This window comes from Dryas octopetala, chromosome 5 (genome assembly GCF_963921425.1).
Source record: "Dryas octopetala chromosome 5, drDryOcto1.1, whole genome shotgun sequence".
Taxonomy (NCBI): domain Eukaryota; kingdom Viridiplantae; phylum Streptophyta; class Magnoliopsida; order Rosales; family Rosaceae; genus Dryas; species Dryas octopetala.
In genome coordinates, this window is record NC_141370.1 from 6,775,233 (window position 1) to 6,843,143 (window position 67,911).

A 67,911-nucleotide genomic window follows, 5' to 3' on the forward strand; every position below is an offset into this window, starting at 1 on the left:
TGGTAAGCAGTAACATGATACTTTTCATATGTGAATTCTTCAATTGTAAGGTCACTATCATGTTTCCAAATAGATGATATTGCATGGCAACAAGGTATACCACTTACATCCCACTGCCTGCAAGAGCATGTTCTGAGATCCAAATCAACTGCATACTGATGCTCATCTGTGATTACTTGATATACAATAGTCCTTCTTTCTTTTGTCGATTATGTCTCTGATCATTGGCCCTAGTTGATATTTCCACTTCTGAGCTTGCTCTTTTCTTCTTGCAAAAAGCAACATTAGATACATTCTCAGCCTCTCAAGCAAGGTAAGTATTGGCTGGTCCCTTCTCTTTAAGATTGCTGCATTGAATGACTCGCATAAGTTGTTTAGAATCAAACCACACTTTGCTTCTGTTTTGAAGAATGCCTTGCTCCAATGATGTGGAGGCTTATCATCAAACCACTTGTATGCCTCACCATCTATTTCCTTCATCTTGTTCATCTCTGACCTCCACTTTGCCTTATAAGTTGACTTTGCTGCTCTCTGAAAAATCTCTTTCAATAAGAGGCTGGGAAACTTCTTTATGAAGTTCTCCCCCAAATGCTTGACACAATGCCTGTGTTCTGCATTGGGAAGTAAGTCCTTCACTGCATCAATTAAACCCTTTTGTTTGTCACTGACACTACTACAAAAGTACTTATTCCTGGCGGAACTAAATCGCCAGGAATAACAATTTGCTGGCGGACAAATAGCCAAATCCGCCAGGATTATATAACAGTGGCGGATAGGGTCTCCGCCAGGATTAAAACCGCAGGCAAAACACTTTTCCTGGCGGACAGATGTCCAAATCCGCCAGGAATATCATTTAACGCTGACAAGGCATTCAACTTTTCCTGGCGGATATATCCGCCGGCATTAATTAATTCGTGGCGGATATATCCGCCGGCATTGATAATAAAATATATTATAAAAATTCTATCCTGGCGGATACAACCGCCAGGATTACTGAATATAAATAAAAAAAATAAAATTATATTTGAAATAATTAATATAAAACATTTCAAATAATAATTATATACTAATAAATATAAAATCTTTCAACTAACAATACATGTCAAATAATATTGTTTCATCAATAGAGATATGATAAAGTAGGCAAACAAAAATAATCTACTCAAGTCCAGCAGCAGAACCCGAACCAGAAGCTGAATGTGACCCTGATCCTCCCTGCGGACCAAACTGTCTCATAAATTCATCATCACCTAAATTGCCGGAAAGCAATCCGGAAAATCCAACACCCATAAAATGATGTGACCCACCAGGAGATGGCTGAGAAGGTACCTCTGGCCGATACATAGGCATCTGCAAAGGTGACTGAGGCATAAATGGCATCTAGTACATAGGATGCATCGAGAACATTCTATAGGGAGAATGTGGAGGCTGACTTTGGCTAGAAGGCTGTTGTGGATGCGAGCTCTGCGGGTGTGTCTGTGGCTGCATCATCACTTGCTGTTGATGCTGCATAAACATCATCATATGTTGCTGCTGCTGCTGCTGTAGCTGAGTCTTTAACAGCTCAATTGCCTCCTCTTGGGCATCCTGCTTAGCTTGCATAGCCTCCTGCTTCGTCTGCCATTCGAGGCACTGTGCCTCCAAAAGAGCTTCTCTTCGTCTGCTTCCCTTAAATTTGGCTCTCCAATATTAGGCTCCCCATGATGCCGTCACCAAGCTTTTTTGTAATCTTTATCCATATCATGCCAAACAAGATGATCCACAATAGTTTGTCTTCCAAAAATATATCTATTGCAACATTGTTTACACGGACATTTGAATTTATCTGGCCCAACACCATTCGCAGCTGCTTGATCCAAAAACAAATTAATTCCATCTACGTATGCCTCTAACTGTCGCGGAATCGTCAACCAAGTCCTATCCATGCTTTACCTCTTAGATGAAAGCTCTAGACCCTGACGCCTACAATCTTTCAATCCCTATCATGTAGGCGTACCTATTCATACCTATTAGATTAAATTCAAAAAATATTCAATAATAATTTATGATTATTTATATATGTCAAACAAATAAATTAAATTCACAAAATATTCACAAATAAGTTGTATGTTTGTTAATCTACTTAACCTTTTTTTTTTATTTGAACTGTAACAAATAAATTATATCTACAAATAAGTTGTTCTATACTTAGTTATCTAATTAACCCAAATTTAAAAAAATTTCAGTCAATTTTATTTTTAATTTGAAATAGAACAAATGAATAAATTAAGTTCACTAATATGTTATATTTTTATTTATCTATTTAATCAAAAATTTGAATTTTTTTATTTCTCCTATTATTTTTATTTTTAACATTGATACATGAACACTAACATAATACTAACATTTTTTATATATACTATCCTAATAATTGTATGTTAACTAAATAATTAATATTATACTCCCTACCCTAATAATATATTGACACTAACATATAATGCAAAAAATGAACACAAATCTAACATATACATATATATATCAATTAAATCAAGCATATATAATTTTTAACATATCTAACATATATTAACATATTTCAACACATCAACATATAAAAAAAAAACATCCAAGCTAGTCATAGAAAAACCTTGTTGCAAAATCCAAATCAACACTTAAATCTTGCTGCACCAAAATCACCACTTATCTGGCCTGCAAAAAAAAAAACACAAAAAATCACATATATAACAATAATGAAAATGGATATACAAAACCCTAAATTAAATATAATCTAGTATATACAAAAATCAAATTCGGCATACCCCCAAAGAATTCAAGAATGAAGTGGATCTTGGCCTCTGAGACAAGAAATTTGAGAAGATTTGGATAAACCTAACAAATTATAAAACAAAATAAAAAACAAACTTAATTAACAAAATCTGAAAATAAAATCAGAAATAAGAGAGAAAGAGAGAGAGAGATTACCGGAGCTTGGTGGGGAGCGTGGACGTGGAGCTGGAGCTGAGCGCGGTGGTGGCAGATGAGGAGGAAGAAGAAAGATGGAGGAGATGAAGGAATCGGCGCAAGCTAGGAAGAAGAGAAGGGAAAGAGAAGAAGAAGAAGAAGGAGGAAGATGCGGCGCGAGGAATAAGAGAAAAGAAAAGAGAAGAAGAAAGAGGGATTAGGTTAAGCACTCAATCCTGGCGGTTTGGACCGCCAGGATTAATCAATCCTGGCGGACCAATCCGCTAGGAGTAAGTCAAAGATACACTCCCGCGCCTTACTCATTCCTGGCGGATTGGACCGCCAGGATTAATCAATCCTTGCGATCTATTCCGCCAGCATTGATTAATCCTGGCGGTCCAATCCGCCAGGAATGAGTGAGGCGCGGGAGTGTTTTTTTTTACTTGCTCCTGGCGGATTGGTCCGCTAGTATTGATCAATACTGGCGGAATAAACCGCCAGGATTGATTAATCCTGGCGGATAATATCTTCCGCCAGTAATGCTTAAGTATTTGTGGCGGACACCTCTAATCCGCCAGCATTGTCCGCCAAGATTACACCTTTTTGTACTAGTGTGAGTATCACATAATGGTGTGAATTCTCCAAGTTCAAATCCATAATCAAGTGCTGCATAAACCACCCCCAACTGTCTCTGTTTTCAATTTCCACAACTGCATATGCCAATATAACCATTCCATTGTTAGCATCCACCCCTATGGCAATCAAAAGCTGCCCCTTGTGAGGTCCCTTAAGGAAGCACCCATCCATACCTATCACAGGTCTACATCCATCATTGAAGGCCCTCTTGCATGCACCAAAGCATATATACATTTTCTGGAACTGTGGTTGATCCCCAGGAAGAAGGTTACTTTGAATCTTGACAGTTGTGTTTTCATTCCTCCTTTGTAACTCCTCAGCATAATCCTACAGCATGTCAAATTGTTCCTCAATCTGTCCCTGAATGTTCTTGAAGGTAAGCCTTCTAGCTGTGTAGCACACTGTCCTAGTAACCTCTACATTGAATTGCTTCAAGATTTGCTCTTGGAAAGCCCCAACATCCCATTTAGGATTGGTCCTAAAATCATCCTCATATCTTTTAGCCAACCATTTTGCATTGATATGACAGTTATATCTAGGACATGTGCCAGTATGCTCATCAAGGAACTGTCTCACAATCACATTGTCACTCTTGTTATCCTTGACAGCATGGATATGCCAAGGACAGTGTGGTGCACACACCACTCTACACCACTTTTTGCATGGTTCTTCTTAAAACTTAGCTCTCTATCATTCAATATGGAGTATTCCTTGATAGCTTCTTTGAATACCTCCATAGATACAAAACACTGACCCAATGTAAATTTAGGATCTTTCATATCCACATCTTTTCTAAAAACAATAAGCCTTGGTGGCTTTACCCTAGGTCTCTTCCTTGGAAGATCATCTTCTTTAGAGTCATGTGATGAACTTTGTACACTTCCCATGCTGTCAGAATCAGTCATGTCCTCAGAGTCAAACTCACCAAAACCCCCACCATCATCATCACTATGAACCTTATGGTCCACATCATCATCCCAATTTGTTTCATCTTCACTCTGTTGATAGTTTGTATCCACATAATCAAAATCATCCTCATCTGTTTCATCCTCACTTGCAGAGTTTCTTCCTTCACCACCTTCCTCCTCAGATACCTCAGCATTCTCATCTTCATAACCTCCAACATGTACCTCCCCAAAATCAGTATCATGTACCTCTCCTTGTTGGTCGACTGATGGCTCTGCATCAAACTCTCTAAATGCCTCATTCTCACATAGTCCCTCATCAGCATTAACCTCTGGTTCAGAGCCATCAGACAATTGTATTGGCTTTAGTTCATGCACTACCTGTTGTGCACCAGTATTTAGGTTCCCTGGATGACAGAAATACACCACAGCCACTCTCTGAGGTGTTTGAAAACCACATAGTCTCAATATACAAGCATCACTTATAGCAGCTACCCACCCCCTGTGTTTTGGATGTCCTGGTTCCTTGTAATAATATACAATGTTTTCATTGTACCCTAATAGCTTAGCTAGACCATCCATCTTCAGTAAAGACATATAGTCAATGTTAGCATAATCCCCTCAAGTGATCATGCCACCAACATATCTCTTTTCACTACCATCAGCATTTAAGTTCATTAGCCTACCACCATGGTGAAATTCTAAAGTGAAATGGTCTGGATTACCTGCCAGAAATAAAGTCATGTCATGCTTATTAACAGTGTTCAAAGTCACATGCACTAATGTACAATATGCAAAAATAAAGACATTATTCTAAGTAGTAAATCCTAAATTACAACAAAATCAGAGTCTAAACTACAATAAATACATTATTCTAATTAATAAAGACATTATTCTAATTAGTAAACCCTAAGACATTATTCTAATCCATTATATTATTCTAATCCAGTAGCAATCCCAACATGACTCAAATGTTACACCATACCAAACCAGGAGTCTCATTTACACTACACCTATCAATAATTTACTCTACACCCACCATAGCAGACCATTTAGGATTCTCATTACCCTCAATTATTTATTCAACATCTCATGCCCTAAGGAGATACTTGTTTATCAATCATAAGTATTTATTATTAGTCTCTTTTCTTTATTATTTGAGTTTATTATCTTCCTTCTATAGCTAGATTTATGGTCAAGATTACCAATGAGTATCATCCAGATCTGGATTTCATTTAATTTATTTTCTTGGTTGAGGATCCAGCCGTTACACTTTTATTAATATCACCAACAAGCACACACATTAATTTTTATCACTTAAAGTCCTAGATGTTCAGGCATAGAAAAGAACCAAGCATAAACGTCTTTTTTATTTTACTTCTATTTTATTTTTATCCTTTCAATCATTTTGTACTCATTTCAAGTACGATCTTACTTAGCGGCATGCCATACGCTCAGATTAATCAATGATATGGATCAAATCTCAGCCTTATACGTGCCTAAGACATTTTTGACCATAACATATCAAGTTGAGAATATTGTGGTTTTATGGTAACTTTCACAAAAAATTCACAAAATTATCAGGAAAAAGAAATAAATTTAAAACCACGTTCATTTACCCACACTTCCCAAAATAATCAGTCTAATTCGGATTTGGCTTCTCTCCTAATCTAATATTCTCCTAAGCTATCCAATTAAGCTTTTAACCACAAAATGCCACGTGTCCTTTATAAAAATCCTCTTGCTCAACTATATTCACGTTTTTTTTTTTCTTCTACATGTTATCATGAACTACGCTTCATTTCTTTTAGTGTGGGACACTTCTTTTTCTCTACTGAAACTTATTCATCTCCAATTCTCCATCTTCAACCAAGAAGAATTGGACTTTTGAGCTAGTGACCTACTGAAAGACTATAGGATAGAGTCGCACAAAAGAGAGGATGAACTTGAATTGAGAGATAATTCTCTTCTAATCCATTCTCTCAAAATTTGAGTTAATGCCAAACCTTAAAAAATTAATAAATTATACTAAACTAGCCCACTTGAAGAGGCTGAATATGGCTAATTACGTGCTCTAAGGTCCAATACGTAGCCAGAAGGCCCAACAAAGCACGCAAGTTAAGGAAGTTGAGATTGTTCATAATAGAAGAAATGATGGAGATATGTTTCACTCTCTTTCACAGTGCAGGTCGATCTCCAGCACAATAGTACCCAGCCACCCACTACACTATCATAAGTTTTTGTTTTACTGCACGTGGGGGATGCTTTTTAATTTGTATTCCTACTAATTTTTGGATCTTACTATGAATATTTATGAATTAATACTGTATGAAATATCCAATGTGTTGGTATATATCACAATTTGCTAGTATAAGAGCATATCCGGTCAGTCTCTAAATCTTCCCCCAAATTTAAATTTGAAAAAAAATGATATAAAATAGAGTTTCAACTAGGGGTGGGAATGGGTCGGGTCGGTTGCATATCGGCCAAACAACCGACCCGATCCAACAAGGCCGATAATGCAATTTTGACAACCAACAACCGACCCACCTATTATAGGTCGGTTGCGAGTCGGTTGCCGATAAGGCCGATATGACCGATATGGCCGATATAGGTGGGTCGGTTGAAATTATTAGACCAATATTTGATCAATTTCAAAACCAACATCCGAACCAACTTTGATGGGTCGGTTGGTATTATCGACCCGACTTGGTGGGTCGGTTGTTGGTAGAATTATCGGCTGACCGATAATGGGTCGGTTGGCCGATAATGGCTGGTAAAACCGACCCATTCCCACCCCTAGTTTCAACTATTCCTTAAAATTTTTCCTAAATCAAGTTAAATGGAGGAGACTCCTCAAACTCTCCACAAACCTCCAATAATAAGATTTTAGACTAAAAATCCAAACAAAAAAATATATAGGGAAAATTTTAACTTTAGCATTAGAGTTTTTCCCCAAATCTAACTTGTTTCCCTAATTATTCTCAAATTGAAGAAAAATATAAGGAAAAAAACTATAGATGCTCTAAAACAATATATAATATAATACATGAATACCAAACTTTATTAATATTAGTTAGATATATATGATTAGTCCATAAATTAGCTAATTTTCTTCGCATCAAGAAAATTGTCATGATAAATTTGTACTAACATTAATGATCAATTCAGAACAATTAACTTATGAAGTCATTTGGGATTAGCCCAAGTGGTGAGGGTACGTAAGTGAGATAAGAGTTAAGATTAGGTAGGGTTCGATTCCCTTCAATGTAACAAAAAAAATAAAACACAATTAATAACTTATGAAAAGAGTTGAATTAGATCGCTTACTGAAAATAGTTAGAGTAGAGTTCATACATGTCACTATTGGATAATTTGGTATAAAACCAGTTTCAAATAGGCATTTGTACAAATTAAGTAATCAACTTAATTTCTGTGCATATATATCATTTTCAATAGGCATATCATTTTCTCCAAAATAATTTAGAAAATATTTCGGGTCTCACAGTGTGCATGCTCAATCAATAGAACTAGTTCTCGATCTATTACAATAGAACTAGTTCTCTAATTCTCATTCAATACTTTGGAGCATTTTTGTCAAAGTATATATATATATATATATATATATATGTACACACACACACATATATATATACTCAATTACAAACTGTAAAATAAAGTTGGAAGAAAGAGAAGCTTGAATTGACCGGCCGTTTGCAAAAAAATTAAGTTGGCTTCTCAGTTATGAATGGGAGGATTCCTTTTTGCTGGAGTATAATCCATAGCCATTAATTCGGACTCACTCATGTCAACAACACCTTCTGCATCTTCATCTTGGTTTGGGATGCCCTTCTGTTGATCATCAGTACTTCTATTACTAGTCACTCTTAATCTCCGTGCTGCCAATTAATCCAAGAAATTAATTAAACCAAAAGAAAAAAGGAAAAAAAACCATAACGCACAATTTAGAATGAAACTTTTTGCTTAATTAAAACGCAGGATATATGATTAATGAATTAGATTTTAAAGTAGTTACCTCTAGTAGTTACAGAGATGAAGCAAAGCAATATAAAAGTAGCAAGAACAAAGCGCTTACTGCAGGGCACCATCGATCGCTTTTCTTTTATATTAAGTTCTGATCGAACTGGTATAATACTGTATAATATTTTCCCTAGCTTTCTCAATGTATAATATTCGATTTCATAAAAATAACTATATATATATATATATATATATAGCTAGCTAGCTAGCCCAGTAGCCCTTATATATGGAGATTAATGGGCCCGTTTGGCACTGCTTCTTAGAAGCACTTTTATTTAGTAACGCTTTTATCAGAAGCGCTTATGTTAAGAAGCACATATAAATTTTTATAAAACTTCTAAATTATTTATGCAAAAGCACTTGAAAGTGCTTCTTGAGAAAGCACCTGTCAGGTGCTTCTCAAAAAACCTCTTAGAAGTGCTTTTATAACTCAAAAGTACTTCTAATTATTTTTGCCAAACACTATCAAAAGTGCTTTTACTAATTTGAAAGCGCTTTTGACAATTTTAAAAGCAGTGCCAAACGAACCCTTAACAGTGATAGCTATTTATTTTGCTATATCCAGGTACAATAAGGACATGTAATATTGTGATATATATGCATGAACGTGTGTATATACTTGATAAGTGTTTAGGGGTTAACATCAATGTCGGCTGCTGTGTTACATAAAATAGATGGATATATAGATAGATAGTATGGTGCATGTTTGGAGAACAGGCTCAATCCATCGTCCTTACCGTCAGTCAGGACCAGAAACGCCACCAAGTGAAGTACTAGTGGATGATGTTATATATCCACCAAGTGCTGCACCTGTCTCACTTAATTATGTCGCTCCATTTGTTTTCTTTTGTTCAATTTTAGCTAGCTATGTGACAATTCCAAGCAATAATAGAATACATTTTCTATACTCAACAATTTATTTTTATAAAATTTTGGTCCCCAAATAATTGATATAACAGTGTTATTTTTTCTAATCTAGCTCCACTTTTAATCTTATTTATTTATAATAAGTTAGATAAATGATATATATATATACTAGCCTCTCCGCACTCGCTCCCGCGAGTACGAAGTGGCTCTTTTTATTGCACAAACACCGATATTTTGACAAGCGTAATTAGTTTAATAGATAACGGAAAGTAAATTTGGAAAAATTATTTAAGGAGAGAGATGCGGCAATTAATTAAGGAGTGAGAGGCAGAAAACTAATTCTCATGGACGGGAAAGTAAATTTGGGAAATAGATAATCGACCATTAGATTTAAGCTGAAACAATCTCTGTCATTCGAATCCGAAGATAATTTAAAAATCGTTTTGTTTTATTATATAGATATAGGAAAAACTTCAAAAGAGAAATTTCTTTTGATCATAACAAAACAAGATCCCACGTGGGCTTACGTTCAATGTAATCTAATGATATATATTGTTCACTTTTTAGGTCTTCATTAAAGGAAGGATCACACTTAATTATTAATAAATCAATTAAATCGAAAATTATTTAGTCATCTGGCTATGACAATATAAATAGACAAATTTACATAGTGATTTCGATAAACTATGAAAAAATGATAATGAGAATTAAATGGTCCAATGATTTTCGATTTCGCTGATTTTTGCATAAACGACTATTAAATATGAATCTAAAAATTAGAAATTAAGTTCATATCATTACACCATTATACCATATTGCAGGATATCCGCAACAATGCGGTCCCCTTTGTTTCTTATAAAAAATAATCCCTCTTAAGAATGGAACCCTACATATATATATATAAGTAGAAAAAAAATTTCTTTTTAAAAAATATATATTTTAATTGTTTGGTAAAATGAGGGAAATTATAACTTTAAAAAAAAAAAAAAGAAGGAAAGGTTAGTGTATTTGATGTCAATATTTTCTCAGAAAAAAAGTAGAGAGCTATTTTTTTAGTTGGGGTATAACTGCTCATTTAAAAACGTGGTCCTTATTCATTCAATTAGCTTGAAAATATGCAATTAGTTTGGATTAATGATGGAAGAAACCTCTGCATTAATGAATGGAAGGTGGACGAAAGGTGGTGGGGGCTAAGATTAATTATTTTCAGATAAGGCAATAGACTCTGTGCCAAAATCACGTGGAATGCACCGGTGGTAGTGGACTCGTGGGTCTGCCTTGTCCCTAATTTGAACATACATTGAAACTGATTATCTTCGGAATTAAAGCTGACGACAGAGACATTGATGCAAACATTTCAAGAAAAAATGTACTGGGATAAAAAACCATAGGATGGCTTTTGGACAAAACACAAGTAGCACAGGAAAAATCGGAAAGAAAAAATCTAGCAAATAATGTAGGAAATAATTTCCGAAGCAAATAATGTAGGAAATAACTTCCGAAGATAGCTGAATGATGAATGACCTAATTGTCGATGCTATAATCAAATCTTTCTCTTATTCTCCAAAGAATGAGCACTAACATGACGAGTAACGCCACCATTACCTTCGGATCCTGCGAAACCACAATTCAGATAGTACAATCCACCCCTTCATTTACCAATGCCAATCTTTTCTTTTGGTATGAATATTCTGGAAAACACAGTAAGTGGGAAAAAAAATTGTGGCAATACAAGTATAAGATTTGGTTAATATATTGGTTGACAGATAAAATGTTACAATTAAGTGACGAGACAAACAAGGTGTTGGAGAGAGATAAAGAAGGTGATAAGGAAATAGTACCAACTCCAACGACTGGAGAGGAGACACCATTGACATTAGTGATAAATGACTTTGGACAATGAGAAGACAAACGTTGGAACACATAGCGATCACAAGTCATATGATCTGATGCACCTGTGTCAATTATTCAAGCATTATCACATGTAAATTCAGGAGTACTCAAAGCATAATGATGTAGGACAAGAGATGGGTCAATTCATACCCAAAAAGTTAAAGATATTAAGGCGATTCAAAGTTAGGAAAAAAAGTTCAAAGTTAAGAAATTATAGCTCAAGAAGGTTATGAGTTGCTGGAAAAGATCAAAGGTTATTTTTCTAGATATTTCGGGATGGCATAACTTGGTGTAGAAGTATCCGACGTTGCAAGTCCAAGAAAGATAAATTCTGATTTTTGGAGGAAGATGGTCTGGAGTTAGAATATGGTCGAGTTATATATCAAATCAAAGGGAATCGCGAGACGAGTGCAACCAATAGAATTTGGGCATTTTAGGCCAAAGAATGTCATTTGCTAGTCCAAAATAGCATTTTAAGTTCTTTCTGAATTTTGTTATTTATTTTCCTATTTTATTCTTGGTGCGCAAGGAAAGCTTAATATCTCACATCAAAAATTGAGTACATCTCACCACCTCCTTAGCCCTATAAATAGAACCCTCATGTATGCTTATTATTTAGTATTTTTATCAATAAAACTCTTTGAGAATTCTCTCCATTTTCTGGTGGACTCTAGTTTATCTTCTTTTTTTTGTTTAGGCTTGTTTTCCCTTTACGATTTTGCTGCGTCACATAACTAGATGTATCTGAGGTGGCAACGAAGCCGGAAGCAATGATAGAATTTTCTTTTGGACCCGACTCCTCCACTGTAATAACCTAGTTTTAAAAATAAAGTATAATTTTGTTTATTAACATTTACTTATACTTATATTTATATTTACTTATATTAATATTAATCTATATAATTTTTATATATATTTACATTTTCTTTATGCTTATATAATATATTTATATATATATTTAAAAAAATAAAAATAAAATAAAATGTTTGCTGGCTTGTGTAGAAGTTCAGAAAGCTTCTACACTTCTTTAATTTGTTTTAGAGTAAATTTTTGATTGGTTGTTTTAGGGGGCTGGGTGGTGGAAGTGAGGTGTGTGTTTGTATGAGTGGCGGTGTGTGTGTGTGTGTGTTTTAGTGAGTCGGTGGTGTTATAAAGTTGGGGTTGTTTTAAACCAACAGCAGACCAAGAAACCCAGCCAACCCAAGAGACAGAAAAGAAAAGAAGAGGAAAGAAAGAGAAGAGCACAAAGACATCGAGAGGGGAGAAAGAACAAAGAGAAAAAAAGGAGGAGAAAGAGAAGGAAAGCAGAGGAAGAAGAAGGTATTTTCCAACTTCCATGAACCCTCTGTTTTCTTTAGAATTTAGTTAATTTGTTGGTCATTTCTGATTTTGGTGAGTTTCACTTAGTGATTTGAGAGGTTGTTATGATCACAAATACCATAGAAATTGAAGGAAAGAAAGGAAGGATTTCGGGTTGGGGTGTAGTGATCAATTTTCAGATTTTGGGGTTTATGCATGTTCTTGAAAGAGGATTTGATTTCTATGTCGATTTGAAGTTGGGTGATTGATTGGAAGGCTTTAAACATGTTTTTAGAAGGAGTTAATTGCACTTACACTCCCTGAGGTTTATCGTCTTTTCACATATACCCCTGAAGTTTCAAAAATTACACATACACCCCCTGAGGTTTCAAAACTATTGCATATAACCCTCCACAAGAGAAAAAAATAAATAAATAAAAAATAAAATATTTGTATTGAGGTTGGACCTTACACCTTGAGTAATCTTATTAGGTCATTTCACCTCTTAGCATGCCTTTTTGCATAATTTCTCATCATTTTTTGTCTCACTATAGGGTCATATGCAACAGTTTTGAAACCTCAGGGAGTGTATGTGTAATTATTAAAATCTCAGGGAGTGTATATGAAAAAACGATAAACCTCAGGGGGTATAAGTGTAATTAACTCTTTTTAGAAGCTTAAGAAGCTGATTTGGGGTGTTAGAATCGAAGGGAATTGAAGTTGGAGGAAGTTTGGAAAATCTGGAAATTTTCTAAAAAAATGGCAGTTTTCGTGTAGCCTACTTTGAGGCCACATATCTTGAGTTTTAGAGCTCCGTTTTGAGTTTTCTTTGTATGGTTGTAAAGATGGAATGCATAACTTTAAAATGAGTATAAGTTTGCTTAATTTGGAGGTGATTTGATAAGGTAAACAGCAGGCCAAAATTGAGAAACAAATAAGGAAATTCTGGAAATAGGGCAGCTGGAGGTTGAAGATGAACAGTACCCGCCGACACCACCACTCGCACCACCGCCGAGTGGCGCCGGCGTGGGGTGGCTCCGGTCGCCGGGGAAAGTCCCTCCCCATTGCATTTTTGATTCCGAGTCTGATGGTGGCCTTTGTTTTGCGATATGAGACCTCTAACTTAGTGTTTTCACTACACACACTAGGATATTAGAGTGAGCGACTTTTGTTTTTTATTTAACTGTGGATTTTTGTTATTTTCTTGTACGAGTTTAGGTTCAGAGGACGACCAAAAGGTATGAGACAACCTCTAGCGGCAAGTTAAGCACAAGTTCGAGGTAGGGGAATTTGGGAACCTTTGACTGCAAATTTGATTGTATTAAATCTTTGTTAAAAAATGCGATGTGTGTGCTAATACATGACTTATGTGAATTATTTGAATTACTTGAGCATGATACGAATTAGTTAATTATTATATATAATTATGTACATTTATTTGAATGTGAAACATAATTCATTGAGAATTGAAGTTACAGTGGTGAGAAGGGATTGAAGATTTAAATTTTGCTATTTAAATTTCATAGTGTGCGCGGGGAGTAAAGCCTTTTGAGTAGAGACTGATAAAACGATCTAACCTCTCCAAAACGCATTGGGACCTTTGGCAGAGATCGAAGTTAGGATATCTTGCACTTTAGCTACGGTTAAAGTAAAGATGTGCATTGCAATTTATATTTCAATATGCATTGACTGTTAATTCGTATAATAGGGCACTCGGGGCTACATTGGTAAAATGCATGGTATGGGACGTGCATGCCTATTTATTCTATTATATGGATTAACGTTTTATCTATATTATGAGGCTTAAATCGAGGAAGTGCATCATAACATTCATACATTAATAAAAGTATTATATTATATATAATCTGCTCCATGTTGTATGTTTTTACTGAGTTTAAGTATAATTAATTTTACATGATAAGGTTGAATGTCCCTACTGAGCCGTTGGTTAAAGCTCACCCCCTCATAGACTTTGCAGGTACTATTGGGAGAAGTAGTGTGAAGCCGATCGTAAGTAATTATTATGAGTAGACGTAAACTGAGTCAGAAGTTAAGTTTGATTTTGAAACTGAGAATGATGTAATATATAGAAGTACAATTTATTTTGTATATTAAGCTTGAATTCAGTTGTGACACAAGAATCGTACAAATTTTATTTATTTCTTTCGTCATATTCTGATTATAAAAGTTAATTATATAATTAGAATGTGTTTCACATTTTAGGGGGGTGTCCCCAACTTAGATTTCATTGGATTTTAAATATCTAATGAAATCTAGGTGTCCCAAATTTAGATTTTAATGGATTCCAATGAACTTTAGGTGTCCCCAACTCAGATTTTAATGGATTCTAATAAAATCCAGGTATCCTCAAAAAGTCATAGATTTCATTAAGTGAAGGATTTTAATGGATTTAGATGAATTTGGTTGGATTTGAATGCATTTTTTACACATAACAAATTCCATAAGAATTCCACCCAATTCCTTTGAATTTTGATAGATTCTATAGATTTTAAAATCCATTAAACTCCTTTAAAATCTGAGTTGGGAACACCCCCTTAATCTGAGATCAACTCTTAAAGGGGTGTCCCCAACTCAGATTTTAAAGGAGTTTAATGGATTTTAAAATTCATAGAATCTATCAAAATCCAAAGGAATTAGGTGAAATTCTTATGGAATTTGTTATGTGTAAAAAATGCATTCAAATCCAACCAAATCCATCCAAATCCATTAAAATCCTTCACTTAATGAAATCCATGACTTTTTGAGGACACCTGGATTTCATTGGAATCCATTAAAATCTGAGTTGGGGACACCTAAAGTTCATTGGAATCCATTAAAATCTAAATTGAGGACACCTAGATTTCATTGGACTTTTAAAATTCAATAAAATCTAAGTTGGGGACACCCCCCTAAATCCCGAATTGGAGGGAGACATCACCTTGGAGTCAAAAGTGGCCAGAGATACCCTCTAGGAGTAATCAAGGAAGACATATCCTGAGTATTCAATAATATATATTTTTAAAAATACTAAAAATGAGATAACAACAACAGATCGAAGAGCAGCAAGGTGTATGAGCTAGGGGCTGCAATGACTACAACAACGTCAACAGATCGAAGAGTAGCAACAGCACGTAGCGAATTAGAGCAGTGCAAGAGAAATAACAGCGAGTCAGAGCAGCAAGCAACAACACCGGAGCGTGTTTGGTTGGTACTACACCGGTCCATCTCCTTTGACCTTGTATTTCATGTAGGAGAAACTCAAGTCGACATCCACGTCATCATCCAGCAGGACTTCTGATCAGCCAGATCACCCCTTCTAAGTTGTTGCATCTCTCTTACGGAAATTTGCATCAACAAACTTTGTTTCTCAAAGTCATGCAACCTGGAGGGTCTTTACTGAAAATGCTCATGTTGTTCCTGTAATGGGTGTGATAGGCATTTTATGTAGAAACCAACGGTCACAGTAAAATCACAATTTCAAACCCTAAAAATTTCAAAATCATAATTCCTAAAAATTGACAAGCAAGACCATGGGAAAAAGAAAGCCCATGATTAGAGGAGTAGGAAAATACTATAATCGAGTTGAGTCACCGTCGAGTTCACCTAAAAATTGGCCGGAAAGCTTCTGCTTCTTGACGTCGATTTGCCACCGTCGCTGGGTGGTTAGAGGATCGAAGGCCATAGGAAGGAAGAGGAAATAGAGGTGAGCATGGAGAGGTGGGTCTCGCCACCATCCATGGCCGGACGACGATGCATCGAGGAGAGAGAGAGAGTGACGGTGAAGAGAGACAAGAGAGAGAATGGTGCTAAGTTTGAAATGAGAGAAATGAGAGAGGGAGTGAGAGAGAGACAGGAGAAAAAAACGGAGAAAGGAAAAAAGGACTGGTTTGGTATCAACTGGGCCTCCTTCAAACACACAACAAAGACATAGAGTTTAAAAGTAGTGAAAGTGAAAGTCCAAAATTGGACTTTATAATCATTTCCTTTTATTATTATTTTTTTAATATTCCTCGATAACAAAAGAAAAAGAAACCTCGAAACCTACCATCCCGCGCTTATTCAAAGCCAAAGCCGCATAAGTACATAACCAAATCACTTCACTCACTCTCCTTCTCCGAGTTGTGTGTTCGTTCCGAGTTCCCACTTGGCTGTCCCAAAATGTTGGAGCCAATCATCCTCTCTGACGAAGAAGACCAGAATCTGCTCTCAACCCCTTTCCAACCATTCCACTCGAAGAAACGCCGAACCCAACGGGATCATCCAAACCCGATTCCTACCGTTCTCGTCCTCGACGACGACCCGACCCCCCAGAAGTCGGGTCCCACCTCCACGCCCTACTTCGTCCCGGAGACCCCGACGTCCGATATTGCAATTGTCAAATGCACAAAAGCCCCGTCCGACTTCCAAGCTAGGGTTTCGGACTCCAACCACAATTTCCCTGGTTGGTACATTTGTGTTATTTCACTCAATTCCTTTCAATTAGGGTTTCTGGGCTTGTGGAAACGCTTTTTTGCCATATTATTTTTGTTTGAGTTAATTCTTGATATGGTTGGTGTTGATTATATTGTGAGTATTATTATTTTTTGTTGGTTAAACTTGATTTAATTCAAAGTTTTGTTTGTTTAATTATTGAGTTTTAACAGTACACCTTTTTTTTGTATTGAATCAGTTGGTTAGTATTTTGCTTCAACCATTTTGTGCGATTAATTATAGTTCTGTTTTTTCCCCCCTGAAAATTGATGTAATCAAACACTAATGGCAGATTGTAATGTTGCTGCGACAAACAATCACGGTAATATAAAGCAAGACTTGTAACCTCACAAGGATACAAAACCAACAATTAGCCCATACTTGTCATTCATTGACCTTCTACTGTTGAATTCAGATGGTAGTACTAGATTCAGAAATTATAATCTACTAATATGTTTTTTGTTGCATCCGGTGCAATAAGCATACTTACATGTTTATTGATAATGTGGTTATTAACGTTCTAGGTGATGTTTGTTTTTAGTGAGAGTTTTACTTGATTTGATTTGGGGTGTTTCTTTTCACACCCACTAAATACATTTCCACACTCAAATTTTAATGAAAGTTTTAATGTCAATTTTACCCCTCTTCAGTGGACCATTATTAAGAAAAAGATGAAAACTAAACCCCAAATTCTTTAAAATTTTAAAAGTAAAAAAAATAAAAAATCAAGAGGCCAGTAGTGGCTAGATCCATGCCAGCCTTCTCAAGCAAGTGACGCTGGTCTTCTTTGGTCACTGACTGTTTATTTTTATACAAATTCTTTTTGTTTTAAAGAAATAACTAGAATTGAATTCTTAAGGGTGTTTTGGGATTGTACAAGGATGTGTTGAGCAAAAATCTTTTTTTTTTAAATTAGGATTTCGGTGTGAAGACTAACTGGTTTGGAAACAAATCATTTTGGTGTGAATAGGATCACCATTTCATTTAATGTTGTTGAAATCTTTGTGTAGTTTGTGATGTCGAATACTTTTGTAGCTTAACATTAACGTTGATCTTACTACCCTTTTCTCTTTACGTTCAGGCATTAATGGATTGATATGTTTGGAATCTGATAATGAGTCTGAAAGTGGTTGTGGAAGGCAAAAGGGGAAGGAGAATGAACCAAACGCTAGTGGTTTTGGTGCAGCGAAGGACTTGGACTGGAGTTCTAGATTTGTCGAGTCCACATGTTCTCTTGGTATGTTAATGTTGTATCTGGTGTACCTTTGGTGATGGTTGTTTGCCTTATTTATCAGCTTTGAATTTCAAATTTGAAACAACATGACTCCACTCCCTGTAATATGTTTTTCTGTTTAATATGGACACAAAAAATACATTTTTATCAGGAGATGTTGATCTAGCACATATGTCTGAGGGAAGTCCTTCACATTCTACCTCTCTGCAAGATGATATCGATCAGGTATTCTGTTTGGATGCATGATGGTAATTTCCTTTTTTTTTTTTTTTTTTTCAAAAATTATCTGTTAAAACAGTTGTGGAGTAAGCAACAACTCTAGCTTCTAGTACCAATTAGAGTCAAAGGTTATAATTTCTATGTATACAATTGATGGCCTAGTCTATGATGTTTAAAAATGACGTTTGATTGTTCAGAGACATGGTTCTTGCTACAACTGTGTTTTATTCTGTTAATTTCTACCTGAGGTATTGCATTTTCCAGAATGTATGCAATACATGACTCCTAGCAGTGGTGGTTGTTAGAGTGAAGCCTGCAGTAAAGTCACTTGGAATGAATGATGAGGCCAAGTGCTAGGCAATAATGCTTTAGAAAAGTTGAAATATGGCTGAAGTATTTAGTTTATCATTTATTTATCAGAACCTTGATGAGTTTCAATGTTTTATGATTTAGATGCCAATACTAATCGATGAGGACATTTCAGATGGACTGTTGAAAATTTAGTGAAAGAAGTGTTTTCTTCATTATATTTGATATTTATGGAAGACATAACATTAAATTAAAAATTTGCAACTTAAAGTATATTATTTTTTTGGTAGTTTTGTAGATAAATGAATACAGCATCGTTAGAACAAATATCTAGCTCCTATGAATTTTTGTTTACCAATCAAGAAAAAAGTTCTTGGTGCTTTTATGATTTTCTCAACTGTAGCTGAACTTTTTCTATCTGCTGTTTTGCTGATTGCATCTTCACATGGGCAGTCTAATTGTAGCACCAGTCTTGCAGTTTAACAATCATCTGGTTATGTCTAATTTTGTTTTTTTTTTCTCCCTCTTTTTGTTGCACTCCATTGTCTAAACTTAAAATGCATAATAATTTGCAAAAATCATGCAGTTTGTGGAAACTTTTTTGTTGGTTTGCCATTCTTTTCTGCAATCCCGTGCTCTCAGATTTCTATGTATTATATGTATAGCTTCAGGAGACATCATAAAGTTTCACCTTTTCTTTATATTCTCATTTTTAATTGATGTTTTCTTCTTTGTTTCCTGCTATTCACACATGCAATTGAGTATGTTATCCTACAATGTTTAATGACATAATGACATCAGGTACTTGATTATCCTGACAAAGAAAATAGAATGGATCATATGGGCAACATTACTAAACAGAGAGGAAAAACTAAAGTTAGTACTGAAAAGGAAAATGCTACAAAAGAAGCAACAAGAAGAAAGAAGATGACAAAAGAGGAAAAGGTACACTTAATGGAAGAAAAGAAGCTAAAAAAACAGCAAGAAAAGTTGCAAAGAGAGGCTCTTAAAGCTGAAGCAGCAGAGATGAAAAAAGTACAGAAAGAAAAGCAAAGGTGGGAAAAAGGGAAGCTTGCCCAAAAATCCATCGTGGCTGAGATTGATGCTAAAGTAGTGGAATTGGGGTCAGTTGGAGGTGTGGTGTTGATGTTCTTCTCCTTCAGAAGTAGATTGTGTATCTATGCATCACATATTGTTTTATGTTTGGTATCTGAGAAGTTACTTAATTTTTTTGTTAGGAAATCTTCTTACAAGGTTTGCTGAAAAAGGGTTAGCATACCGTATAACATCAAATCCTATTGAAAGATCAATTGTCTGGACCATGACTGTTCCAGAGCATATTTCACAGGTAAGAAGTGTATGGAATTGAAGATTTTTTGTAAGTTCCACTTATAAAGCATCCTTCTACTGGTAGTTTGTTGTGGTCATATCCTCTACTACTCTAGTAAGTTTTATAATAGGTGAATTGGCTGGAAGATTATTTATTTTTAATAAATTTTGTATGGTTGAATATTGATGCCTTTACACCCGAATGATCATAAAAGCAGGTCAATTCATTTATTATAGAAAAAAATATAAACCATGAAGTTAAAGGTTTATTGTGGGTGTAAATTGTGTATGGCCTTTTAAAGGACCATGATGTAATGATTGGTTATTATTGTGGTGCATCTCCATGGGTTGTGTGTGTAGGTAGGTTAGGATCATTCTTTTATGGATTTCATGATTGTCGGTCTCGCAGAATGGTTTTCATCTCTGAGCATGCCTGGCATAACCACTAATCATTAGTTTCTTGTTGGAATATATGGCAAATTAATCATTTGTTTGCTAAATAAATGAACTTAGAATTTTTTCATGCATCAATAGATTACACATATCTGCTACCATTTTTAGCATATATTAACCTCAATATCTAATTGCAGCTTTCTCCTGAAGGAATAGAGATTCAATATATATTGCTCGTGTATGAGGCTGAAGAATTTTGTAACCTTGTCATCAATGAGTCTCTTTTGGACCATGTTTCTAATGTTCAACGTCGTTATCCATCTTATACAGTGTGCTATCTCACAAATAGGTTGATGGCATATATTAATAAAAGGTGAGAGATTTCTGGAGTTTGTGTATATCTGTACCCCATTAGCTAAAAATATGTATTGTATCCTTGTGTTGAATTTGTACCCTGTCATTTGACTCATTTCTTTTCTTGGAGGGATGCTGCATAATGGTTATCTATCTATGCTGTAATAAATAGAACTCTCTTTGTCAACCGAACTTTTTTATATTGTGCCTCTTGAGATTAATTGGGCAGTGAGCTCTCTCCTTTTTTTTTTTTTTTTTTTTTTTTTTTTTTTTTCTTAATGAGTAAATCTGCATCTGCTAGTTTTTACTCAAAGTTGAAAACTCAAATGTATAAATTTTTTATTTGGTAAACCCGAGTTCATTTGATAATTGATGATGACTCAACATAGCTGATTCTGATTACAAATCTGAAAGCTTTAATACTCTTTTTTCCAATGAGTAATTGGAATTATATTCAAATAGGAGTGATAAGTAAAGATGAACAGATTCTTAGAAAAGTCAAGCTTTAGTTCTTTTCATTTTCTCTTCTTTTTTAAACAGAGGGAGCTTATGAAATGTTCATTAATATGTATATACATGTTGAGTAATATGGACCGATCATAACTATCAGTTGAAAATTATGTTGTAGAAAGTCATGTGAAGAAAACAACTGTATGAAGATAAAAAATTTATTTATTTGTGTTGCCATTCAGTCTTGTCTGCTTTTTATATGTCATGAATTATGCAATGTTTTTAGCTCTATTCGTAACAAATACAAAATGTTTCCCATTTATGTTATCCAGAGCAAATGCTGAATGTGTTTGTGAGAAGCATGTAGTCGAGTAGTCAGGCCCATGGCTTGCTACCATGTGGTCTGGGGTTCGAGTCCTCAAAGGTACATATCTAGCTATTTGCTAGAGTTTCCTGCCTCCCAAAGATTGTAGGGTTTGGCAGGAGCCCCCAAATTTTGCAGCCAGGTCCACCTGGGGGATTTCCGGGCACCCCAAAGACAAAAGCATGCAACAATATTTTGTCACATTTTATTGGAACTTAAAGTTGTACTTAAATGGTTCCCACTGTTCATCAACTGCAGTAAGATTATGAATTGTTTAAATAGCAGTTTTTCATGCTATGGTGTCAGTTAGTTTGAGTTTTATTTTATTTTTTTTATGTTTTATAACTTTAAAATTTACCATATGTGATGGACCTTTGCAATGCAATCTCTATTTTCCATTTTACTATAATATCCTAGTTATTTCTTGGATTTTGGCATGGCAATGATGTAATGCTGGGCCACATTTTTTACCATGTTAGGGAACAAGAACTGTACAAGAACCCAACAAATCATAATGGCTGGAAACGCCCACCTGTCGAGGAGGTTGAACTACTAACACAAAATGCTTGGGATTGTGAGACATTAATGCTTTCTGGTTGTTCGTATATGTCTTGCAGAATAGCTGATATTTGTTTTTGTTAGTATCTTGACATCTTCCCTTTTGTAACAGATGCTGGCAAAATTGACCACTAATTTTTCTAAAGTACATTCCAGGCAGTGTGTGGATGAGCCTGAACTTGCTGAGCATGTTGTTGGTTTGACATGCAGCCTGTCATCCTGCCAATTTAGGTATTGGTGCTTTTACTTTTCTGATAAAGTCAAAACCTTATTGCAGTTGAGTATGTTTTTAAACATATTTCCCACTAAATAAAAATTTCTGGCATTGAGATTTAATATATGCATCAACATTCTACGCATTTTTTTCCCCTCAAAAGTCTGTCCAAGGCTGGCATACACCTTCACTGAATCTTGAACTTCTAAAATCTGTTTTTTTTTTTTTTTTTAATATTTCACAACCTAGACCTATCAAATAATTGTAGTGTTGCTTTATTTCTCTTCAAATGAAAATGCTCCATCCCTCTCTCTTTCTCACTCTCTCTCTCTGCATTTTCACATTATAACTGGGTATTCTGATTCTCTTCTCCTTTTGCTTTATAAAATTGCAGAAAAAAGTTAACAAGATTGGATGTAAATGCTAATGGATCCCTTATCACTAAGGACTGTGTTGACCGGAATCTAATAAAAAAGAGCCCATGGTGAGTAGTATGATGTCAACAGATTGATCATTATGATAGAATTAGAAAATAACAAGATAGAAGATTCAAATGACTGATTGTGAACCAAGACTAAAGATGTGATTTCCTATGATGGAGAAGGTAGAAACCAGTGATGAGGTGAAGGTTTCTTCTAGGGGGTCTGAACTGATTAATTATTGTTCCCAGTGCCAGAAGCAATGCATAAATATTTAGAGCCAGATTTAATTATCTCCTATGGTTGTTATGATTGTGGTTCTACTAGATATTTCATTTGATGTGCTTCCTTATTTCCCTGAGGGACATTTAACATCTTGGACTTCACCTTCTGGGGTTAAAGGTATCCCGATCTAGGTGTTCTGACCCTATGTTGCAAGGATCAATTTTTTAGTTTGCGGGAGGTCCAGATATGGGCAAATGAGATTGCTGTCTATTTTTGCAAAAGGTTTGATAAGAGAGAAGCCAGAAGAGGAACCATGATAAAAATGGGAGGATAGGGAGAGTCCTGCAAGTTTAGTTGTCTAGTAAGCAATCTCCCTTTCTTGAAGCCCCCCAAGCACTGCCCCTAAAGAATTGGACCATTGCCTTCTGAACTAAAACTGGATTTCTGGAATTCTAGGTATATTTATGAATTTTAGTTCATTTAATCTATCAAACACCAACTTGGCATAGTTTCATATAGACTTTTTCTTCTATTAGTGTTCTCCACTAAGGATGTCAAACCTATTTTAGTAGACACTAGGGAACTATTTTAGTACAGGGACTTGTCTGTTTTTCATGATTTTCTCCATTTTTTCTGGGAGCTTTTTTGTTTCTTTATCTGATATTGATTTCTGCATCCAGGTTAAAAGCTTTGGTAGCTATCCCAAAGGTGCAACCACGATTTGCTATTGCTATAGGGAAGAAGTATCCTACCATGAAATCTCTTTTGAGAGTTTACATGGACCCAAATATATCAGTAAGTTTAATATGCCTCTTTCTCTGTGATTGGCCATGACAAATTAATTAACAGATACGTTGATTGATTTGACACTGTTTATTAGACCTATAAAATCTTCAATTTATGTGCATTTGGTTGCCTTGGAAAAAGTGAATGGTGTTTTAGTTATTTTCATAGCAGTCACAGATACATGTTTATCTTGGAATAGGGTTGTCTAGAAAATTTTGTTCATCAACCTAATGGATGGCACTTGACAAGTTTTAGACCTTTGTCTAGATTTACGCTAGTTGTGTTGGTGCTGCTATAGTATACAAACAGCCTCAATTTGATGATCATTCTTACTCAACTGCAGTGCTACCTTTCAGTTTCCTTGGGTGTCTAAATGTACCCTTCTGTGTTTTTCTGACATTTAACATCCACTGTATTGTAATAATCTTTTTTGCCTCTTCATTTTCCATGGGAATTACAATGGACAGCTTCCTTAATAAGCAAGTTAAGATTTTGAACATAGCTCATTTGTTGGTCGCATAGGAACCTTGAGAGCTTGTTTGGAAGATTATAATTTTGGGTACATTGACCAGTCCTTTCTGCAAAAAAAAAAAAAAAAAAAAAAAAAAAAGGGAGATGAAGAAATGCAATGGGTTACAAGGAAACTCCCAGGCTATTGTAGAAAAGAATAGTTACTATTCTCTCGTTTACCGACCAAATTTGAAGGGATTTGGGCCAGCTCCAGGTTCAACTGGATGGGTTTTCTGCTTCCTGGATAACCATTTATGGTTTTGTGCAATGCAGATGACCACTGAATCAAATGTCTTGTTAGTGTATGATATATATTTTCTATATAAATGGATTTGGATTATTATATCGCCACTGGTCTATCTCATTGTGAACATGCTTTGGTTGAGTTCATTGAGATACTTGTAAAATTACTGGATTTTGGAAGTTAAGCTCTGCATAGTTAGTATACTAGTCCACCCTGAATGCCCATTACTTATGGCATCTCAATAGTTTCTTTAGAGCTGTATTCCTAATATTTGTGAAGTTTTAGTGACGATATTTACGTACTTCCATTGTTCCTAAGAATAAAAGAAAAGAGGAAACACAAGATTGTACAACATTGATATTTTGTTACATATATCTCATACTTCATGAGGCATACTACATCCACCAGCATATGAGCACGTTTTTATGTCTTGGCAGAACCCAATACTGTTCTTTATTCCCAAGTGATGTGTTTCATTTTGTAATTTGACTCAGGCACTCCAAACAATGACCTTTAGATTTGACTTAGTGTTGGTCTGTTTTCTTGGCTGCTCTATATTGAAATGACAGGTTCACGAAAAGGAATTTCTGCTCAAGGACTTGCCCATAGAAGGTTTACTTGGTGATGACAGAAGATTAGGTGAGGTTTGTTCCAAGAGAGTGTACAGAATACTTATGGCACAAAGTGGATGCATCAAAACTGATGATGTTGAGGAAGGTGCTGATTTCTTCAGGCGTCAATCGACTTGAACAACTCTCCAGATTTGTGTATTTCTTTTTTACTTATATGGACAAAAGTAGGTAGGGTGTCGTTATTCCGATCCAATTTTTTTTATCCGTAGCCTAAATAATTTAATAAAATATTAATTTCTAATTTTATTCTAATATAAATTGACTATTAAAGACAAATATTTAATTTTAAAATTTTAAAAATAAATAACTTAAAGTATATCAAACACCATATTATCACTATATCCAACATCTACACTATCTCTCCAACTTCTCTACACACCTCTCCTCCTTAAAAAAAACACTTTAAACCCTACTACACTAACATTCTCTATATCAAGGCCGGGCTATACTACTATGAATGTAGATCGTTTAGATGCATATCTAATGCACAATGAAAATCTAGATTGATTTCATTGGAAGCAGAATGAAAGAGGCCTATGCAAATCTATGAATGTAGCTCAGTTGAATCTAGATATGAAGGAGACATTTTCTTCAGTTGTGCAGCATATGTGTGGGATTATATATAAATATTCTGCTAGACACGGGAGCATATCTGTAGCTTGAAGTTTAATAGCGCTACCACCATGTGATGATATGCCACAAATCATAGACCAAGGGTGTGACTCTTTTTCTTAGAATTGTGATGCCACATTTATTTATTCTTTTTTTCATTTTAATTTTTATTTTACCTCTGTGGTGTATAAGTATCCTGCTTTCACAAAATATTTTTCCAGACCTGGGGAAGCAATTTTTGCTTTTCACTTTCGTTTATATTTCCAGTTATTTGTTCATATATGCATGATCCTCGTTACTCTGAAATTTATGTACATGGTCGGCTTCGGCATGCTGAAATTGTCCATAGGTACCCAAAATTGTCCTCAATCTGAAATTCTAACTGTACACTAATTTCGGACATACTTAGGCTTGCCTCTCCAGCTAGCTACATGACTCTTAACGCTAAGACACTGGCAGAGAGTGAATTTATGAAATGCACAATATTTACTAAAAATCAAATTTTCTTCACTGCCTAAACTAACTCCACTGATATTATTATGAAATAAAAAAAAAATTACTTAAAAAAAAAAAAAAAAAAAGCAAATGCAGAAACAAATCAATCAAAAGCATTGAGCGAAGGAGAGACCTCGTATGCGATAGAAAGCAGGGGAAGAAGGGAGATAGTCTCTCCGAAAGTCACGGAAGCGTTGAAGCCAGCGCTGCAAGGTGGACGAGAAGTAACCGTTAGAGAAGATCGGGTGGTGCCTGAGCTGGCGATCCACCTCCACTCTGAACCACTCCTTGAGCCGAAGCTGTACGGACAGGGCCTTGCTCTTCCACAGATCTCCATGCTCAACCCTCACAGCAGCCATTACAGCCATTTCCTAATTTTTATTTATTTTAACTCATTCTATTTTCTTAATAAATCTTTGTTTTTTAAGTTAAGAAAGATGAAACAATGAGTTCAATAACTTAAAAAAAAAAAAAAAGCAAGTCATTTCCAGATTGGAGGCGGTTTCTAAAATTTATAATAATAATTTCATCTAAAAAAAACAAAAGAGAATAAATGAGTGCACTGAACAAATTCAGAAAGCCCAGAACAAAATAAGGTCCAAACTCCCAAACGGGGAGTTCACAGTACAATGCCCAATTACATTTCACAGCAAATCTATGCAAAACTTTGAAGTTGTGCAACAATATGAAAAATAGCATAACTGCTGTTTTCAGTTCTATTAATGGCTTCCATTAACATGATAGCATGGTGCAACACCATCACATTTATAATGCCTACCAGATTCACAACTCCATCTAGGCTTTATTTGTCAAACTCCCATATTACGCCTCCGTCCTCTGCAGCACCAAAGCATTAATACATTAAACATAAGTTGTATTCCAAGTGCAACTATGAAAAACCAAAAGATGAAACTTCATTACTTCAATTAATCATAAAAGTATAAGATTAGGTCTTAGAAAGACTTCCATAAGAGATCCAATATGATGTTAAGAAAGCAATCACTTGATATACAACAGCCATATATTATTAAGCATTACAAGTTACAACAGAAAAGGACCACAGATGATCATTAATTTCGTTTTTAACATTTCCTTTTGTAATTTATTAATGTTGTAGATCTTCAATCTAAACCATGAACCCCAAAGTGCATAATTGCCCACCATGAAAAAGGCTCAAAGATGCAGTATCTAATGTTAGCAACTTATCATCGCATATTTGCATCTAACCTAAAACATTAAAAGCAGGAAATTGTAGTTGTCTTGACCATATCAGAACTTGTGATCACTACACAGAACATTACCTCTAATTTTCTTGTTTATCCAGGTCTCCACGAGCATCCCGGCACCAATTCCGCCGGCAATACATGCTCCAAAGAATGCAATGTTATAGGGTAGGGATCTTCGTGGAAGAAAATAGTAATCTGGAATCTGCCTAATCTTTTTGGGAAGCCGCTTCTTCATGCCAGGTTTGACACTGGGGTTCTTCTGCATCTCACTTCCAACAGCTTTCCAATCCACCCCTTTCAATGGGTCTTTTGTCTCTTCGCACATCACTGTAAACTAGTGAAACCTACCCACAACATATGATGATAATGAAAAAGTTTAAAACTGAGAAGAGAGGACTGGCGGCGAAGGTAGAGGAGACAGAGATAGAGAGGAGAGAGAGATATATATATATATATATATATATATACAAGAATGCTCTAAAACTAACTAGTTGATAAGTTAACACAAAGTTAACTACTATGTTGGGCCCACCGCACAATATAATCTCAAAATCCGAACCGTCTATTTTTTAGGTCTTACTTCAAAGATTATCCATGTAAAAAATCTCCAAAATCGGAAGTCATGTAGTCATTTAATTATAACAACTATTTATATGTTTTTATCGAAAACACTGATCGTCTATTTATTTGATCTCAATTAGATGACTAAATGATTTCCAATTTAGTTGATTTTTTGCAATGATGATCTTTGAAGTATGACCTAAATAATTGACGGTTCGGATTATGAGATTAATTATGTGGTGATCCCAAAAGTATGGTTAGCTTCGTATTAACTTGTTAACCATTATATATATAGTTTTAGAGCACTCCTATATATATATATATATATATATATATATGTACTCGCATTCATTTAAAATACTAAAATACTAAACTACTAACTATGAACTTAATTTAATACATACAATGTACTAACTAAATACATATATACATATACTGATATACATATACATACATATAAAATGAAATAGTGAAATGAAATGAATTGAATTGAATTTCATACCTGGTTCAGCAAGCAATCAGCAAGACAGCAACAAACAGCCAGCAAGCAAGGAGCACCACAGTTAAATTAACCCTGCAATAGAAGCATACACATGTTAAAATTTAAATTGAGAAACACATTTAGAATTATAATCTGCACATTTAAATAGAATTGTGACATTTCAATTCATTGATCAACAGAACCTTTGCTCATGAATTTAACTGATTTAAAACCCTAAAACCCCCAATCCGAGAACCCCAAAAGCCCCAATTTTAAAAAAACCCTAAAACCCCAAATTTGAAAACCGAGAAATTTGAAACCCTAACTGCTTAATCCAATCGATTGGATTTAGGGGTTTCTTACCTCTGGTGGTGGTGGCGTCTGGTTGTTCTAGACCTGTGGTGCCGTCGGGTTGTGGTGGTCTGAGATGGACAGAGAGAGAAGAGACAGAGGGAGATTGAAGAGAGAGAAGACAGAGACGAGAGAAGAGAGAAGAGAGGAGGCTGAGATGAGTGGTGGCGTTCAGCGGTGGTGGCAGCAGAGAAGAAGGCTGAGAGCTGAGAAGCAGAAGCCTGAGATCGCGAAGAGAGAAAAGATCATGCACCCTCCATCCTACGGCCACAATTCAATCATATATAATTATTATTTTTTAAATATAATAAATATAGGGGTCGGTACGGTAGCGATATACCGACAGTTTAGGCTGGGCCAGACTGCTACTACTATCCGCCCTTTCGGATCGGTCATGCAACCGCAACCGACTACGTGGTATTCCAACTCCTCACGCCTTACGGTTTACCAACCTTCAGTTTCGGTTGATTTGTCAGTATTTTCGATAAATCGCCCTAGTCCTATATGAGACAAAAATAGAGAAGGGAGAGAGAGCTATGTTTGTGGCCGTGGAAATATAATGAAGAGAAGAAAATAAAATTTTGTAAAGTTTTAATAAGTTGAGATCAAGATAACTTAATATCTTAAATAATATTAATATTGGTCTAACAGTTATTATGGTCTATGGTATAAATATATGTCACCCTTTAATTTTTTTTATTATTATTTTTTTTTAATAATTTGACGGTACGTGAGACATTGATAAACGGAACAAAGTTTGTATAACAATTATTAATTTTTTTTGTTTGGGTGGTAAATGCATACACTCCCTATAGTCTGGGCAATAAACGTGCAAATTTCTCTAAATAAAAACCACTATTTTATTATTTTTCTTATGGTTCTTAGGAAAACCCACAACACACTCCCACATAAATACATTATAAAAGCACAAACCAACAAGCATAGTTAGTAAATTAACGTATAATATGTGTACGTATTTTTGAAAAAAACTTATATTTTTCAAAAGATATAGAAAAAATGTATAATTTAAATCCAAACATATAATACACGTATTATTCTGTATTTTTACACATATTATTAGCATTTTTTTGAAAAAAATAAAAAATAAATATTATATTCAAATTTTTTACTATACTTTTATAGCAAATATTATGAATAATACACTTTGTCATCTCGTATATTACTAACTATAGCAACAAGTAGTATTAAAAACCCTTGCAAAGTCTTTAAACCCAATGTTTTCAATTCAATAGGTACCCAAAATTGTCCTCAAGTTGAAATTCTAACTATATGCTAATTTCATACATACTTAAGCTTGTCTTTCCAACTAGCTACATGATTCTTAACACTAAGACACTAGCAAAGAGTGAATTTATTAAATGCACAATATTTACTAAAAATTGACTTAAGCTTGTCTTTCCAACTAGCTACATGATTCTTAACGCTAAGACACTAGCAAAGAGTGAATTTATTAAATGCACAATATTAACTAAAAATTGAATTTCCTTCACTGCCTAAATTCTTAATGCAATTGTTTTGTGTGAGTGTGAGAGTCGGGGGTGTTATGGTGGAAAAATTATTAGGTATAACAGATATACCGCGACGTGGTGTAACATATCTAACGTGTAAGGGTATTGTTGGACGTCATGTTTTTATTTGTAGGGTATAGTATGAATAACATTCACTCATATTATAACACATAAGTTGATTATATCACGTGACAGTGTATCGGTTATACATAATAATTTCTCATTGTGGTGTACCAGGGTGCGTCATACATAGTGGCGGACCCAGGAATTTTATTACTAGGGGCGAGATAAATAAATTTTCATTCATTATAAAGATACAATATTACAAGCTATAGTTGTCCACGACAGGTTTTCATATTTTGAAAATGCGGCATTATAGCATCATTATCAATACTATCAAATATATATTTTTCAATGTATACAACCAAACTATGATTCATCCATTCATCAGCCATTATGTTACGCAATGGATTCTTCACAATATTCATAGCTGAGAATGCCCTCTACTGAAGCAGTCATAACCAGTAAAAGTAAAACCACTGTCACAAGTAAGTAGACCAATGGATATGATTTATTTCTCTTTAATTCCACTAATTTTTGTGCAAGACCACTAGGGTGCGTAGTACATGAGGCACGTAAATTACTTATGGTTTACTAATTTAGGATTTTGGCTATTTTACTTGTGCCTCAAAATTCTCTCCCAAGTTACCACATTCTTAATGGCATTGTATGTCTGCAGTTATTGTAGAATTTCACTTTATCATGTAGTTAGACTTTCTTTATGTTGAGAGTAATGTGGAGCAATATCCCACATCGGAAAACTAGAGCTTAACATATGTGCTTATAAGTCTTGGGCCTCTCCACCCATTGCCAATTGGTTTTGGATTGGATGCTCTAATTCTATCATGGTATCAGAGCTAAGTGAGGTTCACACCACTGCTCGATCCGTGCTTTTGCTTTGTAGGTTGCCCGATTGCGAATTTGTGAGTTCGTTCCAACTTTTTCCTTGATTCTTTTCCATAATTCTTTCTGTTTGGTTCATGAGAAAATTTAGTCAATTTCCTAGAAAATCTGTTAGTTCAATTTCATTTTGGTATACTTTCGTTTGAGTTGCTATTTCTTTTGACATAACTCAATTGATTCTCAGCAAGAAAATAAATAAATTGATAAATCAAAAATGACTTGTCCTTTATTCTTTGTTCTTTGAGTTGTTCTTTGTTCTTTGAAATTCATCGATCGTTCATATCAATTTTTCGACTTCTTGTTAAATTCTTGAATTTTCTTTGTCTTTTGGATTCAAGAATTCTTGTTGTTGTTCTTTGCTGTTGTCTCTTTCAATTCATACCCATTTTTTTTTTTCAGTATCAAATTCTTCAGTTTTTCATCATGTCTACTTCACTTTCTCTACTACCAAATATATGCAATCTGGTTACAGTTCGATTGGATGATACAAATTACATCACGTGGTTGTTTCAAATTGAATCAATGTTGGAGGGCCATGATTTAATGGGCTATATCGATGGCTCCATTCCTTGTCCTGGTCCATTTTGAATCACAGAGGAAGATGGAGTTATTGGGGAGTATACAACAGAGTTTAAGGCATGGAAGAAGAATGACAAAGCCTTGATGTCTTTACTTACTGCAACCCTTTCTCCTGATGCACTTTCATATGTGATTGGCAGTAAGACTTCAAGAGAAGTATGGTTAAATCTTAAAGAGAGATTTTCAACAGTTTCTAGATCGAATGTGATGCAACTCAAAACAAACCTGCAAACTATTCAGAAAGGTGCCGGTTCAATAGATCAGTATTTGAAACGAATCAAGAATGCAAGGGATCAACTTTCAGCCATTGGAATCACCATTAGTGATGAGGATATCGTGATTGTGACCCTTAATGGTCTTCCATTTGAATACAACACCATTAAAACAGTAATCAAAGCTCGAGAGACTCCCATTTCACTACAAGAATTTAGACTGCAACTGCTAGCTGAGGAGGATTCACTTAATAATCCTGCTAGACTTTTGCAACTCCCACAAATGACTGCTTTTATGGCTGGCAGTTCCTCTCGGCTCTCTGCTTCCTCATCAAATTCTCCTTTTCCAGCCTCTGGTAGTCCATTTCCACTTGGTAATCCAGCTTCTGCTCCACAGTTTCAACCTCTGCCACTGTCATATCCTATGCAACAGTTTCAATCCTATGGTGGTTCTTCTGGTTTTACTGCTACTTACAGAGGCAGGGGCAGGGGTAGATTTGGCCAAGGTGAAAGGCATTATGGTGGACGATCATATGAGGGCAGGAATAACAATGGTGCACATACTCAATTGTATAACTTTGGTTCTAGCATTGGTACTGTAAATTCAATTCCTGAATGCACCATTTGCTTCAAGAAAGGTCATAATGCATAGGAATGTTATCATCGACCACCTGTTTCTCCTTCCATTCCTTTTGTTCCTTCAATCACAGAAAATTCATCACCCTCTATTGTGCAATGTCAGATTTGTTTGAAGAAAGGACACTCAGCACTTGATTGCTATCACAGAAGCAACTATGCATATCAAGGAAAACCACCAAGTCTTGTTCTTTCTGCAATGCACACTGTGTGTACCCCTTATTCACCACCAGTGTTTCAATCTTTCCCTCAGTCATACTCTCCACATATGATGCCATCTCCATGTGATATGTTTGGCAATCCTGCTGGTTATATTGCCAGCGCTAGTACTGCTCATGCTAATCCAATGGTTCAGCATTCAACATAGCCTACTCAAGTTTTCTCTCCATCAGCTCTGCATGATTTTCAGGCACCATTTATGGAATCACAGGCTTTTCATACTACTGTTTCTTCACCACAAGATTTTTGGCTCACTGACACTGGAGCAACAAATCACATGACAGCTAATCTCACTAATCTTGCAACTGCCACACCATTCACTAGCAAAGAAACAGTTACTGTTGGTAGTGGTGAAGGTTTGGACATTGCTCATATAGGCCATACCTCTATACCCTTTTCTTTACCATCTCGTTTCTTGTCTTTGAATAATGTTTTTCATGTACCCAAGTTATCTGCAAACTTACTTTATGTTTACCAACTTTGTAAAGATAATGATTGTCTGATCACATTTGATGCTTCCTATTTTTGTATTCAGGACAAAAGAACAGGGAAGAGTCTCTTCAGAGGTCTGAGTAGCAAAGGTCTTTATCCTCTCCCAATGTCTATACCATCTACATCTTCATCCTCTATACCATCTGCAAGTCAATCAGCAAGTTCAATGTCAGTTCCTGCAACATCAGTTCAATCAGCTTACCTTGGTCATTCAGTAAAGTCAACTCTTTGGCATCAAAGACTAGGTCATCCTAGCAATGAGGTTGTATCCCTCATGCTTTCTAAGTCACAATTACCTATTTCTTCTAATGTTACAAGTCTATGTCATCATTGCTTGTCAGGGAAGATGTCCAAACTTCCTTTTTCTGTGTCTAACCACAAGTCTGTAATCCCTTTTCATACGATCCATAGTGATGTATGGGGTCCTTCACCTTGTATTAGAAGGATTTAGGTATTATGTTTCCTTTGTAGATGAATGTACTAGGTATACCTGGATTTTTCCTTTGATAAATAAATCTGATGTTTTTGCTCATTTTGTCAAATTTCATGCCTATGTGATGAATCAATTTTCTGCTTCAATCAAAGTGTTTCAGACAGATGGTGGTGGTGAATATGTTTCTAAAACTTTTCAGAATTTTCTTTCACATCATGGCATTTTACATCATCTTTCATGTCTCTATACTCCTCAGCAAAATGGTTTAGCTGAGCGAAAACACAGACATATAGTTGAAACTACTATTACTTTACTATCTGTTGCAAATCTTCCAAATGAGTTTTGGTTTTATGCTTGTGCCATCTCTGTTTTTCTCATTAATCGTATGCCATGCAAAATTCTTGCAAATAAATCTCCTTTTGAAACTCTTTTTGGTACTATACCTACACTTACCTCTCTCAAAGTTTTTGGTTGCTCCTGTTTTCCATTTATCAGACCATATAATCATCACAAACTTCAATCCAAAACAGTTCATTGTATTTTCTTGGGATATGCTACAGGTTATAAAGGTTACCTGTGTTATGACCCTGTTGCCAGAAAGTTATATGTTTCTAGACATGTTGTTTTTAATGAATCTATGTTTCCTTATACACTTCTCACTGCGAAACATTCACCACCATCACTATCTACTTGTTTTTCAAGTTCAAATCCTATAGTAGTCACTGCTCCCTTACCTATACCAGTTGATTCATCACAGTCTGAGTCATCTCATTCTATTACAAGGTCACCTCATGCAGATGAGTCTTCCATAGTGTCCCATTTACTTTCACCTGCTACTCAGGCCTCCCCTCTGGACTCTTCTTCTTCTTTGTCCAATCCCATTACCTCTCCTACTGCAACTACAGATCTATCCTCCAATACCAATAATCCTTTACAAGCTACATCCATTCCCATTGATAACCTACATGTTAACCTTCCTATTGCACCTTTGAATCAACATTCTATGCAAACCAGATCCAAATCTGATATTTTCAAACCAAAGGCATATGTAGCTCAATCTGAGGTGGATTATACACTTACAGAACCTCCATCCTTCACTATTGCTGCTAGTGTTCCTCAATGGAAGCAAGCTATGATTGAAGAATATGAAGCTCTCCAACATCAAGGTACATGGAAATTTGTTCCTCTTCCTCCCCATAAGAATTTGGTGGGTTGCAAATGGGTATATAGAGTAAAGAAGAACCCTGATGGTTCAATTGCTTGACATAAAGCAAGGCTAGTGGCCAAAGGCTTTAGTCAGGAAGCAGGGCTTGATTATGATGAGACCTTTTCTCATGTGGTTAAACATCTCATGTGGTTAAACATGCCACTGTGAGGACTATCTTGGCTTTGGCAGCCCAATCTCAATGGCCACTTAAGCAGCTAGATGTTAAGAATGCTTTTTTGTATGGATTGCTTCATGAAGAGGTTTATATGCAACAACCACCATGTTTTGTTCATCCTACTCATCCTCAGTATGTCTGTAAATTGGAAAAGTCACTCTATGGCCTTAAACAAGCACCTCGAGCCTGGAATGAGAGGTTCACCAATTATTTACCAAGTCTTGGCTTTCAAGCTTCATTTGCAGATGCTTCTTTGTTCATTCGCTATCAGAACCAGTCTTTGGTAATTTTGTTATTATATGTAGATGATATCATTCTAACAGGAAATGATTCTAAGGCTATTCAAGTTGTTGTTGATCAATTATCAGCTGAGTTTGACATGAAGGACCTTGGTCAGCTCAATTACTTCTTAGGTTTGCATATTTTTCCTTCTTCTACTGCCATCTTTGTTAATCAGCATAAATATGCCAAGGATTTGCTCTCCAAGGCTGGTATGTTCAATTGTAAACCTTGCTCTTCCCCTTGTCTGCCTAATGTCAAGCTTCTCAAAGAAGATGGAATCCTTCTTTCTGATCCTACATTGTATAGAAGTATTGTTGGCGGCCTCCAATATCTCACCTTTACTAGGCCTGACATTGCATTTGCTGTCAACACGGTCTGTCAGTTTATGCAAGCTCCCACTGATATCCATGAAAAAGCTGTTAAAAGGATTTTAAGATATGTCAAAGGCACTTTGGATTATGGTATTCATTTCAAGCCTGGTCTGTTGGATCTTAATGCTTACAATGATGCTGACTGGGGTGGGGATCCGAATGAACGAAGATCAACCACTGGTTATGTTGTGTTCTTGGGACATAATCCCATTTCTTGGTGTTCCAAAAGGCAGCCAACAGTGTCCAGGTCATCTACAGAAGCTGAGTATCGAGCAATGGCCATTACAGCTGCTGAATTGGCTTGGCTTAGACAGCTTTTATGTGATTTACATGTTTATCTTGCCTCTCCTCCCCTTCTTCACTGTGATAATCTTTCTGCAATAGCCTTGTCCTCCAACCCAATTTTTCACTCAAGAGCAAAGCACATTGAAATAGACTACCACTTTGTCAGAGAACGGGTCACAAGAGGAGATCTTAAGCTGGAGTTTGTTTCAAGCTCTGAGCAACTTGCAGACATCTTAACCAAGGCCTTACCTTCTCCTCTGCTTCGAATGATGCGTGCCAATCTCATGCTTAGCTCTCCTGCTATGCCTGCGATTGAGGGGGACTGTAAGGGATAGACTATTAAGTAGTTGGTCAATGATGGTCAATGGTTCTGTTGTAAGTCAGTTACATTGTTAGTAGCTTATCCAGCTGTATAGCAGTAGCACAATATACAGCTATATAGCAGTAGCACAATATACACGTGAGTAATACATCACAGTATATAAGACAAGTCTGTAGTAGCTTCTCGAATCAGTAAGTTGTAACATTTACATAAACAGTTAAGTAACAGAGCATTTCTTGATTCTCTCTCTTCCATTTTCTCTTTTTCTCTGCAACATCTCTGTTTCATTTTCATGGCTACCATAGCTTTCCTATCATGGTATCAGAGCCAGGTTATCCGCGTGTAAGGCCCAACGGTCACACGTGCTCCCACGTCACCCAATACAATTTGTTCACGTGTAAGGCTCAAAAATCTCGCCACACGTGCGGGGGCGTGTTGAGAGTAATGTGGAGCAATGTCCCACATCGGAAAACTAGATCTTAACATATGTGCTTATAAGTCTTGGGCCTCTCCACCCATTGCCAATTGGTTTTGGGTTGGATGCTCTAATTCTATCACTTTAGTCGTGCTTAATGGTTAATCAGTGGGCGAAGGAGGCTAGATATATAATTGTTGGCTCTAGCCAATCTCCAAGTTTTTGTTTATCAGCCCATAATATAGGATTTCTTGCTTTGTGTTGAAGGAACGTGGTATGTTCTTTTGGTTAGAAGATGACCCTACATGGCTTATGATCGAATTGTATTCAATATGTATATCTTGTAACCTATCTTAACCTTAGTAAAATTTACTTGTTTCTTCTTAAAAAAAAGTTTGAGAAGGTTGTACCTTTCTCAAAATATTTTAGAAATATATAAAGAAACCATCTTATATATTCAAAGTAACAAGAACAAGATCTCTAAATTGATCAATCACAAACTGATTATTCTTTATTATGTAGAGAAGTAGAACACGACAATAACAAGGACAAGGTGTAGTAAGCTTATGATAACAAATACATCAATGAGTATTGAATATAACATGTACTCTTAGTCAATTTCTTGACAGACAAGGAACCGCAGGTGAAGTAGCCATTTCAGTTCCATTGGCCCTGTTACACAATGCACGAGTTGTCTTTCCATCAATGGAGGAAGTAATTTTGATGTGGTCCATCACAATGTTGGTGCAACCGATATTGCAACAATCCAACTTAATAGCTTCCTCAACAGTGGAAGTTCCTTGGATATTATAATACGTGATATTGCTGATCTCTACTCCCTTCATCTAAATATAACATCAAAGTTGTAAAACACTCATTAAAATATTACTCAATATTTATGCCCTTTAGAGACATTTACCATTTTTTTTTTCTTTTTAGTTTTGGAAAAATAACCCTTGAGTAGTGCTCGAATCCACCTCTTCTACTACTCAACATAGTGTCAAATTTCAAGCACTCTTCGAAAAATGTTGAGTACTATTCGATGAGAACTCAATCACTACTTCAAAATATAGAGAGTTGAAGTCTAAAAGAAAAAAAAGGATAGTTTTCAAAAGTTTCATTATTTTTTAAACTAACTCATTTCATAGATAGATGGAAATATATATATATATATAGTCCCCTTTCAATAAGGGATCCATCATTTAATGTTAAATGATGGATTCCCTTATGGGGCTCACATGGGTCATTTTGTGTTGATCTGAATCGTCTATTTTTTACATTTCCATTGATAAATTATCTCTGCAAAAAATCAGCCAAATCGAAAATCATTTGTCTATCTAACTATAATCAAACAAATAGACGAACCACATATTTTCGATGAAATCGTCCATTTGTTTGATCAAAGTTAGATAGGCAAATGATTTTCGATTTAGCTGATTTTTTATAAGGATGATCTATCAATAGAGATATAAAAAATGAACATTTGAATCGACACAAAACGATCCGTGTAGGTCTCATATGGGGATCCCTCATTTAGTGTTAAATGAGAGATCCCTCATTGGAAAGTCCCTATATAAATATTTCGACCAAAAAAAATATTGAAGCATATATTATATTAGAAAAATTAGTTACCGTATTTTTGCAATCACTTCCACGAGCAAAATAATTTTGATCGATGATAATAGGGTTGTGAGTTTCTATAAGTGTGATATGCTCAAAGGATATCTTCCCAGCAAATCCTCTTCCATCCTGTTAAACGTGCGTGAAGGATATCAATTAAAGGAAATTCAATAATTAATGACGTAATTAGTTGGTTGTGACGTCGTAATTACTGGCTTTGTCTTTATTCTCACTCCATTTTGAGTTCCATTGAAGCTACAATTGCGCACATATACTTCCTCCACTGTCTCATATTGTGCAGTTTTTCCTAAGCTTCCCACACTAAAGAATGCAAATATCACAAAAGAAAAAAAAAATAAAAAATATTAGAAGCCCATGGACATAAATCATATATTTAGACATTTATCTATGCATATTTATAATTGGTCTCCAAAACGGTTAACTTGCAAGTAAATACTTTGGACATCAATCACTTGGTAGTATAAATCCAAAATATGTGAGTTAAAACATAATATCTAAACACTCTGAAATTCTGTAGTATTAAACAATGTTAGAAAAGTGATTAAAAATGGAGAAAAATTGGCACCGATCAAAGTAATGAAGCGTGCAAATTCTCATTTGTTGATCACTCGGATTTTTGCCAATTGATCGATGAAGTAAATTTGCAAAGAAAAATGTGTTAATCGCTTTAGAGAATAGTATATAAGTTTGTCTATGTATACACATATATTACGAAAAATAGATTTCATAAGAAAATAGGTAGCTTCGATCATTGAATTACAATGCGAATTGAGTCCCACAAATCATATCCCGTTATATTTGGTCAAATCCATATAATATATAGATCCAACAGTGAATATTATCTTATTCATACTCAAAAGTGCTATCGATCCATTTTATTTGTTGTTATCCTTGAATAATAATATATGGCAAAAATTAAAAGTCAAACATAAAGCAAAAAAAAAAAAGTAGAGAATCTAGATATTTACTATGTAAAGGTAATGAGGCATTTAATTCACCTGATTCCATGACCCGGTCCACATGCAACATTTGTAATGTTGACATAGGAGGTGCCATAATTGATAGCAATGCAGTCGTCACCTATATATATAATTTTAAAAAAATGAATTATAAGATTAGCAAATACTTTACAGAAAAAAAAAAAAAAAAGATTACCAAATATTAATAATGATAAAACAAATAACAGATATAGTAATGTAATTTTACCAGTTCCAATGAAAGAGTCACGAATAGTAATGTTGGATGAACTGCATATATCAATTCCATCAGTGTTGGGACTGTCTTCAGGTGCGATTATTTGTAGATTGAACAAAGTTACACCATGGCAATCGTTTATAGCGATATGACTCATTGGGCTATTGAGATGTGTAAGCCCACTTAGTTGAAGACCATTGCATCTGTTGATGTATAGAGCCTGCATGCACACCACCAGTGGTCAACCATTCAGATATCACAATATTACAATTGACATTTATGACATCCAATTTTTTGATATTTTTAATGTTGCAACTTGTGCATTATTATTATTATTTTTTTCTTCTTGAGGATGAATTCCTTCATAAGTCAACAAAATGTCTTAATATGTAATGACTTGTAACGAGAAATGACTCTTTGCAACTACACAGCCAAGCATTGTTCTCAAAATATAATTAATTGAAGTCCTTAATTTCCTATTTGTATAGCATAAATCCAAATGCTAGTTGAATATTAAAGAGATCGAGTTAGTGTTTTAGATACCTTTGGCCGCTTGCATTTGCCATTGTCCATCTGAAAAATAAAATAAAATAATTTCAAATAAGATTGTTAATATATATTGAAGTGATAGGAACAAAACCATTCTAGAAAATAAAAAAAGTAATAGAAACAAAAGGGTTGAGGTGTAAATAAACATACAGATACGCATATGCGTGTAAGAAGAACACCAAACATCATTGTCTTTTTATGTTTGTAAAGACTTTAATTAAAGAACAGGCCATTTAGATCATTAAACTACGTACTTTACAATATGAATATGTTATGTTGTTTCACATTTAATTAGAAAATTAGAATTTTTAAGGAGTTGAGTCTCTTCACTTATTATCAATTATTTTTGTGTTGAATATTCCAATTAATTTCAAAGTGTTTTGCTTTCTTTTCTTAAAAAATGGATATCCACAACTCTTGAAAATTTCCATACCCATATGAGTCAATTAAAACTAGCATCCATGAAACTCTTTTACTAAAGTCTAGAATTATAACCCGTTGACTGTTTCATTACTATTTTACCTCAAAAAAAAATTTGGTAGACAACTTTACCTCAATTTAGGGTTTAGAATATTAGAATATCCCTTATAGTTATTATTACAAATTTGCTTTGTCACATAGTATTAGAATATCCCTTATAACTATTCATTATTACAAAATATGACAATGTGAAATATTAGTTTGGAGAAGAAAAGAAAAATTTTACTCCTTGATTATATTACAGGTTATATCTCAACAAAAAAAAAAAAAACAATAGTGTTGAAAATTACTCTTTTCCACCAGTCTGAACCATGACCGTCAATTTGTCCCGATCCATCAATTATGAGATTATCCACTTGATCAAATGCCACCCATGTACTTGTGCAATTTTTCCATGCATCAATACTCATAGGGGCAACAATATTCCCCAAAACCTGCAAAAATGGGTGGGAAAGAGGCATGCAAGAAATTATAGTATATATGTCATGATTTGTCTTGCAATCTGAATGAGACTCAATATTTTTTGTCTCCGGAATTCTGCAACCATATATTTATTCACAATAATATTAGAATTATTAAATTTTTTATCACATAATATGTCGCATATAAATATTTAATTTACTTGTTAGAAATAAAATAAATTTCAAGAGTGAACCACCCAAATTTAAATAAAAGAAACACTGCAATGTACATCATTTGATAAACAAAAACATATTACAGTATATGATATCATTTGCAAGTGTAACATGCACTTATGTAGTCATTTATCTAACTAATTAGAATTGAATTAGACATTTTACTTGGAGATGAACACTTTGGGACTTGCAAGGACCCTGGAATACCACTGGTTGCAACAAAAACGTAGCGTTTGAAGGTATGATAAGGGTTGGAAGGCCTTGAACGCTAGTTGCTCCACATAAAGCTTCCCACGCTTTTAAGAAAGCCTAAAAAGTACCCAAAAAAAACACACACACACGAAAAATTATCTATATGGTTAATCAACCTCTGGTCAAATACTTATAATATTTTCTTATTCTTTGCACGTGTGCGCAAAAAAAGCTAATAAAGCCTGTGTGAATACCAATACAAAAACTATTAATTGGAGTAATTTTTTTTTGTGCCACTGTAACATCGTTAGCTAGGTAGTATTATTAATCCCCTTATGTTACAACACATGTATATCAAAAATATAAATTTGTCATTTATCCATATTATAATTCGTAGATTAATAACACTATGTATGTATCGGTATTACAATCAAATCAGACAATTTCTCAAACTTACATGGATTATATATTGATCATTTTTTCAGATATTAATTACCTGAGAGTCATCTTTTCCACCATCACCTATTGCACCATAATCACTTACGTTGAAAGTTTGGCAACAGGCACTGTGTAAACTAGATGAGACAACAGTAAATATTACAAGGCCGACCAGTAGGTTCTGCACGTATCAAAAAAAGTAAATTAGAAAAAAAAAAAAAAAAAAAAAAAAAAAAAGCTATTTAGTACGTGAATAATGTGAATTATGACGATAGACATGCACACAGATGGAGCATTTAGCAGCAATAGTAGTGCATTATCAGTGGTGTATCTATGGCCTCACCATTGTTATATTCTAAGAACTAATGCTAGCTTGGTCGAATTTTCAACCCACTTATTCTATAACGCCATAAACTTTTGTCCCTTTTTATACATAGACATTTTGGAGACTTTGCCTATTATAATAACTTCATTTCCATTTACTGATATTGGGATTGAGATTTTTCTTGCAATACATATTAATGTTTATCATATAAATAACGACTCTGGATATCAAATTTAGGGACTAGTCTTAAATTGTAATCTAGTCTACAATTTATTCAAGAAATTATATAATGACCTAGATTTCCATTAGTATTTCTGTAAACTAAATTTCCCTCATTGATTTTCTTTTCCATATATATAAATTTAGTAAATGATGGAGTTCATGAATCATGATGCTGGAGTGAAAGTTTAACAAGCAATTATTTTATTTGGGGTGGGGGATTCAAACTTTGGAACTCTCTTATATTGGAGTATTTAGTACGTGATAGAGAAGGAATGAGTTTAATAATTAATTTTGGGAGAGTTCCCAAGTTCGAATCTCTCATCCCAAATTTAAAAAAAAAAAAAAAATGTAAAACAGTGCTTAATTTTAGAACCTGATAGAGGGGGGATGAGTCTAATAATTAACCTGAAAATACTATTGTAAACTATAACTTTGTAGCCATTAAGACTATATATACTAGAATTGTTAAAAACTTAAAAAGAAAAAAAGGAAGAGTACCAACCCTCAACGATACAATCTTCAGTCTGGTAGGTTCTAGCTCCCACTAGGCCACAAGGCCCACAACCTCACTTGTTGGATTCACAAAAAAAAAAAAAAAAAACCTCACTAGTTGGCCGGGCTCCACCACTAATTGATACCCGAATGAAAAATCAGTAGTGGCTTATCTTATTGAACAGAAGAACCAGGTCCACCACTATGTAGGTCACCTGTGCTCTCTGATGATTATTCATATCAATGATCAAAGCATAGTATGATAGTACCTACTCCAACTATGGTGTCACCTAACTTCTCCACTAAGAAAATTTTTTACTTTGTTGTGTATAATTACTTTCGTCATTTAATTAGTAAATGTAGAAGAGGAGGAAGCGGTAAAAAAAAAAAAAAAAAATTTGTGAGAGAGAGAGAGAGAGAGAAATATGGGTGGAAAAACTTTTTTATAATTCATGTGCAATATATATTTAAGAGTATTATTTAGAATTTAGGGTTTAAATATTAATAATTATACATATGTTATAATTTGAATAAATTAGTAGCACCTCATTAACATGCCACATGATATTTCGGTCACTTTTAAAAAATTTCTTGTATGAGAGTATAAGCATCAAGCAAAATTTTACAGTAATTATCCTCAATTATATGCTTACTCACAAGAAATATCATGTGTGTACTTATATTTCTGTATTATTTTAATTCATGGCTAAAACAACGTTGTTTAGGATTTAGTATCTAAAGTTTTGATTAGAAAAATAATTAATATTAACTTGAAACAACATAGGTCCTTGAACTCGTTAATTTTGAGAGAACCATTTTGCTTACAAAGTTCTTAATTCCAATAAAGTAATGACACGTGAGATGGTATAAGAATGTGGTATAAGAAATGTGGTAAGTATAGCATTATTCTATAACATAATATACTATAGTTAATTTAATAATAAATACAACCAGACATATTAATTTTAGTTAATTATAATATAACACGTGGGACACATTGAATGAAAGGATTATGATCAATAATAGTAGCCATCGAGACACTAACATTTTCTCGATATTTTTCGTACTCTTTTGCATAAAATGAGATTCATGATATTATGAGATATATATGTAGGCCCATATGTTAAGTGTTGGGAAAAGATTTGATATGTATAGTAATACTCTGATAATGATATGCCATACTTAAAGGTGACCACAAAATCATCACTCTCTTAAGCTGCTGATTCCTCAAAAATGATCATATAGCATATATAACATATTCCTTGTATATATTATCCAAGCAATTGATCGACGATCAGAATTATTGTCCCCCACCATATCCAAACGCATATATTTTGGCCTGCCCACAAGTCCCAATAATTCAATTGTTGAATCATCAAACTAAAGCATGTCATATATATCCCATGCACACCGCACTTAATTAGTTTGTTGGGTTAATTACTATATATATAGTATGAGTTTCTAACCCACATATGACATATATAAATTTGGAAGTGAAAGGTCTTTGTAAGGTCTCCATAATCTACTTGAGCAGGTTTTGTGATGGAGAAAAGCAAATCGTTTTCCGGGTACCACTCAACGGCCTACACGGAGGTGCGGTTCGGCTTGGAGGACCGGACGAAATCGTACAGCTTCAATGGTCCTCCGGCCGGCAGCAAGCCGGTAGATGGGTTATCCAGCACTGCCTCTGCAGGCAATAATCCAGAGGTGGAGAGAAGGAAGAGGGTGGCAACCTATAACATGTATTCTATGGAAGGTAAGCTCAAGTCCTCGTTTCGCAACAGTTTCAAATGGATCAAGGGCAAGTTTGTTGACAACTTCTACGACGAGTAGTGAACTAAACCAAATATGCCAAAGTGAAGTCAGGTTCCATAATTTCCATTTACTGTACATATATATATGCTAAATTAAGGTTGCCCTAGATAATTGCAATGGTTTCCCTAGGGATATGATTGAATATATCCAATGTTGTATAAGATGGTTTTGACTACTTTTGAGTTCATATAAATTAAGTTCATTTTTGGGTAATTAAAATTATAATTTGTGTGTGAGCAACTGATCGATGAATTAAGCTATTCTTGCAAATGAGCATGCTTTAGTTTTTCTTATTTTTATGTTTTAAATTCTAAGTCTTAAGCCTTTATTTCTTCTATGGTTATATTTTGGTGTTATATAGTCTTATCATGTGATACAAACCCAATCTTTTATCACATTAGTGAGTTAGCCTCTATTTTATATAGTACTACGCTCTCCTCACACGTTCTCATGTATATATATGTTGTCATTTATTTATTTATTCATTTTTTTAATAGGATATGTTTTCATTTAAGGGAAAATTGCACTGATACAGGCCACCTAGGCCGGGAAAATTATTTAAGGCTTGTGTGAGTTTACCACCCATAATTACACGTCAATCTCAATATATTATACCTCATTTTCTAGCTAGTAACCCAAGTAAAAAAAAGGCCAAAGTGTACTCTTGGTCCCTGTACTTTAACCAAAATTTCACTTTGGTCTCGTTCTTTCATTTTTGGAAATTTCAGTTCAGTACTTTCATTAAGTTTGCAATTGAGTCCAAATCATTAATTAGGTTTAAATTATTGATGAAAATATGACGTAACAGAGATATTTTGGATATTTTAAATAACGTATGAGTGGAACTCATTTAACCGGGTGACTTTGCCTAATCACATTTGGACATATGACTTTTTTTTTTTCTTAATTATTTAATTTTGTGTCTTTTCTTTCTTTCTTAATTATATTTTATTTAAATTTTTTTCTTAAACCGTATTAATCATGAAATGTCTAAAATACTTATTCATATGCGCTGTCACGTCATATTTACGTTTAAAAAATAAACGAAGTTAATAGTTTGGACTTAATTGCAAACGTAATGAAAGTACGAGACTAAAATTGCCAAAATTAAAAGAACGGGAACCAAAGTGGAAATTTCGTTAAAGTACATGGACTAAAAATGTACTTTGGCCTTTAAAAAAGTTGCATAAATATATCTTAACTTCCATTTCGTGTCAATTTCATACCTCCATTACATTTTTCGTCGAGGATTGTTGATGTGGCACATGCGGACCTCACCACTAAGCGTTGACATGACTTTTAAAAATAACCACATCAACCAAAAAAACTAATAAATCTTTAAAAATTAAATAATTAAATAAAAAAAATTAAAACTCATCACCTACAGCCCTACAACCCTCCTCCCCCCGAGCCCAGCAACCTTCATCCCTCCCCATAGTCACCGTTAACCCCCCTCCCCCTCCCACCCTCATCGATGGGTCTGGTTCTGACGACATATATCTCATCTTTGGTCCGACGACCCCAATTCTCGAGCTCGACATCTCCTCCTACCGTCCCATTGACTCAAATTCATTCTTCTCTATTTTTTTTTTTTTTAATAGGAAAGTGGCTTAGACTGATTCTTGATCTTTGAAGCTGTAAAAATTAGTAATACGTACATTTTAGCTTCTTTGGTGTTTATGTCCTAATGTGAGTCAACTGGTGTCCATTGGGGTCAATTGGGGTCAAATAACTCAAATGGTCTTGTTATTCAAATGGGGTCACGAATTGACCTCAATTGACCAACACTTTTTCCAAATAACAAAACCATTTGACCCCATTTGACTTATATTATGATATGAATTGACCCATTTGCCCTTCCACATTGGCAAAATTATATCCGTTTAGGGTGTTTTGACGGAATGGACTAACGTGGCACACGTGAATTAATTTTTTGATGCACTAATCGCTTAAAAAAATTTGCGGACCAACACAAGACTTATGAAATAATAAGTGGATCAATCGTGCAGTTATCTCTATTAGAAAAATATTAAAACCACATAAGTAACATTTAAATAAAGGTCAACGCACAAGGACAAAAACATACAATTTGGCCCGTTAGTAAATATTTCTTATTAATTGACAAATCGAAATGCAATTATAGGGGGATATATTGCTCTACAAACACACAAAGGCATCCATGCATGCACGTAACGTTATTTATAATGATCTAATTATAAGTAGATTTGTTGGCCTAAATTAATCTCCTATATGTTCCTAAATTTTCTAAGGATAATTTTGTCAACCTTTAATCTTTCTACTTATCAAATTTTCAATCCTCACACTGGTTCTCTTTTGTTTTAGAGCCCATGTCAAGATGGTCTCTTTCCTTTATCATTGTCATCTCTCATAGCCTTAGTTGTTGTCTCCTCCAGTATTTGGTACAACCATCTCGGTCATCCTTCGTCTCAAGTTTTTAGTCATTAAGGATCGGTTTTACGTTCTACTTTTTGTAATAAATATTTCTTTTGTAAAGGTGGTGCTCTAGGCAAGTCCCATCAACTTTCGTTTGACTTAAATAAAGAACATGGAGCTTTTCCATTTTATGTTATTCATTCTTATATATGTTTGGATGTCTATTGTTTCTTTGTCTCTGGTTATACATATTATGTTCTTTTTACTGATGATTATTCACACCATTCCTGGATTTATACCATACATAAAAAGTCAGACGTTTTTAATCATTTTAAATCATTTCTTTTCATGCATGGTTAAAATTATAGTCTCAATCTCTACAACGTGCTATCTCTTGTTTTTGGGCTTATTTCATGGTGTTCTAAGAAGCAATCTACAATCCCTATTCGAGTGCAGAGTCTAAATATAGGGCGGTTGGTCATGCCCTTGCTAAGACAGTTTGGATTACTTGTTGAGCTTGATCAGCCGATATCATTTCCTATTGTTCTGTTTTGTGACAACATCAATGTTACTTATATGTCCGCCAATCCTGTTATTCATACTCGAACCTGTCACATTGAACTCGACTATCACTTAGTTTGAGAGCGGGTAGGCTTATGGAGTCATCATGTGCAATTTGTTCCATCGGTTGATCAGGTTGTAGATCTTCTCACCAAAGGTTTACTCAAGCCCAACATCTTATTTCATCCAAACTCGTCTGCCCAAGGCTGCCAAGTTTTATCCAATTCATAAATTTACAAAGAATCATCATACTGATATAACTACACTTCTGCCATATTGGTATTAATTGTTCAGTGCAAAACTAACTTCTCTTATTATTCCCTGGAGAAATTTCCATAAGTAATCTTGTAAAGAAAAGGTCCCAGATACAGATTTATTATTTATAGCACAAACTCACATCAGGGGAAAAACTGAGACCAAAAGAAAAATTAAGGGGGGGAAGAATTATGTTTCTTGCCCAGAGGAATAGAATAGACAGCTTGAGCTGATAAAGATCAGTACTTCCAATCGCCTATTCTTTCTTTGTCCAGTCCGAACATCTTATCTGGATCAAAATTTCGAAAGTCCAGTGTTGAATGAGATCTGCGATGGGACAATGCACTGCCTTCAGTGTGGATGACAATATCTTGTATAGAGGCCTGTAAGAGTGTAAGGCTGTTGATGTTCTTAAGAACATCAGGATTGATATTCTTCAGAGCATTATGGTGGCCCTCAGTGCTTGGGAATCTTTTTTGATGGGAACGGATTGTTGGGGAAAGAGATGCATGCAAGTTCTCATGTATGGTTGGTTTAAAACTTGAGAAAGTGCTGCTGCTTGCACTGTAATTGCCTGTCTCTTGGCTATGCATGCTTCCCATCTCTTGGCTGTGGGTACTTCCTATTTCTTGGCGGTACATGTTAGAAGCATTCTTTTCCTGCAAAAACTAGAGAAACACAAAAGGATATACATGACCTATTTCATATACTGATATGTATATATATATATATATATAATACAAAAAGAATGAGTCTGATTAATCCAAGAAACAATGAAATACTAAAAGAAATTTACTTTGGTCAAAGAAAATTTTGAATTTCTCCCTTTCGGTCCTTTGATTATTAAATTTTTGTCACAGAAGCAATGCCAATCATGACACATAGGTTGAATGTTTTAGGATAGACAGTACTTGGTTACATGGCTTGGTCATTGTCAATTTCATAGTAAACTGTGTTGTTTCTAAGGAAGAATCCATTGTAAATAGTATCAGTTCCTTTGTTTTTTCTAAATCCATAACAAGCAAACCATTCCAGCCTTTTTTTACCTAAAGGAATTAAAAATAATATGCTTGAAGTATATGAATTGCTAATTGAGCCAGGAACCTACATTTCAAATTCCCCTTTCATTAGGGTTTATGTAGAGGTCTCTACCAAGAAGACCCTAGAATGGAAGTTTCTGTAATTTAGGTGGATGTGTGCCACTGTGCAACTTTAATATGCCTACTTAGGAATACAAAGGTAGTTGAAACTGAAGAGCGACTACAAATTTATTGACCTTTTCACTTTCTACTTGAACAGTAATAACTTTTTTTTTCCTTGAATACACTATAGAATTCATTTTTCCTTGAAACTTCCGAAGAACATAATAGCACAACTACCATCCAAAATAAAACATCTATCGACTCAAATTAGAATTCTGCTTTAAGGGATTTATCAATGTGCAAATTTACCTCATTAGAAAATTCAGATTCTCCTCTGACCTGGACCTTTCTCTGATGAAGACTGCGATCTGTTTGGGACCATTGCTTTAATTTGGAAGCCCTCCTAAATAAGATGAAAAGGCACAATTAAGTATTCCTAGATAGGGTGTTTAGACATCCCATTATCCATTTTTTATCTACACAGTACATTTTTAATCCATTGTGGTTCAGGTAGCATTTTTAATTCAGAATTTCTTGAAGTATTTTTTATACTCAAGAAAAGGTTTCTTTCAATTTTTTCTTTTTCCTACTGTCATTTGTTGTGAGGGATTCATTTCTGCAATATCTATAATACAGAAAAAGAAGTTTTCCTTTAATTCCAGTAAGGAACATAATGAACCATTTTTAATATCCATGGGACGTTGAAACATGGCTGCTTACAGCATTTGCACTAAATTAAATTAATCATAAAAAAAAAACATCTTACATCTAATATAGGAAGAAAACGATAATTCAAAAAGCTAATGAATTAGAAAATTTGTCCACAAGAAGGATGCATCCATAACTTATTAAATTTCTATGTGTAATAGAAAAAGTAAGAAATGTTAAAGTTTAAACCAAAATGAATAGACAAAACACAAATCTTAATTTTTCATCAAAGCAAATTCAAATGCATTTAAAAAAAAAAAAGTTATTTTGTGCTAGTTCTCCTTCTTTCAGTCTATTATATAGCAATAAAATTTAATCCAAAAAATGAAAGTAAAGTGCAAGTTATTAATTTAATAACATACTTCTTTCGATCCTTCATTTGAGTTGTCTCGTCCTCCTCTTTATACATTACTGGTAGAGCTGAAAGATCACATGCCAATGGACTTGAGCTAAAGAACTGAAGGCAGAAAGAATTTACAATTTGTAAATAACATTTCGAGCAGATGTACAGCAAACAATCAAAAAGAAAAAAATACTAGAATAGTTCACTAAACATCTTTACTTTTTCTTTTCTATTACTTCTTTCATTTTGCTCTTAGAGCGACAAAATTTTAATTGGAAGGTCAAGTTCTCCACATATAGTCAGTCTCTGCTTGGTATTGTACTTGTAAACTTTAATCAAATTCATAAAGCAAAATAATAACGACATAGCATGTTAATTTGATTTCCCATGAAAAATATCTGGTTGCTACAACAGATCAAGCATAATGGAAGACCGAAATTCCCAACAAGAGACTGAAAAGCAGTGATAGAAAACATTGATTGCATAAAGAAAGAGCCTCCTATTTGTACTCACTTCACTTTGGAGAGCAGAAGAAGCACTACCACGGGATGCTGGGTCCAAAGCGAGAAGTGTGGTCAAGAGACCAGATGATGATGTTGAGAAATCCATGAAGAAGTCTTCAAAACTAGGTTTGTAATGTTGTGGAGGTCGGAAGCTTGTTGGTAACTTCATTTTCTTCCAGTAATCATCAGAGGGTGAACCACAAAGCTTGAAGATCCTATGAAGTTGCTCAACCTGAATACACATATGCTTAATAGACTAAAACAAAGTACCAGTAATAAGATGATTCCATGCCTAGGCTTAGAGAAAAATGTAGTGTTTCAGTAAAGCATGAAAACAGAATAAAATTTATTTCCAGCACAAAAGGGATTTTCAAGATTAAGTGGCATCCATTACCCACAAAATTCTCATGTTGAACGTTGACAGAAAAGAAAAAAGAAAAAACTATTGATCATATGAGGAAGTATAGTTTTAAAGAACACAATCATTTTCCAAATACAGATTAGTAATTGCTCAATATTATTGTAATGGTGGCTCCTAAGTTTCCTAGCTGGTATGATTCATTAGTGTTAATAAACTCCTGCGTCAAGAGAGCTCAGTTAGTTTCCCAGGAAAATCCAAACGCACAAATGATTTGAGTTCCTGGTGTTTCAGATGAAGTCTAAGAGCATAACTAGTGTCAAAAGCATTTTACCTCTGTCCTCCCTGGCATAATTGGCCTTCCAACAAACATTTCTCCCAATAGACATCCTGCACTCCAAAGATCAATACCAACTCCATAATCTGTAGAACCTAACAACAGCTCTGGTGCTCTGTACCATAGTGTCACAACTCGGCTTGTAAGAGGACGTTTTTTGGGAGGGAAAAAATTTGCAAGCCCAAAATCTGCAATTTTGAGCATCCCATTTGTGTCTATTAGCAAGTTTGAGGCTTTAATATCTCTGTGTAAAATACCATTCTCATGGCAGTGCTGGAGACCAGCAAGCAGCTGCTGCATATAGCACTTAACCTGTAATGAAAACACTTAAATCACTGTGATCAAATTTACTTAGTGCTATACTGCTATAAGAGATATAAACTACAAAGGAACTCATTAAGTTTGAGACAAGTAGAATTGAGTTACAATGCACAAAGAAGTAATAAACTTAAAGCATTTTTACAAAATTTCCATCCAAAAAGGAGTATTCTTTTTCATTTTCAACCTTCATTTTTTCCCACTCTAAAATCAATTATAGGACTTCCCATTCCTTATCATGAGCTATTCTTGATCAGTTCAAAAATTCAATACCTTTCCAAACATTTCAAAAATGCTCAGTTCATCCATATAGGCCCAATAGCTACATGTTTTTAGATGCAAAGATTAGGAAGAAAAATGCCAACCTGTGGTTCATTAAGCCTCTCTCCAGGACGCGAGACTACTCTAGTCAAGTCAGACTGCATGAAATCAAAGACCAGATATAGACTATATTGCATCCTTGATGTGGCTAGCCCTTCAAGCTTGATAACATTGGGATGATCTAGCCTCCGAAGTATCATTATCTCCCTTGCCATAAACTTGACACTCTCTGGCTCTGATGTGTCAAAGCGGACCTTTTTCAAAGCGACAATCTTTCCGGTGTCCCTGTCACGAGCTTTGTACACATTGCTGTAGGTTCCCTGGCCTACCTGCAAAAACCAAACACCAAAACCCAAATCAGGTCTTGTATCACTCTTGTCCTCCAGGAAACCCCAAGGAAGGAAAACGAACTTATGGCACCCCACTTTTTTACCCACGAATTCCTCTAGTCTCAGTTTGAAATTTGGGCAAAACAAGGATAGAAGGAGGAAGATGATAGAAAATGATAAATAAAGGAAGTTATTGAAGTAAATCAAGTTCCTCCCATTTGTACACTCCAAGATCCAAAAATACCCCAAAGTCAAGGGATAGGAATAACTGAATGTATAAAAAGTGGAAGTTCACAATAAAATTGAAATTAAACATAAAATGTGTAAGAACAATGAAATCTCATTCTAGATTATTCAGGCCTATCTATTTAGGGAGCAAGGATGACAGGGTTGCTCAGCTTAATTATACCAACACACTGAGACAATTGGACAAGTAACATCTGCTTAACTATTATATGGAACAGGTATTAAGAACAAATGCAACACATTAAAAAAAAATACTAAATAAAAATCGTATACTAATTACCTTAGCAAGTTTATCATATGAATCAGCACTCTTTGGGACCAAACCAGCCAAAACATCTTCAGGCACATTCTCAACAAGCCACTTTGGCCAGCCATCCACAACATCATCTCCTCCAATCTGCTTCATCACAATCCTCCCCGACACATTCCCACCGGCGCCGCCACCACCTCCGCCATTGGTGCGTCTCTCATCCTCTCTATCAACCACCGCCGGTCCTCCTCCAGCAGGACCACCACCACCACCACTACCAACAACACCCGCAACCTTATTCTTATCCACATCAATAAACCTCACCAGCTTACCTGAGTCCTTTCTGGGGTATTTCTGGGCTATGGGTTTCCCTTCATTACTTCCATTGACATACCCATTATCCACTTTGAGCTTCTGAAGACCATAATGAGTGGGGGAAGAAGTTTTTCCCTGAACACACCCCATTAATTAAGTCCCAGAACTAGCAAGTCTCCGACTCACTGTAAAAATTTGAGTTGACGGTAGCACCTAGGTGACATAGTAACATTGACGAAAATGATGAGGACATTGGGAATGAAGTGTGTGTGTGTGTGGGTGGCAAAGTTTGATGAAAAACAAAAATGTGAAAAGAAGGGTGATACTGTGCTGCCGTCCCATGGCCGGCATTGGTTTGGAGTTATGGTAAAGGAGATCGAAGATCGAGTGTGTGTTTGGCTCCGCTTTCTCCGCCGTCAGGATTGGTGGAATGAACATTCAAGAAAGTTGCTTTTGTTTAATCTTCTCCATTACCAACGACTTGGACTGTGTTCTCAAGAAAGTGGCACTTCAGAAAAAACGAAGGGAAATTCTGATTGCTAGTTATAATACCCATTTTTGGCGGGTGGGATGTAATAAACATGTTACATGTCCAACGCTCACACCACTCCACATAAAAATTTGGGCATTTCATTATCGTTAAATTACAATTTTTGTCTTTCTCAGGAAGAAAAAAAAACAACAACAACAACAATTTTAGTCCCTCAAATAGGCAAGGCTCCACCATGGCCAGAGTCTTGCCTATTATCTGATGCAATAAGCTCTTGGCTTGCTTCAATAAAATCCTCCTTACTCATAAAAAAAAATTTAAAAAAAAATCCTCCTTACTCAATCCTGCTGTAAGGCCACTAAAAATTGATGGTGCTCAGAAGGTAATTTTGGTGATATTGTAACATAGATAGAGTCTGCTTTTGGTATGTTTGTTGGGCTCCTAATTTTATTTTTCCGAACATATTTAGATTATTAACTAGGTTGGCTAGAAACGTGGTAGATATATATTGAGAAAGAAGATGATGGGCAGCCAAGGAAGAAGGTTCGGCTTGGAGTACCTTCTACAGAATGGATTTCAATTTACAATGCTCGGATGCCAATGAAACAGAGGTATAAATTATCACAAAAAAACAAAAATAGAGGTAGAAATTCAGTTTGCAATTTTAAAATAAAGGGGAATTCTATACATACCCTACTATTTATTTTTTTTAACCCAACAAAAAATGTAAACATGAACTGACCATTTTATCCCACCATGAATTGACCATTTTGCCTATGAAACAACAAATTAAGTAATCAAAACAGTACAAATCATTCATAAATATATGAAACAAAAAAATTAAAATGATAAATAATTAATATAAATATAATTGGAAAGATATTTTTAAAAAAATTATATATCACTAGTTGATTTATTGGTTTGTCTAAAAGTATAAAGATGTGGAGTGCAAATAACATTATGCCAAACTCACTTTTCTTCTATTCTTGCTGGTAGGTGTGCAAGTAGATTGTGGGCGCGACTGTGTGGGTTATGGCTTATGGGAGTTCATCATGCAGTGTAGGAAAGCGTGCAGTATGAGAGTACGTGCTACATGAAGGGTAAAAACATAAATATGCAGCTCATAAAATGTCACACGTCAAGCTAAACACGCTAACATACATAATTATTACTTACCTTATTATTACATATAATCAATCGGTGCATTAGAGATTAAATATGATGCATGTCATGCATCCTATATTAATTATTTCTTTAAAATTATAGAAATAATGTGCAATCTAAATCTTGTTTTTAGTGAATTGAATAATCTTATATATTGTGTACTCAAAACATATTGATTTAGCATTCAATTATCATTTCACATCTAATTCTATTATAATTTGTTATGGATTTTGACTTTTGATTATAATTTGATAATAGTTTTGTCTGTTCCAATATTTGTTTTCATTTATTACAAAATCGATCATCCAATCCATTGTCAAATTGGATTGTAAAATCTTCGATCCAATCTACAATGAATTGGACACAAATATTTTAAATATAACGGTTTGAACCAATGAACACTCCTACTGTAATTTATGTCACTTTCAACCTTTCCAGAGTTTCAATATTCTAATTGTATCAATTGGCTAATTAAGAGTTACAATTTATCAAATACAAAATAAAAAAAATTAGGGTCTTACTATTTAGACTCAACTTATTTATTTCTAATCCAAACACTTTAATGAAAATATAATTTTTCATTTTTTTTTTGGGTAACCGAGGATGTCATGGGTCAGCTTTCGCGCACCAGATTAATCTCCTGGGCCGATCAAAAGCAGGCAATCCATTCAGGGCCTAAGGAATTCACAAAGAATTTTACCTCAAGGTAAATTGACTTTAAGGGCATAATATTTAATTTTGAAAAAACAGTTAACTTAAATCTATACCCAACATCAAATATCCATTCAACTCTCTAACAAAACTATAAACCCACTACAACATTTTCCATATTGATGCACACAAGTGCAATATTGGCGAATGGTTGCACAAATCACAATTTGGAATCACGACATTGTTGGTACTAGAAATAAAATGTCACGTGTCACACTCTCATCTTGCCACATGACTGAGAACAAAAGAGAATTCAATCAGTCAGCAAAATTAACATCTCCTTGGCTGAGATCTCTTCCTCTTGTCCAAAAAAGCACTGTCCTGCCCGTGATAAATATCTCGGCCAATTTAAAAGATAGAAAAGAATCTTATGACATCACAAAGGGGACAAGACTTGAAAAGAGGTTTGCATGGCAGTTGGCAGAGGACAAGAGGTGGCATGCAAAAGACTAACAATATAGAACGAGGTTAGGTGGGGTGAAAGAGAATCATAAAGGTCCCTACACGTGTAAGACATCCAAATAGGGACCCTAGAAACCCTAACCTCGGAAAAGAGTATAAAAGCTAGCTACAAAGGGAATTTCAGCATCATTAACCCCCACACACAAAAACCCAAATCCCAAAGTGACGGCTCTTTGAAATTTCAAGGCTCTCCTTTATTTTTCGAATATTGCACACTGGTGAAATACATTTATTTCTTAGATCCATCTAATTTCTACTTGCATTTTACTTTATTTGTCATTTAAAACTTTCAAGACTCTTTTCTTTCTGATCACACAAACATAATATGACTAGGGATTGAAGCATAGTTAGATTTGTGGTAAGAACTACCATTAGTTACCAAATTCATCCCTAGTACATTGTATTTACTTTTCTCTTTAAGGTATTTTGCTTTTTTTTAGGTCAACAGACACTTAGCCCAGTAGTTACTACCTTTGAATTTTTCCATAAAGTTAGATTAAACACAACCAGGTGAAGTCCTGGCCCAGCACTAGGCAAGAAAAGTTTCTTCGGCCGAGAGCAAACAATCTTGCTCAGCCGCAATTTCCTGATCCCAGACTTAGGTTGTTTCTTTTATGTCTCGGCCATAACCTTGTTCTACCCGCCTTTGGCTGTGGCACGCCTGCATTTCTATTGCCACGTGGCAGCTTAGTAGCTTCTTGCATGGCATAGGACAATTTTTGTGTCGAAACAGACATGTTCGATACACCAGAGACAAACATGTTTTGATTCTTTTGGCAATAACGCGTTGAACACAGTGATGTCCTTTTGGCCACAGACTACTGAACAAAAAATATTTTTTTTAAAAAACATGTTCAGTGGTCTCGGACCGATCGTCCTTCTACCGTCGGTTAACCAGTGCCGGACAAATTTCAAAGAAAATTTTTTAACCTTCCTTGTTGTGTTCAATTCTGACATTAAAAAACTAGGATTCAAACAATTGCAACCCAAACACAAATTATTTAACAAATAACTAATAAAAAAACCTAAATTATTCATCAAACCCATAAAATATATAATCTAGAAAAATAAGAACAAATAAAGATTTTCATTAAACTCTAAAACAATATGCACATAGATCACACTTTGTTGAAAATTATAACATAGTGAGTTGCAAAATCAAATTTACTAAAATTGTAACTCTCACCGAATTATACTTTATCTAAAAGAGTTACATTTTGAATTACAAAAAATTGCATTGGGTGTTTGCCCAAGCAAGGTGTCCAAACACTTTGCCTTGTGTTCAAGTATTATGGCTAAAAAAATAAAATTGGATCTATTACTAAAAAAAGTTGCAGTCTGAGGCCTATTGCTAAAGCCCCAAAGTTTAAAGCAATTGGACTATAATAATTAACAAGATGAGACTTTCAAAGATACCTTGTCAAAAATTGTATTTATTGTTAAATTCAAGAGATCAAATTAGAACTTATTCTAATCATAACACAACACATTGTCTCTACTCACTTTCACTGTTTGGGTTAACTCCAAGGACTTTAAAAAGTTTCATTTTTACCTTAAAATAATTAAAAACATTGTAGGGTAAAACGAATCTTTAGAAGAGAGAGAGAGAGAGAGAGAGAGAGAGAGAGAAAGCAAAAGTAGATTGAGTACATTTTGAAGCCCCGTATGGAAATTAATAATGTTGGGGATTCCAAATTTATATCTTAAATTTGAATATCAAATAATGTGTTATTACACACATTAGTGTTTTACTTGTTATAAAATAAAGGCTCAAATACATTTAAATCCACCAACTATAGAGTCAATTTCAAGTTGTTCCACGAACTATAAAACATTTCAAATTTTTCCATTAACTAACAAAAAACATACATAATAGTTCATCCGTTAGGGATTTTGTCAAAAGGACTGTTAAGTGTCATATTGGACGTAGTCCACTAGGCCTCCTTAATCACTAATTTGTATAATATCTAACAAAAAATCAGCCTTTACACTGTATAAGATTCAATTTGCAGTGAAAATTGTGAACAAAACTATTGGGTGAGTAGAAAATCCTAATTTCAATGGTTAAATGCATTATTTTTAGCCTTTAGAACAAAACTCGATTTTTTAAATTTATGTGGGCTTACGGTTTCATTTAAAAATGGGGGAAAGTGGTGGCCCATATCAGAGTTAGGTGCCACGTGTCATCATGGAATAGGCAAGAAATTATTTTGGGGTCAAACCCATTTTTGCCTCCTCCTAGTCAATGTCATGTCATTAAAAATGTCAGGTGGACTATGTCTAGCGTGACACTTAACGGTCCCTTTCCGTATATTTTTGTTAATTAATGGGAGGAGTTGAAATATTTTATAGTTTGTAGACCAACTTGAAATAGACCCTATAGTTGGTGGATGTAAATATACTTGAGCCTAAAATAAATAATCCTTAGGGTGGACCATGTATGAATCAACTGACACATCATTTGGGATACAAATTCGAAATCCCTAGCACTGCTCTATGGAAATAGGAAACTCAGCCTAGGCCAGGGACAAAGCTAGGATTTGAAACTGGGATGGGCTAATTAAGCTAATATTTTTTTTCTTCAATTAGTGACAAGATTTTATTATTTTTTTTTTTGGTATTTCCTACATTGCACAACCTGTTAATATTCAAAGTACTAGCAACATTTCAAACACAAAAACAACCACAAATTGAAAAAAAAAAACAAAAAACAAAAAAAAACCAGCAAAAGAGTAAGTGCCATAAAGGGTTGGTAAAGATTCTATTATAACTATAGTTGTGGGATACATTCTTTTAGATTTTTCCCCCAAATTAAAATGCCCTTTGCAATAAATTTTCTCCCAAATTAAAACCCTAACTTAAACCCCAAGGTTCCTAATTTGAATCCTAAATTTAAGGTCCACATTTAAGCTTCAAATTTGATCCCTAAATTTAAATCTCAAATTTAAACCATAACTGAAACCTGAAACTAATATCTTAATTGAACTTTTATTTCATCAATCATCAATTCATCACTAATTAAGGAAAAAAAAACTAAAAGAAGAGAAGAAAAATAGTTCAAATTTGTGACTAATTGGAATTTTTGAAGTGTTGAAGGAGACTAACAAGTGAGAGTGGAGTGACTAAGTGAGACGCTCACTAAAGAAGAGAAGAGAGGCGTAACTGAGAAGGAGAGGAAACAACTTACTCAGTGGCGGAGCTAGAATTTTCATTTAGGCGGGTCATCCTTAGATGCTTGTTGTTCTTCTAAATTCATAATCATTATGAAATATAAAACAAGTCATTCCAAATATGAACATAAAATTTTGTTTTTTAACCACTATATTATTCTAAAATCTTTTTTTATAAAAAATATTTGCAGCTACCAAGCAATTTATTAAAACCATCACATTAAATTATTTTTGATACAAAAAAGACATCAAAATTTAACACTTTCAAGTTTTACAATACCTCTCAAATCTCACAAATAAGATATGTCAAAGCCTCAAAAATTAATATCCAAAATTTTTTGACAAAGCCACAAAATCATAATTAAATAAGCAATTTATTATATTGCAGGTGGTTCTTAGTAGCTGAAATAATGCGGAATAATAGAGGGAGGGTTAAAAGGGTCAGCTGACCCTTATAGGCCTTAGCTGGCTCCGCCCCTGAACTTACTAAGTCGAAAATTGAGAATCTGTCGTTCTCTGTTTGGTTGAGTGGGAGAGGATGAGAAAACCCTTAAAACGTCGTTCTCTGTTTATTTGGTTGAATGAGTATTTTTATTAATTTAGACAATTATTCATTTATTCTTATTCTTATTAGTGGGCTGGGTGGGTTGGGCCAAGTGTTTGGTAGAGAGGGTGCGCTAGACATAGAAACATAGTAGGTTTAAAAAATAAAAAATAAAAATATTGGCATGGGCTATAGCCCACCCAGCCTTCAACCTTGGCCTAGGCCCTAGGTCAACTAGGTTATAGTCCCAGTTAATTTTTCTTTAACTTTACACATAATCGGCGAAATAATTTTGGAAGATATTCACTTTTAAGAATATCCATCCTTCACTCCTTGGATGTTCACGTAAGAGCAGGCATTGTAAAAGTCTAGCTCTAATACAACCGTTCATGCAAATTTAATTGCACCGGCTGAGTATTCTACTTGCCTGGCTCTTTGTAACGCAACACTATAAATCTAAATTCCATTTTCAAAATTCGAGTAATAAACCGTATAGCACCTCTCCAAATGTAAACTTAAGGTGCCACAACTTCATGTATTGTACAAAGGCTCAAACACAGAATAAACTAACAGTTGAACAGAGTGCTAACTGGCCCATCAAGGTCCTGTGGATTTTAGAAGCCTACATTCCACCTAAACTTTGTTCCTAAAATGTCAAAAACACACAGAATGAACCAATAGTGCAATCAAGTATCAAAAACCAAGCACCAAAAGAAAGGGCTGTCAAGTGATTAAAACAGCGCCTAGTTAGTCCCCAAACCTGTCCTAAAAATAGCTTGAATTCAAATCCCTCCTTCCCTAAACTTCGTGAGTCATGATTAGTCAAAAAAAAAAAAAATCAAACTAAAGAAAATAAAAAGGGCCCTAAATCTTGTTGTGCTCTAATATATCCTACCTAATGTTAAGATTAGTCCAATGTTACTAATCTTTGTTGCTATTAATAATGAATCGATATTAGTTTAATATCGGAGACTAATGTTTCTATTGTTAATGTTATGCAAATCCATGTGAAAAAAAAAAAAATCTATCCAGTCTAAGCTTCAGCCTGTTCAATGTACATTTTTTAATTCACTCGATATTATATGTTCTGATTTTCGGGGGGAAGGAACCTTTAGCCTCCAACTGCTACTTAACAAATCCGCTGATGCTTGTACTCTCTCCGCTGATGAGCTTCTGGGAGACAGGCTGGCCAAGATCAAAGGGTCCCAAAGAGTCAGTCTGTATCCAAGCAGTAAAAATCAATAAGATTAGCTAGCTATTTTCAATTTCTTAAAGTTGGAGATAAGAAACAATAATTACTATAGGGTGACGATTTTTACACTCCTATTTTGTACATTTGCACTCCTTCCCCTTATTTTTATGCTTTCATTCTCCTTTTCTTTACTCAAATGGTCAGGCATAATAATAAGAGAAGTACAAATGTACAAAAATTAAAGTGTGAAAGTCATCACCCTTACTTAAATACGAAATGCAAATACCCATTTGATGCTTGACAGCCCAAGGCTTCTTTCATCATTGTTCACACGTGAACAAAGCATGAGATCTGTATCAAATTCCTGACGAGCGCGGTCTTGTGGAAGCCCAGCTAGACTGTTAACCTGCAATAGACATTAGACATTAGAAATTCTACCTGAACACCGTCAAAGCGCAAACTGAGTTGAAATTGATAACTTATACCCCCACAAGGGTCACAACTACATGCTGTTTCAAGTTCTGACAAGTGACAAAGCCTTTATCCCAACGACTTGGGAAAGATGCTTGTTTGTGAGAACTAGCTAAAAAATAACCTCACTGTATGATCTTACACGAGATTAAAAACATGTAGTAGTCTACTGATGATATAGTCCTATTGTAATCAGGTCAACTTAGAAAGGTCTACCAAACAGATAAAATATACACAGAAGAGACTGATCTCGATGTTTATTAGTCTTAAACCACATACAGATGTAACAGGTCCACAGGTATGCGAGGCATTTTCTTTTTCCGCCAAAGGACATTAATGTTGCTCTTCCACCATGGACTCATGGAGAAATTAAATACCTCATTTAACCAACGTATCAAGGTTATAATTTATTACCACCACACCCTTAAACTTCAACACATTCTGAAACCTTAAACATTTCAATACATTAAGGATAATCCACAGCTAATTTCAAGATAACTTCTGGTAATCAATTAAAAAAAACCTTGATTGATGTTAAATCCAAATTTTCATATTTATGGAATCCAAAGATCTGTGGGAGTTATCATACCAAATCCATAAATCTAGTATTGAAATCATGCATAGACATATGACATACACATTACTTTTATATGTATTCAAAGACAAAGTTAATGTAAATGGGACTGAAAGCTATCTGGTTTTAAAACCTAGATGATTTATAAATCCAGATTTAAGCAACATAAAACTACTCACAGTTGCAATAACAGAAAGAAATACATGAATAGAATAGAAAAAACCTTGGCTGCATTAGGAAACTTGAAAACTTTGGAACCAGAATTATGGCTGAAACCTCCACAACTTCCGCCGAAACCCAGAACATCTTTCCCCGAAGAAGAGAACTTTTTAGAAGGAAACGCATGACAGGTTTCTTCAGCATCCAAAATAGATCTGCATGGATCATGAGTGGATGGCCCTGGACCTTGAGGAGTATTTATTTGGGTGGAAATAAAAGCTTGAAGTGAATCAGAAATTAAATGAGTTGGCTGCATGCCTCCATTGCTCCCAATTGATTGTGCATCAAAGCAATTGAGCTTTCCCTGTATGGATGCCTCAGACAGGAGGCCGCCAATGCTTATAGATTGACAATCAGCCCATAACGCAAATGATTTTGAGTCGCCCTTTATTTGAGTAGGATGCAAGTCTTCATCTTTCCCAATTTGTTTTTTATCACTGTTATCGAACTTAGCCTGTAAGGACGCCTCAGAAAGGAGGCCTCCAATGCTTATATTAGTTACACTGTCAACCAACAGTGTGGATGAGTGTGCATGGTTACCATCCATCCTCCTCTGACTATCACCCTAATTACAATAAAAGGGCAAAAAATCATCAAAATCCATAATAGAAACATGTTGCATATAAACCTCCAAACAAAACCTTGCTTTGTTTTAGGAACTTAAGCACACAACACAAATGGCTAGTTCAAAGTGCACTACACAACAAAGTTTGCATATCTGGCTTTAGCTTTTGAACCAAAGGATATAATCATTATTAAAACTTGTATTCTCAATCCATCATTTAATCGTGACTACATATTTGGCTTCCCAGCTTAATGCAAATTCACTTCAAATTCATATTCACCATGATTAAATTAAGTAAATTGAAAAATTCATATCAATAATTTTAAAAGTTTGCCTGATTAAATGTGTGTGTGCGCACGAGCACATGTGTGGAAATAAGAACCACCATACAAATAGAGAAAGAGGCAGCAAAAGTGTTGGAACCAGATCAATGGCTACATAGGAAATCTCCTCAGTATCTGTATTTGTTGTTTCACTTACATTGACAGATGTAAAATCTTTCCTTGTCAACACAGATGCATTCTCTATGGCAGTGCTAGAATTTCTCTGTGCGCCTTCAGATTGTAAATCAACCTTGTCTTGAACTGATGTAGAAGGCTTGTTGGAGGTTTTAGGTCCAGTAGAGAACCAGCCATACCTTATGAAAGATATCAAGTCAGATACTTAAATTAAAGAACACAACACCTTTCAGTAAGAGAAATGAGTAAGCCTTATACCTTAAGCGAAAAACTGCAGGGCTTCCAATAGCTGCATAGACAGCTCCCGCACTGATGTCACCATCATTCAGTGTCCATCTTCTTCTACTAGGCATGCTGTCCTGCATCCTATATGGGAATAGAACTGGCTCACCACGAGCAACGCTTGAGCGACCCCACTTGCTATTAACGTGCTTTAGCACAGATGAAATCTTCTTCCGTGCTCTAAGAATGAGTTCCAAATATGGATGATGTCCATCCTAAAATGAAATGAAATAAAAAATAAAAAATAAAACTTAAAATTTAGAGTGAAAAAATCTTTAGCTTTCAAATACATAATGCTTTTCTAATAACCTTCATGATTTATTATTAACCTTTTCCAATCCTATGCGAGTGCCCTCATCTACAGGGAAAAGCTGCAACTTAATCTTTGAATAAGGAAGAGGTGCTTGCCCTTGATAATGCTCAAGAACAGGCAGCCTATTTGTTGTTTCTGAAAAACCTCTGCTAGGAAGCTCCATACACATGCCATCAGCTGCACTGTAAGGTGATAAACGCTCATCTTTTTCAACCAAGAAATCATCACCTTTTCCTAAGAAAGATAAAGTGAAATTAACAAAAAAGAATGCCCAAGATAACTGCAACTGAAAATTCAACTTTCATGTCGTTGATATGTTCCTTTTAGGCAAACTTTTAAATGGACAGCACAAGAAAATGACGAAGCTAATTAAGTCAAAGGAGCTTGTCTAGAATTATTTGTGAATGGACCAGTATTAGCAAATCCTCTACGTGCAAAGAAATATAAAAGTTCTAATTTCAAAGAATAAGGTCCAAGTTAAAAGCATTCAAGCATAATACTCAGATGAGAATTCCCACCTGTTGCTTTGTGACAGTTCTGAGTAGTTCTCTTTGTAGATTTCTTTTCTCCCATGCTACCTATGCTTGCTCTACACTCTATAGGAACCTTGATAACCTTTCTGTTTCTCTGTTTAGAAGCTTTCATGCTGTTTCAGCTTAACTGTAACTTTAACCAGCTGTCACAAACATTTACATCTTTCTCATAAGATAAACAATGCATTGTCAGGTTTCAAAAACATTGGAAATCAAAGATGAGCTGATTTACTGCAGGAACACAACAATGTCTCGCTTCTAATTTGTTTAGAACCATGACCAAAAGCCAATAACTAATAATCAATTGGTGTAAGCACAAGAATCTACATCGTTTATCAGATTATTAGGGTCTGTTTGGTATTCTATTCAAAAACTATTTTTTGTTTTTAAAAACAAAAAAACAAGTTTTAGTCAAGAAAACATGTTTGGTAGACCATTTTTAAAAACAGTTTTTAGAAAAAAAATTCAAAAACATGCCTCTTTTTAAAAATGATAAAACATCGTTTTTCTCATTTTTTTTTTTTTACACTTCTTTTTTTCTTAGATGTCATCATTTTTTAAATTTAAAAATTGTTTTCAAATTTCATACCAAACACGTTTTCAAATTTTAAAAATTGATTTTGAAAACTCACATTTAAAAAAAAAAAATCTTAATTTTTGAAAAAAAATTTTGAGTTGGATACCAAACGGGCCCTTAGTATCCCACTTTTTTAATTTTTTTTTCCTTTCTCAGCGAAACTCTCCTAATTATTTCCTGCAAGTTTCTACACAAAACATGATGCAGGACAACACAAGGTGGGTGTTTCCTATGATTATTGTGGGCTTAGGATGACAGAATTTTTAAGAAATAGAATAACTTTAAAGAAAAAAGAGGTTTATTGGGCTGCTCTAAGTTTGGAGAAATAAGAGAGATAGAGAAGAATGTAGAAAGAAAAGACAGAAGGTAGAGGAGAAAACAATGCACCAAGCCTTCAAGAACACTTAATTTTCATTCATCAAAATCTGATTTGGTATACATAAAATAGCCTTATTTATAGGCTTCAAATATATCTCCCAAAGACTCCTAAAAATACCAAAGAGTCAAAAGACTTATTAAAATACTAAAAGACTCATTAATACTTAAAGACAATGTATTTCCTAGATTGGCTCTTTAACATGTTTATTTTTTTTTATTTTCTTATTTTTCTGATTCTTGCACTACCATGGTACTTCGTTTTAGACTCAAAAGGCCTTATTGCTTGATATGATCCAATGGACTTAGTCTTGGGATCCAAAGAGGATACTTTTTTTCTAACCAAGATGTAGGTACTGCATCAAAACACAGTCGTGGGAAACAGAAAGCATTCACATTCCCACAACCTGCGCAGAAACAAACCTAAAACAGAAAAGACCCGCCAATTAAAATTTTGTACCACAACAATCATGTACCCCTTCTCTGAGGTCCAAATCAACAATCCAATTTTGAAAATTTATGAATTCTCTGAATTAAACAAAAGACATCACCAATCCCCAAGAACCCCAAACAAACTAAATGGGGTTTTTCCTCTTTCTCACTGAGATTTAAGCTTTGAAGATCAACAACTAAGCTGCAAAATCACAATCATATATAAATACTTCTCGAGATTTACCAGCTAATGAACCAAACCCCAAGTCACAAATTCTAGTCTTGCATATATACTCTACGTGAGCTCCTTGAATTATCTTACCTACTTTCTTTTTGGTGAAAATATAAGTCTCTATATGGTCTTTAATAACTAATGCCCTAAAATCAATTATTTGATCCAACCATCGGTGAGCGTGGGCGAGCAGGACATCAAAATTGTATGTATGTATGTGTGTGTGTGTATATATATATATTATAATTATATGCTGAAATTCCAGTAATTCCAGGGGCTAGGGTTTAGAGCATCACACATAACAAATGGGAATAATTCCAACGATACTGTATGAATTGTCCAAATTTCTCATAATCCAAATCTAAATAATAAACAAAAGCAACCAAATCTATGAATATATCTAGCTCTGGGACCGATTCACTAGAAAAGAAGAAAAACTAAAGGATAGGCAAGTACTAATAAAAAAAAAAAACGAATAGGCAAGTATAATTGAGCAAATTGATTCACTTTCCCAAATATCACAACCAAAATGTAAGGGCTATGAAAGCCTGCGTACCTGAATTGAGAGAGAGAGAGAGAGAGAGAGAGAGAGCGCGATCGATTGAGCAAGAGAGAGAGAGAGATTCAGATTTCAGAGCAAAACAAATGTTTGGCGGGAATGAATTTCTGAAATTTACAAGGTTCTTTTTTAGTTTGAGTCGGTCTGGACTTTTATTTGCCGCCTCGTGAAAGCGAAAATAATTAATTTTTTAGATTTTTTTTTCAAAATCCAAAATGAAAAATGGGTTAATTACATATAAATACTTCAATTATACATCACTTATCAAGTTGGTACCTTAGGTTCAAAAACTTTCATTCGAGTACATCAACCTCAATAACTCGTCAACTTAGTACCTTAGTTACTTTGATCATTAGGAAGACCGTTAACTGCCTACATGGCGCTGATGTGGCATATGTGGACCTACCACTAAATATTGACTTGTCTTTTAAAAAAAGCCACATAAACAAAAAACAATAAAAAAATCAATAAAAATGATATAAAATAGAAAAAAAATAATTGAATTTTGAAAAAAAAAGGCAAACAGAAACCCTCATCCTTCCGGATAAATCTTGTATGGGGCAAGCCCCACCGAAAACTCACTCCATCCTTCCTCCTCTGTCGCATCGCCGACCCAACCCACCCACCTCCCTCTCCCTCTCCCTCTCCGGCCATTGGCCGACAACCCCCTCCCTCGCGTCGGCAACCTTCTATCGGCCGCATCTCTCTATCTCTCACTCTATCTCTTTCTTTATGTCACTCTTTTTCCCTCTCACTCCAACTGCTCCACGAGCTCGGCTTCCTGCCTCGACGAAGACGGCTAGCTGCTCCGCGAGCTCGGCTTCTTTCCTTCCCCACCACCACCCCGTCCACCCCGTACCCAGCCCCCGTCCCCAACCCGGCCACCCCAACCCAGCCCCTCCCTAACCTCATACCTCTCGTCTCTCTCTTCTCTCACTCTCCAACCATAACAACAAAAACTCAGTAAGCAATTAAATAAATTCGAAACAAAAACCAACAAAAACAAACCAAAATCGCAAATCATAAACCAAAAATCAAAACCCAAAACTCAAATAAAGTAACAAACCAATTCTTTTGTTTTCCAAACCATT

At 34.9% G+C, this 67,911-nt stretch overlaps 5 protein-coding genes and 1 long non-coding RNA gene across 11 annotated transcripts; 2 read left to right on the top strand and 4 right to left on the bottom strand.

Moving 5' to 3' along the window:
- Positions 1 to 12,331: 12,331 nt before the first annotated feature.
- On the top strand, positions 12,332 to 14,658 carry LOC147283850 (uncharacterized). Its single transcript, XR_015122345.1, has 3 exons — positions 12,332 to 12,599; positions 13,797 to 13,858; positions 14,548 to 14,658. It is a non-coding gene; the product is annotated as an uncharacterized LOC147283850 (long non-coding RNA).
- A 1,962-nt stretch (positions 14,659 to 16,620) lies between these two features.
- On the top strand, positions 16,621 to 25,470 carry LOC147283851 (crossover junction endonuclease EME1B-like). Of its 2 annotated transcripts, XM_086244423.1 has the most exons (11): positions 16,621 to 17,019; positions 18,130 to 18,285; positions 18,434 to 18,507; positions 19,612 to 19,945; positions 20,049 to 20,158; positions 20,730 to 20,905; positions 22,180 to 22,243; positions 22,371 to 22,489; positions 22,867 to 22,956; positions 23,797 to 23,911; positions 25,226 to 25,470. In XM_086244423.1, exons 1-11 carry the CDS (start codon positions 16,737 to 16,739, stop codon positions 25,403 to 25,405), a joined length of 1,701 nt encoding a protein of 566 aa, XP_086100549.1. In that variant the 5' UTR covers positions 16,621 to 16,736; the 3' UTR covers positions 25,406 to 25,470. The 2 variants fall into 2 exon arrangements, with proteins under 2 accessions (XP_086100549.1, XP_086100550.1); XM_086244424.1 differs by lacking the exon at positions 23,797 to 23,911.
- Positions 25,471 to 26,966: 1,496 nt separating this feature from the next.
- Positions 26,967 to 29,285, bottom strand: LOC147283852 (krueppel-like factor). The gene is made up of 4 exons (XM_086244994.1): positions 29,027 to 29,285; positions 28,685 to 28,756; positions 27,697 to 27,965; positions 26,967 to 27,232 (listed from the first exon to the last, which is right to left on the bottom strand). Exons 3-4 carry the CDS (start codon positions 27,944 to 27,946, stop codon positions 27,198 to 27,200), a joined length of 285 nt encoding a protein of 94 aa, XP_086101120.1. The 5' UTR covers positions 27,947 to 27,965; positions 28,685 to 28,756; positions 29,027 to 29,285; the 3' UTR covers positions 26,967 to 27,197.
- Positions 29,286 to 37,748: 8,463 nt separating this feature from the next.
- On the bottom strand, positions 37,749 to 43,648 carry LOC147283853 (putative polygalacturonase At3g15720). The gene is made up of 10 exons (XM_086245603.1): positions 43,640 to 43,648; positions 42,322 to 42,444; positions 41,799 to 41,942; positions 41,289 to 41,432; positions 40,513 to 40,542; positions 39,982 to 40,189; positions 39,774 to 39,855; positions 38,967 to 39,075; positions 38,767 to 38,883; positions 37,749 to 37,979 (listed from the first exon to the last, which is right to left on the bottom strand). Exons 1-10 carry the CDS (start codon positions 43,646 to 43,648, stop codon positions 37,749 to 37,751), a joined length of 1,197 nt encoding a protein of 398 aa, XP_086101729.1.
- A 4,582-nt stretch (positions 43,649 to 48,230) lies between these two features.
- LOC147283854 (putative serine/threonine-protein kinase At1g54610) lies at positions 48,231 to 53,647 on the bottom strand. Its single transcript, XM_086243763.1, has 7 exons — positions 53,213 to 53,647; positions 52,402 to 52,686; positions 51,716 to 52,030; positions 51,034 to 51,255; positions 50,540 to 50,634; positions 49,779 to 49,872; positions 48,231 to 48,995 (listed from the first exon to the last, which is right to left on the bottom strand). Exons 1-7 carry the CDS (start codon positions 53,645 to 53,647, stop codon positions 48,567 to 48,569), a joined length of 1,875 nt encoding a protein of 624 aa, XP_086099889.1. The 3' UTR covers positions 48,231 to 48,566.
- A 7,100-nt stretch (positions 53,648 to 60,747) lies between these two features.
- Positions 60,748 to 66,772, bottom strand: LOC147283855 (TSL-kinase interacting-like protein). 5 transcript variants are annotated; one of them, XM_086244275.1, is made up of 7 exons: positions 64,631 to 66,772; positions 64,129 to 64,346; positions 63,776 to 64,014; positions 63,540 to 63,696; positions 62,499 to 63,059; positions 61,496 to 61,636; positions 60,748 to 61,223 (listed from the first exon to the last, which is right to left on the bottom strand). In XM_086244275.1, the coding sequence occupies exons 1-6, from the start codon at positions 64,755 to 64,757 to the stop codon at positions 61,496 to 61,498; spliced, it is 1,443 nt and encodes a 480-aa protein (XP_086100401.1). In that variant the 5' UTR covers positions 64,758 to 66,772; the 3' UTR covers positions 60,748 to 61,223. The 5 variants fall into 5 exon arrangements, with proteins under 5 accessions (XP_086100401.1, XP_086100400.1, XP_086100399.1 ...); XM_086244274.1 differs by having other exon boundaries at positions 60,750 to 61,223; positions 61,517 to 61,636; XM_086244273.1 differs by having other exon boundaries at positions 60,753 to 61,256; positions 61,517 to 61,636; positions 64,129 to 64,340; positions 64,631 to 66,770.
- Between the last annotated feature and the right edge of the window lie 1,139 nt (positions 66,773 to 67,911).

Excerpts from the sequence above, each read along its gene's own strand:
- LOC147283851 (XM_086244423.1), top strand. The coding sequence starts at position 16,737 with ATGTTGGAGCCAATCATCCTCTCTGACGAAGAAGACCAGAATCTGCTC. Across the intron at positions 18,286-18,433 it reads CGAGTCCACATGTTCTCTTG|GAGATGTTGATCTAGCACAT; the intron begins GTATGTTAATGT and ends CATTTTTATCAG. Across the intron at positions 18,508-19,611 it reads TGCAAGATGATATCGATCAG|GTACTTGATTATCCTGACAA; the intron begins GTATTCTGTTTG and ends TAATGACATCAG.
- LOC147283852 (XM_086244994.1), bottom strand. The coding sequence starts at position 27,946 with ATGTGCGAAGAGACAAAAGACCCATTGAAAGGGGTGGATTGGAAAGCT. Across the intron at positions 27,233-27,696 it reads GATAAACAAGAAAATTAGAG|AGGACGGAGGCGTAATATGG; the intron begins GTAATGTTCTGT and ends TTGGTGCTGCAG.
- LOC147283853 (XM_086245603.1), bottom strand. Across the intron at positions 41,943-42,321 it reads GTGGAAAAGATGACTCTCAG|GCTTTCTTAAAAGCGTGGGA; the intron begins GTAATTAATATC and ends GGTACTTTTTAG. Across the intron at positions 39,856-39,981 it reads TGACTCTTTCATTGGAACTG|GTGACGACTGCATTGCTATC; the intron begins GTAAAATTACAT and ends TTATATATATAG.
- LOC147283854 (XM_086243763.1), bottom strand. The coding sequence starts at position 53,647 with ATGGGGTGTGTTCAGGGAAAAACTTCTTCCCCCACTCATTATGGTCTT. Across the intron at positions 52,687-53,212 it reads CATATGATAAACTTGCTAAG|GTAGGCCAGGGAACCTACAG; the intron begins GTAATTAGTATA and ends TGGTTTTTGCAG. Across the intron at positions 51,256-51,715 it reads TTATGCCAGGGAGGACAGAG|GTTGAGCAACTTCATAGGAT; the intron begins GTAAAATGCTTT and ends ATGTGTATTCAG.
- LOC147283855 (XM_086244272.1), bottom strand. The coding sequence starts at position 64,757 with ATGAAAGCTTCTAAACAGAGAAACAGAAAGGTTATCAAGGTTCCTATA. Across the intron at positions 64,015-64,128 it reads CTCGCATAGGATTGGAAAAG|GATGGACATCATCCATATTT; the intron begins GTTAATAATAAA and ends ATTTCATTTTAG. Across the intron at positions 63,060-63,539 it reads AAGATTTTACATCTGTCAAT|GGTGATAGTCAGAGGAGGAT; the intron begins GTAAGTGAAACA and ends TATTGTAATTAG.